Raw genomic sequence first — 72,089 nt, forward strand, 5'->3', positions numbered from 1 at the left:
ACTTCTGTCCTCTTTTGAAAATATTTATCTAATAGCCTTTTTTGTTTTAAATACAAAGGAATCATTCACAGATTTGCATAAAAATCCAAGTAAAATTATAAATGAATTAGCTTGTTCATCAAAACAGTGATTTGTTCAAATTTTACCTGGATTTCAATGAGCAAAATCAAATTATAGACTTCTATCATAGCCCTTCATTTTAAACAGAGGATTGACAAACTCACTAGATATTTAAATTCCTCCATTAAACTGATTGTTTCTCAGGATTTACCATGTTGAGTTTCTGTGCTAGCTTTTGGGAATACCTAGATGAATAAATTTTAGCTAGACTAAGAGCACTGTGGGAGAGCACAGCTCAGAGAAGGAAGACTCAGTGCAGCCTGGAAATTCAGATCTCTTCTGCAGTCCAGGGTGGTAGTCAACCCTTGATCTCCTGGGGGGATTGCTTCCACAATCCCCACAGATATCAAAATCCAAGGATACTCAAGCCCCTTATATAAAATGGTGCAGTATTTGCATATAACCTACACACATTCTCTGGTATACTTCAAATCATCTCTAGGTTACTTATGTCTAACGCAATGTAAACGTTATGTAAATAGTTGTAAACACAATATAATCCTATGTAAATAGCTGTAAATACAACATAAATGCTATGTAAATAGTTGCCATGGTCAGCAAATTCAAGTTTTGCTTTCTGGAATTTTCTGGAATTTTTAAAGTATTTTCAATTCGAGATTGGTTGAATCCAAGGATATGGAACCTGCAGCTATAGAGAGCCAACTGTATATCCATGTACCTAATCAAAATTCTCCCTAACACATCTTCCCCCAAACTATGTGTCTCTTCCAGTTTGTTCTATCCCAGAAAATGGCATAGATGTCACTCACTTGCTTAGGCCAGAAACCTAGGGAATCACCTCTGACTCCTACTCCCTCCCAACATCTAGTCAATTATCACCCCCCTAATTCTGTCTTCTAAGTAGAGTCTCTTCATCCCATTGCCAGTACCGCAGGCTGAGCCACTGTCATCCCTTGCTTGGACTTCAAAGCAGCCTTCAGACTGGTCTCTCTGCATCTACTTTTACCGCCTCCGCTTCCGCTTCCGCCCTCCACACACTCACCGCTCAACACATTTGTTGTTTTCATTATCTGCTTTCCTAGCTGGATTAGAAGATCCATGAGGTAGTTATGTACACCGTTATAATACCAACTATTTGCATGACAGCTGGCGTAAAGTGGTGTCAATTACATATATGTTAAATGAATAAGTGAAAGCCTTCTTCTAGTAAAAGATAAGAGCAATCACACAAAACAACAACGGGGGTCTTTCAAAGAAAAGAGTGTGAACAAAGACCTTTGGAGGCCCAGCAGCACAATGTGCTCAGTGAACCACAAGCAGTTCAGCTGTACTAAATTTTAATATGCAAAGAGTACCCTACAGAGGTAGGTAGCATGAAGTCACAAACTTTGAGCGCAGGCATTTAACTGAAGGGTTATAAGTAGGGAAGCAATAACATGGACCTGTTCACATTTCAGATAAATAATGACAGCAACAGAGGGAAGAATGGTCTAAAATACATTAGTTAGGATGCTTTTAATTGCAAATAAGTGCAGCTTGAATAGGCTTAAGTAAAAAGGGAGACTTATTAGGATATTGGAACTTCTCATGGGAGTTGAGAAAAGCAAAGTGATTGGGTTACGAGAGTTCCCTGCAGCCTAGACTGTCCTCCATTCCTGCTCTGCACATCAACTCTAAGGATATCACTTTATGCTACTGATATCCATTTCACCAGGTCATTTATCAGGGAAAGATGCTCATAATGCACTTTAACAATATAAAGAGAATCTGAATGAAAACACTCTGGCAAATGAAATCGATTTGAAGGTCATTTCTACTGGACTACTATAATAGGAGAGTTTTAAGCAGCCTGTTGCAGCATAAAAATGTTAAAGATACTCCTTTAGTAAAGGGTGTAAGATCTAAGAGTTACTACAAGAAGAGAATGTGATAGCGAAAGAACTAAAGATGGGCTTCATCTCACAATTTTGCCTAGAACTAGCCCTGTTTAGGGAGAAACCTACATTTCCTCTGAAGCCAATGGCAAGATAAAGAGGTGGGAGATTACTTCAAATCGGCTTTTTAACTGGTTTATAATATTATATCAATTTCATGTGTACAACAACTTATTTCGACTTCTGTATATGCTATTTGATTCTTTATGGGCAAAAAATTCCTGTGAAATTCTACTGCTTATTTAATAAATAATTCTTCTAAAATAACTATTTCCATTATAAATTTCTGAGTTGCTGTAACTGTGGCAGAAGATTTCACTCGGTCTTTTTTATCTCCCCCCCCCCCATTGGACTTACTAGAGTAGTCATGGCAAGATGAGATGTCTCAATTAAGCCAATTATTTCTTTCCAACAGAATGACGGTGAGCTATCAACATGTAAAAGAATTAAAGGAGAATTATATAAATAGGACTGAGAGACGGTTCATGTATTTAGCTATTAGCACATGAGTGCTGATTTTCAGTTGGAAAAAGGTAAACTCAGCCAAGAGAATGCATTTGGCAGCTTGTGTAGAGATTTCTCAGGAGGACCTAAATGAGATGTTGCAACTCTTGCTACATGTAGTTTATCATTAAACAAAAGTGGTAGATGTTATTGCAAAATCAGAGATAAAGTTATAATTGTTTTTTAAATGAAAGAACAGGCCGATCTTAAACTGTAGCAAAATTAATGGGAAACAATCCAGTATATCTTTGAATGAACTAATCATCAGAAGATGAAATACTGTTAAATACAAAACTCTATAAAAATGGATATGTGTATTATCTTAAAAATGGAAATTATAATGTGTTAATAATGTTTCTGAGTTCTGGGCTTCTTAGTTATTTTTAAGTGTTTTGGCACTTAAGATAACAGTTGATTATTAGTGCCACTTGATTGTTTGGCACTTCCAAATAATCTATACTAAGATTAAAACACACTTTTAAATTAACTTGCAAAGTAAACTAAGAGTTTAGCCAAAGGAAAAGTTTAGAGGACTTGTAGTAGGAAGGAAGTTCATCTTTGAACAGCATATAGTTGGTCCTTGAACAGTAAGGCTATCTTCCCATATTGCTCCTAGCAATATTTAGAGTATCTTTTAGTCTCCTCTAGCATGTGAATTTCCGTTGGCTTTATAGAGATATCTCTGCTTTAATCTTGCTTAGTTATCCTTTTCCAACTACCTGGACTGTATTTTCTGAATTAACACTCAACAATTTTCAATATAGATGGAGAATCTTACTAAAAATGTAACTGCTTATGCAATTTGAGATTTTGATGGAATCTGACCATGCAGTTAACCCTTAGCTACTAAATTGATATCAGAATTCTTTACCACTTATCTGCGATGGTCCTAAACTCATAATACAGGCTGGCTTCAAGATTTTCCACTGAGTTCTAGGCCTCATTAGCTTCAATAACCTTCTCAGATATTATAAATTTGGAGAGCCAGTGAAAAGAGGGGGCAATAACTAGAATAAGAGCAATAGTTAACATTAATGCATGCTACCATGTATTTGTTATTATGGTAAACCTTGCACAGTATCTTAATTAAGCTCACAACACTCTTGTAACAAAAGTACTAGAAGTTATCATCATTTTGCGTAGGAGAGAGATGAGGCTTAGAGAGATGATTTTCCAAGGTTATATAGCCGATAAGAGCTGAGTAGGGATTTGATTCCAGAGCTGGTGTACCCAACCCTTATCTGACCCTGTTTCCTGAAAAGATGACTACTGCAAGAACAAGATGCTGACCTGTTTCCAGTGATGGAATGAACGACAACTACCTGTGCCTTTCTGGGCAAGCCACAGAATCTCTGGGGTTTAGTTCCTTCTTCTGTAAAATGAAGATGGTGGATTCTGCATTCTACAAGGCCAACTGTGTACTCTCAAGTTATATTATCCTAAAATATACTAGTTGTATAGTACTAGTAAAAAGAACTTTAAATGAGCTATGGGGAGTCCAAGATTTGCCACTACCTATTGTGATTTCAAGGGTTATTTCTAATATGTATGTCAGTGCTTTAGAAATATATTTGTGTAATATAGCACATAAAAATAAAGTACTATCCCAATCATCTTCAATAAAATATATAGCATTAAAATTATGGATTTGAGCAATTGTGATAAATCGGTTTCTCACTTTTTTTGCCCTTATTAAACATCTAGTCTGCGATATTTTAAGATAATCTTTATTTGTAGTAGGTTTAAACAAAGAGACACCTCCAAGTTTCCATTTATACACATGAGAAGGGTAGGGAATGTCCAAAGACAACACAGAAAGAGGGAGGGAAAATGTGCCCATAAATACATTAGATAAGCTTTAGCAAAAAGCAGAAGTGGGGGGGAAAAAATCTATATATACCCTGACTCTTTTGCAGTTTGACAAAGTTAATGATTAAAATCTCCTAGATTTTCCACTACTTTTTCCCCAGGTTGTCTATTTGCCTTGATTGATGATATTTTATCTCTTGTGGCCCAAGGATGACTGCCCTTCCTTCCATGTAGAGATTAATAATTGATTAGCTCACAGTCAGGAATCTTATTAGTAAAAGGGAATTGGTTACTTTTGGATGCCATTTTTTTTTTTTTAACTGGGTAACATACAGGAGACAGGAGTGCTACAGGACTTGCCGGCAGAAAAATGAAGAGGATCCTGGTTTTCCTGCTTGCTGTAGCATTTGTGCATGCTCTAGAGAGAGGTAAGACTTACAGTGCTGTGACCATTTACAAGAACTCTCAACTAGCCTAATTTTGTTACCATTTTAAAAATTATACACAAGGTGAAAAACAGAAGAATCAGTGCATATGTTGGGGAGAGAGGGAGGAATCAAAGGGGGGTTAATCTGAGCTCAAATGTCACATAGAGTGTTCAATTAGAATAGCCAAGAAGTCACAATAAGAATTCCATGAAAGAAAGAAAAACTATATAATTTGTCACTTTCCCTGTTTTCTTGATAACCAAGATCTTAAAAAATGGTTCAAAATTAGAATTTTTTAATTTGTTAAAGGAGAGTGCAAATGGAGGCTATGATCCATCACTGAGCTCTTTCAGACTTCAAATATTCATTGCCAGTGAGAGTACAATATACCATATCAATGATGAAGTCAACAGATTTCTTTGATCTTCTTCAAGGAATCCTCTATATGTAATATTTGAAAACGCATTATAGTTTCTAAAATATCTCACATAAAAGAATTCATTAGCTAAGAAATATGACTATCAAGGTCTCTGAGCTATATTTTTCATTAAGTTCATTCATCACATGGTGTCTTCGTCTTTGAGCAATATACAACTTTATAAGTTCCCAAGCTGCGAAATTCATAATCAGTTCCAATTTACTTTCTGGCTGATTCTTTAATGCTTATAAAAGGAATCTGCATTCATCCGGCTTCAAAAAATTAAAATTTTCATGTAGTGCTTCCAGTTAACGGCTTTACCCAAGTCATATTAATAACATTTAACCAGTGGAATAAAATGCGTGTATCCCAGGAATTAACAGTTATTAATTATGACAAGAATAACCTTACTCCTGACCTTATTTTTACTTTTTTTTTTAAAAAAACCTCATTTTTGTCATTAAATTATTTTAAATTTTGTCTTATTCATGTCCCTTACAAGACCTCTGAATAGCCCAGATCCCAAGGAACCCTGAAAGTTTACTCCTTCACCCATGGTTTCCCTGAGGCAGATCTGAACCTGAAAAGTCCTCCTGAAGTAGGTTCAGATCTGGATTTTCAAAACACAGAAAGTCCAGTAATGGTTATGTCCTGGGATTATATGTGGATGCCATAATGTGCCATTTTGAACTACTGACTCAATAAATGTACATTGGCTTCACTTCAAAGAATTACAGTGCTTTGGAGAATAACAGTATTCTGCAACCTCTATTTCAACATCCTTTAGTATTCACTCAGCCTCTGATGAAACAGATGCTAAAAACTTCAAGTAAGCTCCCTTGAAGGTCTGAACTTCACAATGAACTCGATTACCTATGTTCCATAGGTCAGATCATGACTCCTGAGACATAAAGTACAATTACCTACATAATAAATGTCCAATATTTGGGGACAGTAGTCCTGACCCATCAGTCCTCTGTTCTGTAATACCTGAGCATAACTGAAATACCAAGTCAGTGTTTTATCTGGAAGCTAGGTGTGCTCACTCCTGGCAGGAAGTGTACAGATTGAAGGAGTTGAGAGGAACTTTGGATGCTGGAGGATTGGTTTGGGTTGCAGTTCTCTGCCTAGTTCTACAGAGCTGACCAATCACCCAAAGCATTTGTCTAGAACCTCTTTTCCAAGGTGTATTTCCTTCAAGACTCATTTTGGAAATATGTTTCTATGGACAAACATATTTAAGAAATAAGCCAGACATTAGTCTTTCTTGGTTGGTTCATAATCAATGTTTTTGTTGTCCTAAGAGTTCTGAGAAATCAAAACAAGATAATTTAACTTTATTCAAAACAATAAAGTTTCCCAAACGCATGGGCTCTTTCCTAAAATGCCTATATCCCATGGAAGCAGTCTTTGGAAAACCTCAGTTCTAAAGTGGATATAATATGAATGTTAGCTCCAGTCAGGCTCATCCTCTTCTATCAAATGGCATTGGGGATTCAGTTCACAAGCCCTTGGGTACATCTTGAGAGAGAAGGGCTTACCAAATATGCCAGATCTAAATGATATTATAATATCCACTTTAGCTGCCCTGTGAGAGGCAAGAAAGTTATGTTTGCCAATTGCCTCCACTTGGCTTCTTTACTCAAAACTGAAACGGGGGCTTCCCTGGTGGTGCAGTGGTTGAGAGTCCACCTGCCGATGCAGGGGACACGGGTTCTTGCCCCAGTCCGGGAAGATCCCACATGCCGCGGAGCGGCTGGACCCGTGAGCCATGGCCGCTGAGCCTGCCCGTCCGGAGCCTGTGCTCCAAAATGGGAGAGGCCACAGCGGTGAGAGACCCGCGTACCGCAAAAAAAAAAAAAAAAAAAAAAAAAAAAAAACTGAAATGGATAAAGCACTAATCTAAATCATATCTTTCCCTCTTCCCAAGAAACAAGAAGGCTACACAATTACTACACAATTGCTACACAATTACCAAAGAAATAATGCTACAGGAAGCAAAGCACTGCTGTTTATAAGAGCTATTGGCAAGAACATTTTCCTTTTGCTTTAAGCATTTCATTCTCAGCATAATTTTATTAAACATGGTATCGAATAGCAAGAAGAAAGTCAATTCCCCTTGAGGTGGGGAGGAAGCTGTATTTCTCCTTCTTCCACTTACCTGTCGAAACAGCCCTAAGACAATATGTTTCATCCCAATCTTCCAAACCACCACTGAATCACTGTTTCTCTTTTCTACAAGTTGCCACCCCTTCATCAGGAGCCATGTGAAAAACAAAATTGCCCTCAGTTTGATTCAGGAACACAGCTGTACAGAATGCTAAAGAGAAGTAATTTAGAATAAGAAGATATTCTATTGATACTTTCCCAGATATGTCTGTATATGCTCTCTGCAAAATAAGCATAATTTTATGCTTATTTTAGTGCTTAGTCACCTCCTCAGGTGACTGAGGAGGCAACATAGGATTTGAGATCTACATGATGAAAAGAAGACAGCCATGCAAATATCTAGAAGTATATTTCAAGCTGACGAACTCTGGGGCAAATGTCCTGAGCTAGGAACAAATACGACCTGATCCAAGTTCACAAAGCACCCAGAGTAAAAGCATTAAAGAGGCTTAGCTGAGAAGTGAAAGGAGGAAAGGAGGAAGAGCTGAAGTCAAAGAGGTAGCTAACTTCATCATCAAAAGCAATGTTAGGGCTTCCCTGGTGGCGCAGTGGTTGAGGGTCCGCCCGCCTAAGCAGGGGACACGGGTTCGTGCCCCGGTCCGGGAAGATCCCACATGCTGCAGAGCGGCTAGGCCCGTGAGCCATGGCCACCGAGCCTGCACGTCCGGAGCCTGTGCTCCACAGCGGGAGAGGCCACAACAGTGAGAGGCCCGCGTACTGCAAAAACAAACAAACAGAAAGCAATGTTAACCCAATAGCAAAATTATGCTTCATTGCTATGAGGTGCAATGCCAGTATGAATTCACCATCATATATGGGGTATGGGGATGAGTAAGCATACTTTAACAGGTCACAAGGTTGATCTATACAGAAAGAAGATGAAGAAATCCTTAAAAGGAACTGATTACCCTCCCCCTAGTATCTATGGTCACTTAACTTCTTTATTCTGCCCACTGCTACCCTCCTCTCTATTTCCCCCCCAGTTCACTCTGTTTCAGCCACACTGGCCTCCACTAGCTCCCACTCTCTGTATTCTGCACCCCAGGGATCTGCCTTAGCACCTCACTCATCTTAGAACATGGATCCCCTCTGTCTGCTCCAAGTTCACATACAGAGAAGACTTCCCTGACCAATCTACCTCAAATAGCACCTACTACTCCATTTTTCTCTATTCCCTTACCCTGTTTTTGTTGTTTTATTTTGCTTTTATTTTTAGCACTCATCACCTTATTACCAGCTGTTCATTTGTTTATTGTAATGAAAGTAAGATGTAGAATGTAAGCTCCGTGAAATCAAGGACTTTTTGTTCCTTGCTGGAATTCTCAGTTTTAGAACACTACTTGCCATATATTATGTGTAGCAGTTTTTTGTGTGTAAAATCAGAAAACTAAGGTTATTAGAGTACCTACCTCATAAGGTAGTTTTGAGTCTTTAAGGAAAATTAAATATCAACTAGGACACATAATATATATCCTGGAAGGAGTAAACTTTAAGTCTTTTGTTATTTTCATTATAAGTTTTATATATAGTATTCACTGTGAAGCATGGGCACTAGATTATATCCATTGAATAAAATAGCTAATAGTTTATTTACAATATGTTAACATGTTTAAAATCTTTCAGATAGACTTATTTCATCCTTTCAACACCATGATGAGCTCAGTACTATTATCCCCATTTTATAAATGGGGAAAACTGAGGAAGAGAGGGGTTAAGTAACTTATCCAAAGTAACTGAGCTAGTTAAGTGTCAGGATCAGGATTTTACATCAATTCACTGGGTTTACAGTCACTCAAAATCACTGCTTTGCTGCCTCTCATGAGACACATACCTGAAATACTTTCACTAATCTTAGAATAAGTGTAAGAGAGAGCCAATCATTGATACCAGTTTAGGGGGAAGTAAGTGAAATTCATTCTGTCCACCACGGTCATCCACAGCTGATCCAAATCCCAGTTCATCCCTATTCCATGAAACTAGCTCTGTCTTCTAACTTCCTGTTTTCCTGGCACTATCGCCTCTAAATCATTTATGTTCAATCCTGTAGAGCACTGTTGGATTTTATTTTATACACTTTTGTTATCAGTATCCAATCATTTCTATATTCTATAAATTTCAGCCCTAAAATATGTCAGCCTTGTACCGAAACTCCTCAGTGGTCCTTTTGTCTGTCTCCTTTACCCCCTGCATAGATCTAGTTCTCAAAGCCTGGGAACACTGGCTCTTTTCTACTACATTTCCACTTTCTTATACTGTCCTTGTGCAGGCCCTTATTAACCTTCACCCAGCTATTGTAGTGGCTTCCCTAACAAAATCCCTACCTCCCATCCCTTCCCCAATCAATTCATATTAAAACACAATGCAAAACCTGACATAACCTGGTAAGTAGAGTCCAAAAATGAAATACATAAAAATTAGGATCACTGTTGGGAAGGTAAATGAAATGCTAGGGGTGAACATGTATAGCTGACTGGTGGGATTCTAGCTATCAGACTGTCTGATACAAACCCACCCCAATTCTGGTCTCTGTTTGGAGTCATGTGACAGTGGGTACAACCTCAGGCTTAAATAGTAATGTGTACGTTAGGCAGAATGAGCATCCTCCAAAAATGTTGACATTCTAATGCCTGGAACGGGCTAAGAGGTTAGCTCACATCACAAAGGGGAATTAAGGTTTCAGACAGAATAAAGGTTGCTAGTCAGCAGACCTTAAAGTAGAAAAACAATGCTGGATTATCTGAGTGAGGCCAAAGTAATCAAAAGAAGGGAGCAAAACAGAATCAGTCAGAGGATGATGTCACTAAAGAGAAAAGGCACAAAGAGACACAAAGTTGCCAGCTTTGAAGATGGAGGAAGGAGGCCTTGAGCCTAGAATGCTAGGCCACCTCTAGAAGTTGGAGTAGACAAGGAAGTGGATTCTCCCCTAGAGCATCCAGAAAGAACACAATCCTGCTGACACCTTGATTTTAGCCCAGTGAGACCTGTGTCTGTCTACCCAGTAGAAATGTAAAGCAGTAAGTTTAAGCCACTGCATTTGTGGTAATGTGTTACAGTAGCAATAGAAACCTAATACTGTAGGTTTCTGGGTTCTGTGACAGGCTGGAACTTCCCCAAGGAAAGGATCATTGAGTGAAAACATCTCACTGTTGATAGACTATCATCTCATTGGTCAGATCCAGGGAGAACTGGCCAGGAGATAACTGGGGTACATGTTAACTCATTTCCATGCTTCCTGGGAGTTTTCTATTCTCTTCCATTTCCTTCTGACCAGAAAGTAATTTAGCCTACCATCTGAGAGAAGGACTGGAGCAAGCCACATGGGATCCTTATCACAAGGGCATATAGGTATCATCACTGGATTTTACTGTAAGAAGAGGTGCTAACATTCATTGTGTTTTTACCACGTTAGGCAGGAGATATGCTAGGCATTTTTACATAGACTAACATATTTCACAGAACAGCCTTAATAACAAGGTACTATTTTGCTTAGATCCCAAGATTACTCTTCCTTGAGTACAGCTCTGAGTTGGTCATTCCTCTCCATGAATGTATTTCAATAGATACCCCATTACCTTAAAAAATAAGTAAAACTTTGGTGATCAAGTTTTCTAGTATTTAATTCCACTGCTTCAGTTTTATTGGATTACTCATTCTCCAGATATGACTGGAGATTTTCTAACTTCAGATATTTCTTCATGTTCTCTCCACTTAAAATTCCTCTCCAAATTCACTTATTCCTGTTAAAATCCTGCCCATCATTCATGGTCCACTTCAAGTAATAGTTCCTTTCATGAGGTTTTCTAAAAGCTCTCTTCCATTCCATGGGTTCATATGCTTTGTTTCAATCTCTTCCATGGCAATGATCACTACTGCTGCTATTGGTGTTGTATTCTTATTCTTATCTCTAATATCAGACCTCAGTTCCTTAAGTATTGGTGGCTTTCAAGTTTCTTGTATGTGCTTTATCATGTTATTTATTCTTATATTGTTTTAAAAACTAAGCCCTGTAATGCATTCTAAGTTTCCAATTCAGGATACCAAAGACACCACCCTCACTCATGCCAAAGGTGGGAGACGGAAACTTGCTCCCTTATCTTCACCTCTGCAAAAGCATTTGTTGATGACAGGGTGCTCAACTTGTGAAGGAAAAGCGAGGTGGAATGAGATGTGTGGAGGAAGAACGCCTCCTCTGGGACTTTGGTGAGTGTAGCACCTATATGGGCTACCACCCGTGTTGAAACCAAAGGCATCAAATTTGAGTGAGTCTATGAGGCCATCCTCTACGGCAATTTTAGTATTGGGGCAACTGACCCGTTGCCCCTATATCTTCTACTGATTTTGAATTTTCAACATCTGAAATGTTCCACTGATAGCATCCTAAGAGGTACAGTTAATTTCCTCTAGATAGTTAATCTATAGATGTCATGCAGAACTCTAGGTTTACTTTCTATTGACTTAAGCTCAAAACTGCACCCCTGCTTGCAAACATCAATATGAAACCAGATCAATGCTTTATTTAATAATGATTTAAAATGTCAACGGAAATGAGACCCAAAAAGCCTGAGAAATGAAATAAAAGTACTAATTTGAATACCATTTCTTCGTTGACAATGTTTCTAATGACATATCGGCAGTTTTCTTTAGTTCCAATAATCAGGGCAACTTCCTAAACCAGCCCAACAATATTTAATTTCTCAACTAAAACCACTACTCTGAATATGTAGCCCACCTAGTTTGAACGAATACTACAAACCATATTAAGTTAAAAAAAAAAACGCACTAATACACTGACCTTTTCTGACATAGATGAGTCTGTCAGTGCAGAATGGAAATAAAAGTGTCAAAGGAATAAAATTTCAAAAATATAAACGCCCAACAGTTCTGAAAGCCCATGATTCTCCAGAATAGGAAAATAGCAACGTAAGACAGTTCCTAGAATCCTATATAAGCGTTTTTATTCAACACAACATATATAGGCTCCAACCATTGCTCCCGGTATACAAACAGCTTTTCTAGAGGACCAAACTCGTTTTAGAGAATGATTATAACAATAGTTAAAGCATTCAAAATACTCTTTTTAGTAAAGTTTGTACCATAACAATGAGTATCATATTGTCTATCCCCACTAGATTAAAAGTTCCATAAGGGCAAGGATGTGTCGATTTTGCTCTTTATTGTATATTCAATACTGAACCCAATGCCTGGCACAGAGTAAGTCTTCAAGACATGTCCGTTGCAACTATGAATGAGTATCGTCAGCTGTGTTGGGAGAGGAGAGATGCATGAAGCAGTAAAGATTTCCCGAAAGTAAACCAAATGTTTTCAAAAGTCCAGAGTTAGGCACAACTTACCAAAATGTTTCACAATACAGACAGAAGAGGGACATGCTATTGCAAAAAGCAACAATTCTGTTAACGACATTTGTAAACATTGAGTGTTTAGGGGTCACAATGTGAAAATGATTTCGCCAGTGTCACTAGGATTATGCCAATATTTACTAGTGCCGTATCAAAGTCCAGATTGCCCTCTTCATAACCACATGGCACATTAAAGAACAGAGTAAGTCATTTACAATTCATTTGATATAGGATTTAATTATATAAATGAAAGTGAGCTCAACTGGTGTGAAAACATTAAGCAATACTCCATGGAATAGGGAATTGATTTAGAACAATCTCATGGCAAATTAAGTTCAGTATTTGTTAGGTTTGGAAGATGAGAAAGTGATTAACATACTCGCTTAACCAGTTCAGCTCCAGGTCTTCTCTTTGAATAAATGAATAGATGAATTTTTTTTAATCAGAAATATTTCAAGTAATCCACCTGAAAAATACATGGTGCAATGGCTTCCTCTACAGGTTACTTTGCAGTTTTATCCTCATATTTTAATTCTGAATTTCTTCAACGCCTATTTGGGCTTTTTCCCTTGCTTCTGTTTTGCCCAAGATTGAATATTCCAGCAAAAATGGTTCCAAAACCATTTTAAGTCTTGTGTAGTTGATCTAGTTTCCCAGTTTTCTGTCACTGCATTCTAACTAAAGCAGTACATAACACCCATGGATTCCAATGTGTTTCTGTGCAATCTCAGTTGTTTAAATAGCTTTAATTAAATCAGGAGATAAACTGTAGTTTCCACTTATACTATATTCACATGCACTCACGTTCTCAGCACACTGAATGAAACTCTACTTTCTTAATGAAGTGAGAAATCTGGAAAGTTAGAAACAAAATATTTTTTTAAATGTTCAGAGGTGCCCCCCTCGAATGCAGGCTCTCATTTTGCATGGTGACAATAAAACAAAAGTGACCTCTGCAGTTTTATAGGGAGAGTTTATTAAGTAAAGTTATTTCCTTTGCATTAAGAACAAAGGAGTTCTTATTTGAGTATTTTTTGTGGCTTGAAACCATAAGCTTTGGGAGAAAAAAGATTCTGTATAATTTCTTACTGTTTCTAAAAGGGGTGATTTTGTAAGCTTTTAGAAGTGATCTCAAAGATCATGAGGATACGACTGTGTACTAAATTCAGGAATCTAATACATACCATTATTTAAACTCCATTTGAATATTTTAAGGACAAAACAAACTCACTTCAAAAAGCTGTTCAGGGCTTTCCTGGTGGCGCAGTGGTTGAGAGTCTGCCTGCCAATGCAGGGGACACGGGTTAGTGCCCCGGTCCGGGAAGATCCCACATGCCGCGGAGCGGCTGGGTCCGTGAGCCATGGCCGCTGAGCCTGCGCTCCGCAACGGGAGAGGCCACAGCAGTGAGAGGCTCGCGTACCGCAAAAAAAAAAAAAAAAAAGCTGTTCATTATTTCAGTTATTAATTAGCCACAGTTATAAAGTTCTCTCACACTGAACTAAAATCTACTGCCAGCCTTTTTCCCCAGTTCTACCCAGGAGCAATATAAAACTCCACTGACATCCTAATACTACATCTTCTCACTACAGGAAGACAGCTCTACCCTAAATTTTTTCCCTGTGCCCTAATCTTCAGTCCCACTGAATACCATTAATGATTAACAGAAAATTTCTGCCTTATTTTGACCTTCTGAAACTGTGACAATATCCAACCTTGTAAACAAGTCAATAAATTACAGAAAATGTACTAGATATGAAGGTTCTCAGTCAATAGAGTATAAAAAGCCACTATCAATCCTACTGTCTTGTCCTAGTTTCCAAGATAATGTGCGATTTGATCATGCAGGTTTATCCACCTTCTTTGTGATTTTGATGGTATTTGAGTTGGTCCCTTATTAGAAAATGCCACTTAAAAAGGTCTTTGTCCCTCAATTCTGACTTCTCACCTTAGTTATATGCATTGAACAGTCCACCTGAAAGACGTAGGGTACAACAGCTTCCTCTACAGGCAATTTTCGCTGAAATCAGGCATTTTTAACATGAATTCTAACAAATCCCAAAGAGAATCTTTTTATTTTTTATATTTTTAATTTTTTTTGGCTGTGTTGGGTCTTCTTTGCTGCACGCAGACTTTCTCTAGTTGCAGGAGGCTACGCTTCATTGCGGTGTGCGGGTTTCTCACTGTGGTGGCTTCTCTTGCTGCGGAACACGGACTCTAGGCATGTGGGCTTCAGTAGTTGTGGCTCTTGGGCACTCTAGAGCGCAGGCTCAGTAGTTGTGGCGCACAGGCTTTGTTGCTCCATGGCATGTGGGATCTTCCCGGACCAGGGATCGAACCCATGTCCCCTGCACTGGCAGGTGGATTCTTAACCACTGCGCCACAAGGGAAGTCCCGAGAATCTTTTTAAAAGGAAAAAAAAACCAAAACAAAATCTTCCCCAGCCAGTATCCAGCCACTACCACCTCCACTCCAAACCATAAAACAAGAATTTCTACATATAAGCAATATCATATGATATAAAATAAATGACTAATAAAGACCTACTGTATAGCACAGGAAACTCTACTCAGTACTCTGTAATGGCCTATATGGGAAAAGAATCTTAAAAAGAGTGGATATACGTATAACAGAATCACTTTGCTGTACACCTGAAACACAATATTTTAAATCAACTATACTCCAATTAAAAGAAAAAGAATTCCTACTCTGCCTTATGTATATTCATTCATCCATGGAGCTGAGGCGAGCACATTTAGGGGGTAAAATGCATACCAGTAATTGCCATCATATCATCCAAGATGGATTTCCCAATATTTAAATCCAGGAGGATAAGTTACTAAATGTTAAAACCATTTAGAACAGGAACTGGGCCATTTCTATACTTCTTACATTTTTTTGGAAAAATATAGCATCAAAATGTTGGCAAATTTCCTAGACGTTCTTGCATAAATGATGAATCGGGGAAGAAAAACACTGGCTGCCTTCCACGCGTCCACCTATTGTATATGCAACAGGTGTGCTGAACAAGTGGGTCTCACCATCAATAAAGAACTCATCCCCTGTGCAAACTAGCTCTTCCCAACCACCCGAATGGACTTAAAAGTAGGTTCTATGATTTTTCTGATCACTCATATAAGGTCCTCTGGTCCTTTTGAACATCAAAATAACCACCTGTTAACAATCATGGGACTGTCTGGTTAAAGTCAAAAATTTGTAAATTCATTTAAAATTGAAGCTACTCCCCCAGATCAGGCATGTTTCAGTCCTATTGCCTTTAGTGGCAAAGGGAGGCATACACTTTCCTCTGCCTGTGCCTGTTCTCTTCTCCTTCCTGCTACTCTCTAGGCTGCTTTTAGTTCCTCCAGCGTTAACACAGGGAAAAGAAAAGCTAGTAGGACAGGTAAGCAGCAGCAAACACTCATTCAAATGGGCAGCTTGGTGAGATAGTGGTGTTTTCTCTGGTTACAGGAGATGTTCAGAGTTGATATTTTCTCTTCATGGGTTCTTTGGAGATCTCTTTCCCCATCATCCCTGGGGATCTCTCCATCCAGCTGGCACCTTAAGACCTCCCTTTGATTTTCAAGTTATCTGCATCTGCACAGAGGCGTCCTACTTTTGGTAGCCTGCTGCCTTCTAGATAAATGTCTCCCTACCTTAAAAAAAAAAAAAAAAAAGATAGGATGATTCCAGGACAGTTTGTTCTCCTGCTCGATCTATATCAGGTACACAGGCCACAGCAGAACTTCCCACTCACAACCCTCTCCTTTGTTGCCTCAGACCACTTAACCAGCCTTTCTAACCTCATAGATTTCTCCAGTCTGAATCAGACACCTGTCCATTGTACCCCACCTTCCAAGGGTCACCTATCAAGGTCTGAGTGTTTTCTTTGAAGCCCTCCTTACTATGCTTGAAGTAAGGAGATGCACTCTCACACCACTCTCCCAAACCCACCACATTGACAACTTTCTCCAAAACTTATTTTGCCTAATTTCCATCTTTTTCCTCAGCTGAATTCCTAAGCTTCCTTTAGAGAGTCTGGAAGTGGGTAATGAAGCAAGGGAGGCAACACCAGTGCTCACACCCCCCTTTTAAAGGCCCGCATTACTGGGCCTAGCTCTTCACTTCGGAAGGTAGATATATTCTCCATTTATTTTTTGTTCCTTGTTCTTTTGAGGCCTTGGGTGAAACTGAGGCAAAGAAAGGAAGGAGGAATAAAAAGCTTTATTTATTTGAGCATTATTATAAAGATGGGACCTAAGAATGATTGCTATATCAGTAGGTTCTGACTCACTAGTTGGCATACATATTTTGACTTACGTGCTTTCAGTATTAGTTCATTCTTTTTTTAAATTTATTGAAATATAGTTGACATACAATATTATGTTAGTTTCAGGTGTAGTACATAGTGATTTGACATTTGCATACATTATGAAATGATCACCACAGTAAGTCTAATAATCGTCTGTCCCCAAAGTTATGAAATATTATTGACCATATTCCTTATGCTGTATATTACATCCTCATGGCTTATTTTATAACCGAAGGCCTCTATCTCTTAATCTCTTTCACCAATTTTACCCACACCCCCAGTACCAGCGAGGAACCACCCATTTGTATCTGAGTTTGTTTTCATTTTGTTTATTTTTAATTTTTTTGATATAGACCATATATTTTTAATTTTTAAATTGTATTTACTTTTTATACAGCAGGTTCTTATTAGTTGTCTATTTCATAAATATTAGGGTACACATGTCAATCCCAATCTCCCAATTCATCACACCACCACCCCCTACACTTTCCCCCCTTGGTGTCCATACGTTTGTTCTCTACATCTGTGTCTCTATTTCTGCCCTGCAAACCGGTTCATCTGTACCATTTTTCTAGGTTCCACATATATGTGTTAATATACAATACTTGTTTTTCTCTTTCTGACTTACTTCACTCTGTATGACAGACTCTAGGTCCATCCACATCTCTACAAATAACTCAATTTCTTTTCTTTTTATGGCTGAGTAATATTCCATTGTATATATGTACCACAACTTCTTTATCCATTCATCTCTCGATGGGCACTTAGGTTGCTTCCCAACCTGGCTATTGTAAATACTGCCGCAATGAACATTGGTGTGCATGTGTCTTTTTGAATTATGGTTTTCTCAGCGTATATGCCCATTAGTGGGATTGCTGGGTCATACGGTAATTCTATTTTTAGTTTTTTAAGGAAACTCCACACTGTTCTCTATAGTGGCTGTACCAATTTACATTCCCACCAACAGTGCAAGAGTGTTCTCTTTTCTCCACACCCTCTCCAGCATTTGTTTGTACATTTTCTGATGATGCCCATTCTAACTGTTGTGAGATGATACCTCATTGTAGTTTTGATTTGCATTTCTCTGATAGTGATGTTGAGCAGCTTTTCATGTGCTTCTTGGCCATCTGTATGTCTTCTTTGGAGAAATGTCTATTTAGGTCTTCTGCCCATTTTTGGATCAGGTTGTTTGTTTTTTAATATTGAGCTGCGTAAGCTGTTTATATATTTTGGAGATTAAACCTTTGTCCGTTGATTCATTTGCAAATATTTTCTCCCATTCAGAGGGTTGTCTTCTCGCCTTGTTTATGGTTTCCTCCACTGTGCAAAAGCTTTTAAGTTTCATTAGGTCCCATTTGTTTATTTTTGTTTTTATTTCCATTACTCTAGGAGGTGGGTCAAAAAAGATCTTGCTGTGATTTATGTCAAAGAGTTCTTCCTATGTTTCCAAGAGTTTTACAGTGTCCGATCTTACATTTAGGTCTCTAATCCATTTTGAGCTTATTTTTGGGTATGGTGTTAGGGAGTGTTCTAATTTCATTCTTTTACATGTAGCTGTCCAGTTTTGCCAGCATCACTTATTGAAGAGACTGTCTTTTCTCCATTGTATATCCTTGCCTCCTTTGTCATAGATTAGTTGACCATAGGTGTGTGGGTTTATCTCTGGGCTTTCTATCCTGTTCCACTGATCTATATTTCTGTTTTTGTGCCAGTACCATACTGTCCTGATTACTGTAGATTTGTAGCATAGTCTGAAGTTAGGGAGTCTGATTCCTCCAGCTCCATTTTTTTCCTGCAAGACTGCTTTGGCTATTTGGGGTCTTTTGTGTCTCCATGCAAATTTTAAGATTTTTTTTGTTCTAGTTCTGTAAAAATTGCCATTGGTAATTTGATAGGGATTGCATTGAATCTGTAGATTGCTTTGGTTAGTACAGTCATTTTCATAATGTTGATTCTTCCAATCCAAGAACATGGTATATCTCTCCATCTGTTGGTATCATCTTTAATTTCTTTCATTAGTGTCTTATAGTTTTCTGCATACAGGTCTTTAGTCTCCTTAGGTAGGTTTATTCCTAGGTATTTCATTCTTTTTGTTGCAATGGTGAATGGGATTGTTTCCTTAATTTCTTTTTCTTTCATTATTAGTGTATAAGAATGCAAGAGATTTCTGTGCATTAATTTTGTATCCTGCAACTTTACCAAATTCATTGATTAGCTCTAGTAGTTTTCTGGTGGCATCTTTAGGATGCTCTATGTATAGTATCAGGTCATCTGTAAACAGTGACAATTTTACTTCCTCTTTTCCATTTTGTATTCCTTTTATTTCTTTTCCTTTTCTGATTGCTGTGGCTAGGACTTCCAAAACTTTGTTGAATAATAGTGGTGAGAGTGAACATCCTTGTCTTGTTCCTGATCTTAGAGGAAATGTTTTCAGTTTTTCACCATTGAGAATGTTTGCTGTGGGTTTCTCACATATGACCTTTATTATGTTGAGGTAGGTTCCTTCTATGCCCACTTTCTGGAGAGTTATCATAAATGGGTGTTGAATTTTGTCAAAAGCTTTTTCTGCATCTATTGAGATGATCATATGGTTTTCCTTCAATTTGTTAATGTGGTGTATCACATAGATTGACTTGTGTATATTGAATCCTTGGATCCTTGGGATAAATCCCACTTGATCATGGTGTATGATCCTTTTAATGTGTTGGTGGATTCTGTTTGCTAGTATTTTGTTGAGGATTTTTGCATTTATATTCATCAGTGATATTGGTCTATAATTTTCTTTTTTTGTAGTATCTTTGTCTGGTTTTGGTATCAGGGTGATGGTGGCCTCATAGATTGAGGGAGTGTTCCTCCCTCTGCTATATTTTGGAAGAGTTTGAGAAGGATAGGTGTTAGCTCTTCTCCAAATGTTTGATAGAATTCACCTGTGAAGCCATCTGGTCCTGGACTTTTGTTTGTAGGAAGATTTTTTTTTTTTTTTTTTTTTCAGTACATGGGCGTCTCTCTGTTGTGGCCTCTCCCATTGCAAAGCACAGGCTCTGGACGTGCAGGCTCAGCGGCCATGGCTCATGGGCCCAGCCACTCTGTGGCATGTGGGATCTTCCCGGACCGGGGCACGAACCCGTGTCCCCTGCATCGGCAGGCGGACTCTCAACCACTGCGCCACCAGGGAAGTCCGGAGGATTTTTAGTCACAGTTTCAATTTCATTACTTGTGATTGGTCTGTTCATATTTTCTATTTCTTCCTGGTTCAGTCTTGGAAGTTTATACCTTTATAAGAATTTGTCCATTTCTTCCAGGTTGTCCATTTTATTGGCATAGAGTTGCATTTAGCAGTCTCTTACGATGCTTTGTATTTCTGCGGTATCCATTGTTACTTCTCCTTTTCATTTCTAATGTTATTGATTTGAGTCTTCTCCCTATTTTCCTTGATGAGTCTGGCTAAAGGTTTATCAATTTTGTTTACCTTCAAAGGATCAGCTTTTAGTTTTATTGATCTTTGCTACTGTTTTCTTTGTTTCTATTTCATTTATTTCTGCTCTGATGTTTTATTTCTTTCCTTCTGCTAATTTTGGGTTTTGTTTATTCTTCTTTCTCTAGTTCCTTGAGGTGTAACGTTAGATAGTTTGAGATTTTTCTTGTTTCTTGAGGTAGGCTTGTATTGCTATAAACTTCCCTCTTAGAACTGCTTTTGCTGCATTCCAAGGGTTTTGGATTGTTGTGTTTTCATTGTACTTTGTCTCTAGGTATTTTTTGATTTCCTCTTTGATTTCTTTGGGACCTCTTGGTTATTTAGTAACGTATTGTTTAGCCTCCCTGTATTTGTGTTTTTTATGTTTTTTTCCCTGTAGTTGATTTCTAATCTCATAGCATTGTGGTCAGAAAAGATGCTTGATATGATATCAATTTTCTTAAACTTACTAAGGCTTGATTTGTGACCCAAGAAGTGATCCTGGAGAATGTTCCATGTGCACTTGAAAACTGTAATCTGTTTTTGGATGGAATGTCCTATAAATATCAATTAACTCTATCCAGTCTATTGTGTCATTTAAAGCTTGTGTTTCCTTATTAATTTTCTGTCTGGATGATTTGTCCATTGTGGTGAGGTGTTAAAAGTCCCCCACTAATACTGTGTTACTGTCAGTTTCCTTTATAGCTGTTAGCAGTTGCCTTATGTATTGAGGTGCTCCTATGTTGGGTGCATATATATTTATAATTCTTATATCTTCTTGGATTGATCCATTGATCATTATGTAGTGTCCTTCCTTGTCTCTTGTAATAGTCTTTATTTTAAAGCCTATTTTATCTGATATGAGTATTGCTACTCCAGCTTTCTTTTGATTTCCACTTGCATGGAATATCTTTTTCCATCCCCTCACTTTTACTCTGTATGTGTCCCTAGGTCTGAAGTGGGTCTCTTGTAGACAGCACCTATATGGGTCTTGTTTTTGTATCCATTCAGCAAGCCTGTGTCTTTTGGTTGGAGCATTTAATCCTTTCACATTTAAGGTAATTATCAATATGTATGTTCCTATTACCCTTTTCTTAATTGTTATGGGTTTGTTTTTGTAGGTCCTTTTCTTCTCTTGTGTTTCCCACTTAGAGAAGTTCCTTTAGCATTCGTTGTAGTGCTGGTTTGGTGGTGTTGAATTCTCTTAACTTTTGCTTGTGTGTAAAACTTTTGATTTCTCTGTCAAATTTGAATGAGATCCTTGCTGGATATTACATCCAGCAAGGTTGTAGGTTCTTCCCTTTCATCACTTTAAACATACCATGCCACTCCCTTCTGGCTTGTAGATTTTCTGCTGAGAAATCAGCTGTTAACCTTATGGGAGTTCCCTTGTATGTTGTCATATTTCCCTTGTTGCTTTCAATAATTTTTATTCATTTGATTACTATGTGTCTCGGCATGTTTCTCCTTGGGTTTATCCTGCCTGGGTCTCTCTGCACTACCTGGACTTGGGTGGCTATTTCCTTTCCCATGTTAGGGAAGTTTTCAACTATAATCTCTTCAGATATTTTCTCGGGTCCTTTCTCTCTCTCTTCTCCTTCTGGGACCCCTATAATGTTAATGTTGGTGCATTTAATGTTGTCCCAGAGGTCTGTGAGACTGTCCTCAATTTTTTTCATTCTTTTTTCTTTATTCTGCTCTGCAGTAATTATTTCCACTATTTTATCTTCCAGGTCACTTATCCATTCTTCTGCCTCAGTTATTCTGCTATTGATTCCTTCTAGTGTATTTTTCATTTCAGTTATTGTTCATCTCTGTTTGTTCTCTAATTCTTCTAGGTGTTTGTTCCTTAATTCTTCTAGGTCTTTGTTAAACATTTCTTGCATCTTCTCAATCTTTGCCTCCATTCTTTTTCCGAGGTCCTGGATCATCTTCACTGTCATTATTCTGAATTCTTTTTCTGGAAGGTTGCCTATCTCCACTTCATTTAGTTGTTTTTTCTGGGGTTTTATCTTGTTCCTTCATCTGGTACAAAGTCTTCTGCCTTTCATTTTGTCTATCTTTCTGTGAATGTGGTTTTCCTTCCACAGGCTGCAGAATTGTAGTTCTTCTTGCTTCTGTTGTCTGCCCTCTATAGTTAATCCTTTTTCTTATTTTATTTCTTTAATTTTCATTAAAGTTTATAGCATGCCATCAAATTTTGATCCATTGTGATAAAACAGAAAGGCACCAAAAAGTGTAATTGCATATAGGTATTGAGAAAAATGCTACTTTCACCATTGATGAGTCATGTGGAAGATCCCTTTGTATATATACATTTAATGCAACATTCATTTAAAAGGAAAAAGATACTTTTTTAATATATATTTCTGGTTCCTAGGTCGAGATTATGAGAAAGATAAAGTCTGCAAGGAACTCGCCAGCCTGGGAAAAGATGACTTCACATCTTTGTAAGTATGAGGTACTCGCTCACTCTCCTAGTTACCTGACCTTGAATGAAGCTAAGTGTGAGGTATTTTCAGTTCTGTGTCAGGGACTGAACTGATCTCCATTAAGATTAAGAGGATAGAGCCCCAGGGTCAAAGTGGGCAGAGATGTCAGGCAAATGGAGGACATCCAAAGATTCCAGCTGAACTATTGTTAATATGGTCTAAGAATTTGTTACAAGTATACTAATGAGTTGAGAAAACAAGTAAGCATAGTTTTCTAAGGTGAATTAAAAGGCAAATAGTACACGCTATGACGCTGCCAAACAAAGGCAGCAAGGTAAAGGAAAGGTTCATTTGGGGAGGCTTGAGAGAGGAAAGAACATGAGGCTGGTTTGATGGAACTCCCAAACCCAAGTTCTACTGTTACAAGATGCGTCTTTGTTCCAGATAAACTTATTTTTAAAGCCAATGTCATATTTTCACTAGTCAAGAACATGGGTGCAATATTCCACTAAAAAATTGAATAGATTTCATATTAAAATATGTGCAAATGTGAAAACTTTAAAAAATTCTGCATACATTGACTTCCATTTCTCCTCAGGTCAATGGTCCTATACAGCAGAAAATTTCCCAGTGCTACCTTTGAACAGATCAGTCATCTTGTGAATGAAGTTGTCTCCTTGACAGAAGCCTGCTGTGCTGAGGGGGCCGACCCTGACTGTTATGACAACGGGGTAGGATTGTGTGGTTGGCCATGTCTATGCTGGCCCATAGAAGGGGGTCAAGACAGGCCTTTACATCGTATCTTGGGGAAATTTTAGACAGCAACCCACCTACTCCAAGTTTGAGGGAGATACGAAGTCTATTATCCTAGAGTCCAAATTTATTCTGGTATAGTGAACCAATTCTGCCCATTAGTCCTACAAGGTTCAAATGAGAAAACTGGGGTGTGTATTATTAATTCATGGACCTCTTGAAATAATTCGAATATATTCTGTGTATCTTAGAAGCCTACCAATACCCATACCTGTATCATGCCAAGACTGGTACCAAGTGCCCTGGAAAAACTTAGTGTTGGTTCAAAAATTGCCCTGTATATACACACACAGTTCTGCATTTTCTACCTTAGATATACATGCAGAAATTAAAAATGCTGAAATGACAGTTTTCAAAATATAGACAACAGCTGAAAAATGTGAAACTACAGGTGTTTCTAGCAATTTACTGATACTGTCATCCGGAAGAATAAAAATGACATTTAGCTGCATCTTGATAAAGGCCTCTACAGACAAATGTCTCATTGCTCAAGACTTCAACAGTTAGCCAACAGACACAATGCTCCAAAGATCTAATTAGAATATATTCTATGACTCTTACCTATTAATTTCTTTACCTGGACCTTATCTACATTCTAAGAACGTTATCGTTTTCTCCCACCAACAACTCCACAAATAATATGTCATTTCAACACAACCTTCTGCACTATCTTAAAATAAACAAGCAAACTACCAACTACAATCAAAAAAACAGAACACATTTTTATTTCCATTTTGTTTTACATATTTGCTAACCCATCCCTCGACCAGAAATGTTTGGTCATGACCCATCCAAGACTGTTAGAGACAGATCATAAGAACAGAGATAGCATTGACATTTTTTGGATAACACCATTTTCCTGCTTTACAAAGCAATTTTTTTTTCTACAAATATGTTACTTTCTTTGTAAACTTTGTTTTTTTATTTGAAAGGAGGTAATAAAAAAGGAAAAATAGGAAAGTTGCCAGGGAAAGAAATGGGAAAAGATTCACTGTTTACTTTTGGTTTACATAAATGATTCATCATGTTGCTTTGCTTTCCTTCATCGATAGGAAAGATCTTTAGAAGTTTTATCTTCAAAAGATATCTTATAAAATAACTGTAAAGATGTCAAAATCATTTTCCCATGTAAATCCCCAATTTTTTCCATGGACTTATTTCTATTTCCATGGGACTATTTCTATTCCACATTTTTATTCCAGGTATCAAATTCTTTCCAAAAAGAACATTTTGTTGCTACAACTGCTTTGCTGGTACTCTTACCATGGGCTTAGTCCACCCACATGTATCTATGTACCACTGTTGAGGCAGTAAATTAAGTTGTACCAGTGCTTCAACCCATGATGCATAGGAGAATAAACTTTGGGACTTTGGGGAAAAAACAGGCCCTCAGGCCTCATCTTTGACCTACTGATCAGAATTTCTGTGTTATGCAGCCCAGGTATTTCTTTTTTTCTTTTTTGGCATTTCTTATTTTTATACACTGATGCAAAAGCAGGCTAAAGAACCATTGAGTAGGAGAATGCAAATCAATGTTGAAGACGAAAGCAGTCAAGGATTAAGAGCCTGTTCATTTAACAAAGGGAGGAGAGGAGGGAAGAGGGAGGTCCCCATTCTTAATGGTATTTAGAACAGAATACAGATGGGAGATCACATCAGAATCAATGGAGCTTTTTCAAATGACCTCCCTCATCCTTAGAGATGTTAATATCCCTGTGGATAAACACTGTACTAGAGGATCAAACCTCTAACAGCTGCAATCATATACAGTTAACTTGTTAATGAAGGTTCTCTTTTGGTCCTACTCTGAGTCTTAACATAAGACCCTGTACTAGCCTGTAACTAGAATAATGCAGCTTGTCATGGCCAGTTTGTTACTAAGGAGAATTTTAAAATTTAAGACTAAGATGTTATACTAAATGGAGAACTATAAGCCTGGAAACTTGCACATATGTGAGTTTACTTTTCTTTTCTCATTCTAGACTTCAGCATTGTCTGCTAAGTCCTGTGAAAGTGACTCTCCATTCCCAGTGCACCCAGGAACTCCCGAGTGCTGCACCAAAGAGGGCCTTGAAAAGAAACTCTGTATGGCTGCCCTGAAGCACCAGCCACAAGAATTTCCTACCTATGTAGAGCCAACAAATGATGAGATCTGTGAGGCATTCAGGAAAGATCCCAAGGGGTTTGCTGATCAGTAAGCTGCTTTCATCATATGTAAAACTTCAGGGCATAAAATAACATACATGTCTAATCTAACCCACTATTCTATATAAACACCTCTTATACCGCAACCCGGACAATTACCAATAACGAAAACTTGACTGTCACCCACAACATCCCATCTCTGTCAGTGCCTATTACAAATAGCTTTCTCAGATGGAGATGAAGTCAACTTTCCCAAACGTCCACCCTCTCTCATTCTAGTTCTAGTATCTGAAGCAGACTCACTTGGATCCCCTGTCCACATGACACGTTCAAATATTTGACAGCAGCTGTTGTGATTCCTCTTATGTTAGGGATCCTTGCACACTCCATCTGATAGAATTTTATTGCTGTGCACAAGTATTTAATTTCCAGTAGAGCATAAGAAATACAGTTTTTCATTCTTACAGTACATTCCCAGAAACACTTGTGAACATGACACTTGTTGTACCACATTACTGGACATTATTACTTTTACCTTCTTGTTTAACATTCATGAAGAGCCGATTATATATTGATTCTTTACTCTCAGAAGATCATAAAGTTGTAAAAAAATTATGATAATAGAAAAATATATATATACACACACAGAAGTCAAAAGCAACATCATTCAAACTGGCTTTAGAAGTATGAAATCAAGGTCGTGATTTCATAAAAGTTGGTTGGCTTGCCCATCCCTGTGAATTCAGGGAGGATTTTGCCTAAGATCTCAGTCTCTTTAGACACTTAGTGGCTTATGCTCACAAAAATTAAAATAATTTCAACAAACAAGCCTATACACAGCAATTGTCTAGAATAAACAGATAATGAAAGATAATTCCATTACCTTCATTTCAATTTTTTCCACCAACGTTAATAAGCAGCTACCATAGGCCATGCATATGGCAGATGCTAAAGGAATAAAGGGACAAATGACCCCTCCCAAGTAATCTACATGGAAATTTAGAAACGATTTTTTAAATGAAGATATTGATTAAAAGTGACTAGTATTATCACCCTTTCTCTAAATCCCTAGTGCTTTTTAGATATTATAACTATCAACTAACATGCACCCTTTTTCCATCAAAATACTTCTGAAAAAGACTGTTTCCCACAAATGTTTTGACCAATCCTATTTTTCCCCTCACAGATTTATGTATGAATATTCCATTAATTATGGACAAGCTCCTTTGACACTATTAGTCAGTTACACCAAGAGTTCTCTCTCCATGGTAGGGTTGTGCTGTACCTCACCAAACCCAACAGTATGCTTTTTGAAAGAGGTAAGTGTCATTTTGTTACATAGTTATGTTCTTTTTTCTTCTGCTTCTATTAATGCCGTTCCTTTCAAATAATGTTAGAAAGATTCCGATTCTGGAATCCGTAAACGTTTTTAAAATGTCTCTTTCGTATTTTGTTAATTGGAAAAAACACACAATCACCTCTGGGGAAAAAGTTCCGTTGGTCAGAATTCAGTTTTCTAGTCATCAGAAGGAGTCCAAATGGTCTCTTTTTGGCCATTCCTGCACACTGCTTTCAATGGATCCTGACCATCTAATGACATTCTCTCATTTATTTTCTAGAGACTTCAGCTTAAACATTTATCACTTCTCACCATAATGTCAAATAGAATCTGTTCACAATACTCTGCTTATGGGAAGGAGAAATCAAGGCTCAGGTAAAGATTTAGCACCATCAGCATGTATAGCTGTTTGTTTCTGCCCTATTGATCCATAATATTAGGATTCTCTAAGAAAATGTTTGTAATAGAAGATACAGACCATAGTGTTATGCTCCAATAATCCTCAAGTAGGGCTCAGTTATTTTTTCTTTTCTCCACACAAAATATGAATAAGGAACAAAACTTTTCTAAAACATAATTTGATTTTAATCAACCTTTTCCATATGCTCATATGGGAAGACTGGTAGACCACTAGAAATTATCTCCTCAGTATTCATATTAGCATGTATTACAAACACATAAGCAAAAACAATCGTTTTTATTCATCACGTGTTACTTGCTTTGCCTATGTTTTCCTTGGGAAAAAACTTCCTGAATTCTTGTTATATGAAGCTTTGTGCTCTATAGTGTACATCTCTTAAGCTTCATGAATTTATTCTAATTACTTACTTTGTTTATAAGCTTCACTTTGATTTTTGTATGGCTATTGTTAATTTCACAATTTTGACAGTTTCTATGTTTACACTTCCCTCAACTTCTCAGACATCTAGATTTGCCAGCTTTATATCTTCAGTATTTAGAGTCTCTTTAATTCCTTTTACTCTGATCCACAAGTGTTTTCCTCTAATGGTAATGAAAGAATTCATGCTGGGACCAGATCTTAATGTTCCCCCAAAGGGCATAGAAACTACTTTCATGAGTCCTTTAAAAAATAGTCTTCCATTAGAACTACTGAAATACTAAATGGCATCTTCTCTAAAACTTCCCTTTAGTTTTCCTTGCATTTAGAGTATTTGGCATGCAGAGCATAGGAATTCATAGTATAAAACCCCCTATAACAATATACATATATGTCTTAATCATAAATTTATACTTGCATTAGTGTCTAGGAATTTACTCCAAGGAACTATCACTGAGTGTGGACAAAGAGTTAGCTAAAAACATTGCTGCCACATTTTTTTTAAATATGAAAAACTTAGATATTTCCTAATAGAGCACATTTAAATCAATCATGATATATCCATTTATGAGAGAATGCCATACAGTTTGTTATAATTATATTTTAAAAGAATATTTAATGAAAACAAAGTATTGCTAAAAGAAATCAAAACTACAAATAGACATTTCATGCTTATGGATTGGAAGAATTAATGTTGTAAAAATATCCATACTATCAAAGCAATCTACAGATTCAATGTAATCTCTATCAATATCCCAATGGTTTTTTTTTTTTTTTTTTTGCTGAAACAGAAAAAAAATCACCCTAAAATTCATATGGAATATCAAGGGACTCCTTATAGCCAAAACAATCTGGAAAAAGAACAACAAAGTTGGAGGTCTCACACTTTGATTTCAAAACATATTACAAAGCAACAGTAATAAAGACACTGCGGTATGGGCTTAACAAGATGCAGAGAGACCAGTGGAAAAGAATAGAGCACTCATATAGAAACCCTAATATATATGGCCAAATGATTTTCCACAAGGGTGCCAAAACTACATGATTGAGAAAAAAGTCTCTTCGACAAATGGTGTGGAAAAATTGGATTTGCACTTGCAAAAAAATGAAGTTGAACTCTTACCTTACACCATATATTAAAATGAATTCAAAATGGATTAAAGATCTAAATCTATAAAACTCCTAGAAGAAAACATAGGGAATAAACTTCAGGACATTGGATTTGGCAATTTCTTGGAAATAACAAAGCATAGGTCACAGCAAAAATAGATATACAGGACTACATCAAGCTTAAACTACTGCACTTTAAAGGAAAAAACCAAGTGAAAAGGCAATCTATGGGATGGAAGAAAATATTTGCAAGTCATCTATCTAATAAGGGTTTAATATCTAGAATGTGTAAGGAACTTCTACAGCTCAACAAAAAATAACTTGATTAAAAATAATTGAATAGATGATTCAACAAGAGATATGTAAGTGGAAAGATATTCAACATCACTAATCATAAGAGAAATACAAATCAAAGCCACAATGAGATATCATCTCACACCTGTTAGGATGGCCACTACCAAAAGAACAGAAAATGAGTGTTGGCAAGGATATGGGGAAATTGGAATCCTTGTGCACTGCTGATGGGAATGCAAAATGGTACAGCCATTGTGAAAGATAGTATGAAGGTTTCTCAAAAATTTAAAAATAGAGTCACCATATGATCCAGCAATCTCACTTCTGCATATATGTCCAGGGAAATTCAAAGCAGAACCTCAAGGAGATATTTGCACACCCATGTTAACTGCAGCATTATTCACAATAGTCAAGAGGTAGAAGCAACCCAAATGTCCACTGACAGATGAATGGATAATGTGTGATACATACATACAATACATACCTATATTACATATTATACAGTCTTAAATTCCTGTCACATGCTACAACATGGATGAACATTGAGGACATTAGGCTAAGCAAAATAAGCAGTCACAAAAGGACAAATACTGTATGATTTCACTCATATAGAATATCTAAAGTAATAAAAGTCATAGAAAAAGAAAGCAAAAATGTAGAAGCTTACCAAAGGCTGAGGGTGGATCAGTGGGGAGGGGGCAGTATTTATGGGTTTCGAGTTTTAATTTTGCAAGATAAATTTCTAGAGATCTGTCATATAAAAGTAAATATACTTAACATTACTGAACTATACACTTAAAAATGGTTAAGATGGCCAATTTTATATGTTTTTTGCCGCAATTTAAAAAGAATGATATAGAACCTATTCCTGATATATTAAGTGAAAAAGGAAAATAGGTGAATGGTATAGCAGAGCATAATCGCTTATAAAATACCTTGTAAGCCTTATAAAATACTTCAGGGTAATACACCAAAACATCAACATTTATTAACTCTGTGGTCTAGGGCTATAGGTCTTCATTATTTCTTTTATCTGTAGTTTCTAAATGAACTTATGAAAATTTTTAAACACAATGAGGGGTCACAAAAACACAACGCTGGCCTTATGAATAGACATTAGTGCTTTCTTTATTGCCATTTTAGATCTAACTTTTTTTTATCACAACTATTTTTTTAACATCTTTATTGGAGTATAATTGCTTTACAATGTTGTGTTAGTTTCTGCTGTATAACAAAGTGAATCAGCTATACGTTAGATCTAACATTTTAAAGGCATGCTTCAACTACGTAGATCTGGCCAGAAGAGAAGCTCTGTATCAGTACTGAAAATATGAAAAGATTCATTGGGGATGACTGAATTCTGAATAGTGACTTCTGCACAAAGAATCCATCACATAGCAGTTGTGCTCTATGCAGCCACTGAGGAATTAAAATTATGCTATTACTCCTCCCGACTCTGTGTTCATAATGAAACCAAAAAAAAACTGGGAATATGGGTAAACTACTAATTCATTTTTAACTGTTTAGCCATCTCATAAAATTTGCCCAAAAAGTGCCTACTGCAAATCTGGAGGATGTTTTGCCACTGGCTGAAGGTGTTACCACAATCCTCTCCAAGTGCTGTGAGTCTGCCTCTGAGGACTGCATGGCTAAGGAGGTAAGACAATCATCATCATCATGAGCCACATACTGAGTGGCAGACTTTCTCCTAAGCTGCTTTTTATATGCATCATCTCAATGAATCCTCATATGTATCCTATGAAATTTAAATATATTGTTAACTCAGTTTTACAGATGAGGAAACAGAAGATTAGCAAGGATTAATAATTTGAAGTCATACAACTAGCAAGTGGCAAAGTCCACACACAAGGACAAGATTCTGATTCCCAACACCTTACTCTACCTACAGAGCCCAATGCAGATCTACTAGTCGTATATAGTTAAGTTTAAATTAAACAAGTTTAAACTTCAACTTTGGTAACACTAGCCACTTTTCAAATGCTCAGTATTGCACAGTACAGATAGAAATTATTTATTTCATCATTCATCATCTGTTCTATTAGACAACACTACAACCATTATTTAAAGTGTCTAATGTTTTTGTTATGTCTATTAAAATTTGATAGTCATCCAAATTTCTCACCTTCCATTTATATAATCCTTTCAAGTAGATACAAATTTGAACTGTTACTTAAATAAAAGTCACTACGTGTCTGTGGACCTCTTTAGAGATAGATACTTTGTTACCTGGCCTTTTTTCATTAAGGATACCTGTCTATGTCCATAGATGTTTTTCTATAACCTGACTTATAATGGCTAAGTGGGACTCTATGTATGTATTGCATATGCTGCATTAATCTACCTAGATATGCCATCTTTTTATTTAACCAGTCCCCTTTTATTGGATTTAGGTTGTTTCAGTTTAATATGTTAAGCAATGCTGCCCTTAATAGTCTTGTAGCTAAATCTTCCCTTCACCCATAATTATTTTCTGAGAGTAAATTCGTGGAAATCAGATTGTATACTTTAAGGCTCTTAGTACACGTTGACAAATTGCCCTCCGCAAATGTCCTACCAATGTACCTTGAAAGAGCATTCACACTGACTTTTGTAAGCCTTCCTTATTTTTAATTAGACTAACTAGGAAACTAACAATGCACAAACTCACAATTGCTTTTGTAGCTGCCTGAGTACACAGTAAAAATCTGTGACAACTTATCCACAAAGAATTCTAAGTTTAAGGACTGTTGTCAAGAAAGAACACCCATGGACATTTTTGTGTGCACTTACTTCATGCCAGCTGCCCCAAACCCCGACCTACCAGATGTCAAGTTGCCCACAAACAAAGATGTGTGTGATAAAGGAAACACCAAAGTCCTGGATCAGTAAGTAGGGTTGATCTAATTTGACAGTATTGATATTCACTAGCATTAAGTGACAAAGAAATTAAAATGGGAAGAAATAGTAAGCCTTTATCTGTTTTCCTCCAGCTAAGAACTAAAATAAACCATTGGCTGCGTATACTGAGTTGCATGAACTACGAGTACGTGCATACTTGAGGTGTAAAAATATTTCTTAATTAAGTCAACAGGCCCTAAAATCAATTACCAGTATTAGAGAGCAGGATTTAGACTGAATTTGGATTGAAACTAATTTACATTTGTCTAAGTACTCGTTTTTTTTTTTGCGGTACGCGGGCCTCTCACTGCTGTGGCCTCTCCCGTTGCGGAGCACAGGCTCCGGACGCGCAGGCTCAGCGGCCATGGCTCACGGGCACAGCCGCTCCGCGGCATGTGGGATCTTCCCAGACCGGGGCACGAACCCGTGTCCCCTGCATAGGCAGGCGGACTCTCAACCACTGCGCCACCAGGGAAGCCCCTCATTGTTTTTATAAATGCATAAACAATGGGATGAGACAATGGAAGAATTTACACAAACTACTTTCACAGAAAAGCTACCTAAGTTACTCACTTGATGCTTTATATAGGGTTCATTGTATTATAGTTGCATAAAGGACAGTTCCATAGGCATGTGAAGTAGATCTGTTTATATATAAATATATAAACAAATTTATATGTAGTACATACAGCATTTTACTTGAGTTAAATTAACTAGTTACAATAGCTTCAAAGCAACTATTAATAATTTGCATTCAAATGAGAATATTGATTTTAACTTCAAACCTGTTGGTTTGGAGTCAATTTTAATTAAATCTTATTTTTAATTAAGAAGGCAGGTATTCTGCCTTAATAGATGTCAAATTTCAAAACATGACATGCCTACACAAATCTACCCATTGTTAAAGAGTGTTACCTCCTTTCTCTTTCATGCCAGGTATACGTTTGATCTAAGTAGGAAGACTCATATTCCAGAAGTATTCCTCAGTAAAGTACTTGAGCCAACCCTGAAAAGCCTTGATGAATGCTGCCACTCTGAAGACTCTACTGCCTGTTTCAATGCTAAGGTACAATGTGCTATATTTTCTTTATCAACTTTGCTATAGATCAAGGGTTGGCAAACTGCAGCTCATAGGGCAAATCTGGCCTGGTGTCTGTGATCTAAGAATGGTCTTACATTTTTAAATGCCCTAAAAATAATAATATTATACATGAAAATTATATAAGACTCCAACATTAGTGTTCATAAAGTTTCATTGGCATATAGCTCTACTTATTGTTTATGGCTGTTTTGCCATGGTGGTAGTTGACTAGGTACAGCAGAGACTGTATAGGACTTACAAAGCTTAAAATATTTACAATCTGGTCTTACGTAGAAAATGTTAGCCAATATCTGATATAGATAATAAACACTCATCTTGATACATTGCATGGAGTTCTGATTTAACATCTCCCTGGACAGTGTTTCAAGACAAATAACTGTTTTCTTACAGGGTCCTCAATTGACGAGAGAACTATCTTCTTTCATTGAAAAGGGACAAGAACTGTGTGCCGATTATTCAGAAAACACATTTACTGAGTACAAGAAAAAGTAAGGGACTTGTTCTGGCTGATTCCTCCAAATTTATCAATAATAGTAGCCCAGTACTGCTATTTGAAGAAGAGTTGAAGACTTTAGATGTGCTAAGCCCAAAAGGAAGGCATTTCTTTATAAATAAGTGTTAACACTAAAATAATAATAAAAAGTTTTACTGGCTTCCTGGAAAATCTCTGTTGAGAAGATCATATCATTCTCAACTTGATTAATTTCTTAGATTCATTTCAAATCATTTTGAACAACACAGATCCAGCAAGCACAAATACAACCCCACAAAAAGACCTTTATAAAGAATCCCAAAAGGATGACACCTTCTTCAGTGACCCCCATGAAGTCTACCTTAACAAAGCTCTAAAAGAAAAAAAGCTGTGAAATCCTTAAGTTCAAAATGGTTATTTCCCAGTTATCAGAAAATTACATAATTAATAGATCATGGAGGCATTATAGAATGTTACAGATAATGCAAGATTAAGTTCTCTGCCAACAGTTTTGAACTCCAGGATTACACGGGGCAACTGAGTGATAATTTATATAATCTCAATACATCAAAAATGTTAATGCAGTCAAATTGACATTTTGAGTTTTGAAAGTAGAGAAGATGGAAACGATTGAGTCTAGGTATTTACAATCCCACACATGCCCTTTTCCTCCCTATCCTACCAGAGTTCCTTCTGGTCTGACTTGCTTTCCCCTCCCAGCTGGAACCAACTCTTTTCAATAACGCTTTTATAAGCAGGCTAGTCACCCTCACCCTGTTGTCCTTTCCCTGTATCCATTTCACTAATCCCAAATCCAGATAAACTTGGGTCTCTACTACTTCCCAATCCCACTACTGAGTGGGCTGGCAAGTATTTCTTGGAGAAAGTCGTAAACCAGGCTGAGTCATAAACCATTATGAGGGTAGAGAGTTACCAAGATCACAGACCAATCAAACTGGGAGAGAATCAAGAGAATTCAGATCCTAGCACCGTCTTGAAAGGGAGACAGAGAGTTAGTTAATAGTAGAGCTAAAAACAAGAGCCAAAGTTTCTAACCTTTTTTGTGTTTTCTAGTATAGCTAGTTGAGAAGTAGGCAAACTGAAGGGAAAATTACATAAAATGAGGGAGAATACATGAAAGTGACAAAGTCCTGTAAGGGAAGTATTCTTTGAGGAGTTTGAAATCTAGAACTTGAGAGAAGATGAAAGGTCAGGGAGAATAGAGGAGGAAGTCATCCATGCTGATTGATGCAACTGAGCGAATGAAAGGGGAAAGGCGGGAATTCAAATTCAGCAACAGTTTGTATGTTTACTTTCATGATCTAAAGAGACAGGTTTCACTTTCTAATCTCAAATTGAGGCACTAAAAATCATTCCACAGATATTAAGTTTTCTTAAGAAGGGCAACTATATTTTCCTTTTTTGTTGCTAAAGATCTGAAGTGGCTATCATTTTGCACTAGACATGTTTATAAAACACATCTAGTAAAACTTTACATAAAATTGGCCTTTCAGACTGGCAGAGAGGCTAAGAGGAAAACTGCCTGATGCCACAGAGACAGAACTCGAAGAGCTGGTTGACAAGCGCTCAGACTTTGCGTCCAAGTGTTGTTCTATAAACTCACCTCCTCTCTACTGCAATTCAGAGGTAAGAAAATTTAACCCTCTACTTAATCACTGCATAGTATTAAGAACTTATATAGTAAGATTTACTCATTTGTTATTGATTGCCTGATGGAGAAATGTTTTGTTGGCCTTTTCAGATGCAGTAATCCGTTTGTTTACATCCTCCATTTGACCCATTATTCTCCAGCAGTCATTTCAGAATGCTATATTAGAATAGTCAAAAAAGATAAAGAGAGCACTTCATTTCACTTTACAGCTAATTTGGAGGTATTAGTGACAATTCCAAGAATTTTGATGTCTCACCCATTCTATTTCTGCAGTATAGAGGCAGGGTTAAGAACAACTCTATGCTATACCAAAATAGCATCTTCCTTTGCTCATCTCTTTCTTAAGTTCATGATATTAAGTTGTATCCCTTTTGGCCGGATTTAACTATTGTTGGTTTTGTTGTCTATTGGGAAGGAAACATTTATGATCCATTTTGGACCCATCATTTTTGCTTTTACATAAAAGTAATTTAACTATAGTGTAAAAGTTAATACTACGGGGCTTCCCTGGTGGCGCAGTGGTTGAGAGTCCGCCTGCCGATGCAGGGGACACAGGTTCGTGCCCCGGCCCGGGAAGATCCCACATGCCGCGGAGAGGCTGGGCCCATGAGCCATGGCCGCTGGGCATGCGCGTCCGGAGCCTGTGCTCCGCAACGGGAGAGGCCACAACAGCGAGAGGCCCGCGTACCGCAAAAAATAAATAAATAAATAAATAAAAATAAATAAAAAGAAAATAAATTTAAAAAAAAGTTAATACTACTTAGGCCAGTGATTTAATGCCAATCATAAGTCCCTTTCTATAAGTTAAAGAACTTTTTCAAGAACTTACATGAATTTTTGTTCATCTAAACCATGAAAGCAACAAAGGCTGGTTTCATTTTATTATTCTATTTTTCTATTCTATTTCTATTACTATTCTATCAGAGCACATTTGATAATATCCTAAAACTTAATAAAAATCACAAAAGTTTGTGTGTCAGAAGAAAACCTTGAAGCTCATTTAGTGTACTTTTTTACTCAGTTAATCCCTTCCACAGGTCATTCAGCTTCCATTTAAATACAGTCAATTTATTTTCTCTTAGAGGTAGACTATTTTCACTGCCCAGTGGCTTCATTTATGAGAACATTTTTCTATAAACTATACCATGATATTCTCCTCATAATTTCTACTGAGTCTAGTCTGGCTTTCTCTACCAACTAGAAAATGTCTTTCTCTCTTCTCAGTAGAGGCTCTTTTATATTTGAAGTGGTTTTTGGAAAGTCAGACTGTGAAAAGCTGTTTGTGCCTTTGTTTTTGTTCTTTTAAGTTTGGGGTTATACGTACCAATTCTCTTAACGTTTTAGTGAAGTTTTGTTTTTCACCGTATACTGCCAAACAAAGCCTTAAATTAACAAATCGAGCTACATCATATTGTTTGTCTTTCTTCTCTATACCCTTGAAGATTCTGATTTCTCCTCCAATTTCCATGTATACACTGCAATCCCAAACCTATTTGCCAACCTTGTTTGTAATAATTTGTAAAGTCAGAATTCCAGACGAAAAGGGTACAATAGAATAAAATCCTGTTCTTTAAATTCTGCTGAGAAATATATCATGTTCACCTTTCATTAAAATTCAAAACAAGTAAGATTCTAAACAAAAACTGAAAGACTTGGAGTATTAGGATATTTTGGTCATTATCGGCATTAAAACATTTAGCATAAGGCAACTAAACAGAACAGTTCCTTCCTGGACTACCAACTGGCTTTGGGTAATATAAATAGCTGCTTAGGCTGCCTTTTCCAGAAGGGGGGAAAAAAAAGTCACCTTACCTAAAAGGTGTTTTCTATCAGCAGAATTTGCTCTGACGGTCTCATGCAGTCATCAAGGAAAAAAAAAGCCTAAATCCTTTTCTTATATTCTGTCAAAATACCGCTTTTGTAACCCATCTCTAGTCCCATCATCTGTTCATCCAGTTACACATTTTTGACCTCATACGAGACAAACTGAGCTTTATGCACGAAGCACATGCTTCCTTCAAGCCTCTTGCTTTTCATTTCTTTAATCTGCTTTTCACTATATTTTTCATTATAACACATTGCCGTTTTAAAACTTTATTTTCAACAACCATGATGAGAAGGCAGTTTGGTAGTGTTCTCTTTTCTTGCTTCATAACCAGTAAATTTATAGCAGTGCTGCTGCTGAGTAGCCAGACTTTCCGTAATAGCTAAAGAACAGTGAGAGGAATGGAGTTGAGATACTCATGAACATTTGATTATTTAGAGCCCTCGGACGTTAGACCCTCTGGTGTTTGTTAGCCTTTTTGATTGTCTTTCTACGTTAATCTCATTGTGAGGTAGGTGTGCTCACCTCTGCTTTCTGACTTCAATCTGCTAGAACAGCATTCACTTTAATTCTCAATGCTTTGTGTAAATATTTGTCCCATTTACCCTATAATTTGGATTATAACTTCTCATTAAGTTTATCATTTAATCTCCTCATCCAAATGCTTGACAGTTTCTTTTCCTTATAAGTAGTGCCCATCTACTACATTCACTCCAAGTCATTTATATCCAGGGATCCATTTCTGTCTGCCGTTCTAAATATACTTGGCACAGTTGCTAGAAGAGTGGCAGAAGGGGCCTCTGAACCATACTAAATCAGTGTTTCATTATGTGGTCATCTACCCCTACCTACCTTCACCCTGATCTTGAAATGATCAGGAAATAGAACCATCAGTGTAATCTTCTTTCGGCTCTACCATGGCACTCAGGACTGGTCCATTTTTATATTCCGTAGAGGCCCACTGACTGTAGAAAAACTTACCGCTACAAAATTAGACTTGATTTTTATTCCTCTCCATCATTCAGGCAAGGCATCCCTGTTCATTCTTCTGAAAACTCATTACTATGCTATCCCTAAGATGTCCCAACAGATTTCCCAAAGTTTTCAGAAAGCCACTGTTATGTGCTGGAGTTGATCATTAACATTTCGAAGACAGTCAAATGCAAATAGCCAAGAGAAGCTGGGCAAAGAGGAGACTGACTCTTCCTCTCTCATCCCCTTCACCTCCTTCTCTCCCCTTTTCTTCTCTCCCATACTTCAGGAAAAATTGTTACATCTCTCAGTATAAGTAGATTTTATAATCCTCAGTATCATAGCTAGCAATTATTAAACAATTTCTATTTCTTAGGCAGGATATTAATAGCTTTACATGTATTTATAGAATGATCTAAAACAATTCTAAATGTTAGGTAGCATTATAATTCCCCTTTACACATGGGTTGAGTGAGATATACAGAGATTATATAAGGAAAATCGTAAGTTTATTTAATGAGTCTGTTACCTGTCACTCCATGTCATTGTCAGAATTCAGCCCAAATTTAGCTAATAATGACAAAGGCAAATTACTGATACCGGAAGACTATTAATTACTGACTGAAAATCCAAAATTATTGTTAAAATAGCAAAAATGATATCAGGTCAGTAGTATCATTCTGAATTCCATTCATCCCACTTCCTTGGAATCTTCTTTCATTAGTTACACTCTTTTGTTTCAACAATACCTTTTTAATGATTCTAATTTAAAGTTACTTATCTCCTGATCTTAAAAAACTAAGATACTTTAGACACTACTCCCTAGCTACTTTTCTCCTTCCCTTACAGCCAAGATTCTTGAAAGAACAGTATATACTCTCATTCCTTACACCTCTTATTAATTACTCTACCCTTTGCAGTATGGCTTCTGATGCTACCATACCACTAATGGCAAAGTCACACTGAAATCTTCTTGCTAAATCTAATGAACATTTTTCAGTCCTTATCTTACCAGCCTTCTCTGCAAAACACTTGATACCCACAATTATTTTTCTTCTTGAAACAATTGTCATCTGCATTATCATATTCTACCTTTTTCCTTCTGACTCTTCCCTTCTTACTCTCTTTAGTATTGTCTTCCTCTCTGCCTATCCCTTAAGTTTTAAGTTTTCCAGAGTTTTTCCTTGATCTTCTTCACTTTTCATGACATGACATTTTCCCTGAGTGTTCTCATCCATGGACATGCCTTCAATCTTCAAATCTCTACCTCTAGCCAGAATCTCTCCCCTCAGCACGAACATTTTTATCCAACTGTCCATGGGGGCTCTCTTGTCCCACAAGAAATTCAAACTCAACATGCCCAAAGTCTTTCCCCTAAAACCCCCTCTTATTTCCTAAATGTATAAATATTATCGTCATTCACATTGTCTAAAATGGAATCCTTGACTTCTATATACATTCAGCTAAATTCCAAATCCTATCAATTCTAACTCTTCAGTATCTCTCAGTAGATACCTTCTTCTACATTATCAGTACTCTTAGGCAATCTTTGCCGGGATTACACCCTTGGTCTCCCATCTCCAGTCTTCCTCCAGTGCCTCACACCCAATTCCATCTCTATACTGAGGTCAAAATAACCTTTGCAAAGCACAAAATGGTGAATACATTCTAATTGCTCTCTGTTGCTTCTAAATTGAAGTCCAATTTTCTTTTTTAATCAAAGAATTTGGACCCTTGGTTTCCTCTCCAAACTGATCATTACTTCTTGCTCCTCTTGTGTTGGTTCTCCTGAACTACTTGCAATTTTTCAAGTACATTAAAGTTGCTCTTACCTCAAGGTTTTGCACCTAATGACTCATCCTAGATTGCCCTATTCGCACCCTATAACGTGGCTCAATCTTTCATCAAGATTCTGGATTCAGTTTAGACACCACCTCCTCTGGGAATGCTTCCCTGGCCCCCAAGCTGTTATGCTTTAACATTCAGTGCACACCCAATAATTAGCGCCTATTAACTATTGTCATTTTTTCCTCGTCTTTTTTCCTGGAATACTGTAAACTCTTCAAGAGCAGGGACACAGTAAAACTAAATAAGGATGTGAAGGATGGTCAATTAAAAGTTCAATATAAAACTGCATTTTGACAAGAATCCTTTCCTCTAAACAAGGTTCAAAAAAATTTGTTATACCTTTTGAAATGACCTTCTAGTCTACAAACAAAACACTCCATGATTTAAATAATTTTTTTCATTTCAGATTGATGCTGTAATGAATACCCTACAGTCCTGATGCATGTGTACTGTCTTAGGTAAGTACAGTTTTTAAAGGCAGCAAAGAACCCAGCTTTGTACAATGTATCTTTAAAATCATAATGGGAAGGAGACTATTTGTCCAAATTATTCTAACAATTATTTAAAGTCATTTTATGAGACTATTTTATGAGATGAGAATATTAAGCATATGGAAAAGTCAAGGAGCTTACGCAAGTATATACGACCAACTTCTGACAAATTTAGGACTAGAATTCAGATCCTCAGCCTGGTACTATATCCATCTTAACCTCACATCTAAGATAATGACAGTATAGAGATCATTTCAGGTATTTTCATGCATTCAATAGAAAAAACTGAGTTCAAAGACAGAGACCATCAAGTCTTAAAGATAACATGGCAGGATTCTCAGAAGGAAAGCGGCATTCCTCAAATTAAAGCAACACTGTTGAAATAGTACCACTTCCTTCTTTCAGATATTACATTTTCACCCATTAAGAAATGCCTGATAAAGATATTAAAAGTATAAAATAATTTCGATAGAACTCCATACTTTAAACTGAAGGTGATCTCAACTGTGCACATTTCTACAAAAATATTTTCTCTCTAGATTTAATTGTATTCATTTTAAAGATATTGCTTCTGGGCTTCCCTGGTGGCGCAGTGTTTGAGAGACCGCCTGCCGATGCAGGGGACATGGGTTCGTGCCCCGGTCCGGGAAGATCCCACATGCCGCGGAGCGGCTGGGTCCGTGAGCCATGGCCGCTGAGCCTGCGCTCCGCAACGGGAGAGGCCACAACAGTGAGAGGCCCGCGTACCGCAACAACAACAACAAAATATATTGCTTCTGAAATTTAAAAAAATGATTTAAAAAAGTGGTTTTGGCTTATCTCAGATCTTAAACAGGCTTTTCAATGATGTAAAATTTTAACTTTGCCGATTTACTGGTATCTTTTCCTAAAATGATATGAAAGCAAAAGCCTTTGACTAATGAAATTCAAGCTTCCAACTATCAACAATATGAATCATTAGAAACAGCAAAAGGAAATTAACATTCTGAGAGGAACTGCAATGGAGATGATCAAGGAAACTCATTTTTGGAATCACCCAATCTGGATTAGAAACCCCTCTCCGTCTATCTTTATAAACTTAAATTATACTGCCTAGAGCTCAGTTCCCTTTTCTGTAAGAAGAAAATTGTAATATCTACTTCTCAGCATTGTTGTAATGATTAAGTGAAATGATTATGCATATAAAATTCCTAGAAAATAGTAGCAGTAATACTAGCAAAGTTGTTACTGCTGCCGCTTCTACTACTGATATAACTGTTGACTAAAGAAAAACATACAACCTGAAAGTTGTGAGTTATGTTTTATTTGGGGACCTTACTGAAGACTACAGCCCAGGAGACAGCCTCTCAGATAGCTCTGAGGAGGTAAAGGAGGAGCCAGGATATATAGGTGTTTTTTTTGCTGAAAAAACAATCATGAAGTTGAACATCAAAGATTATTACTAATCACAAAGAACAGACATCTCAAGTTAATGATTTTAGTTCTTTTCTATTATATGGGAAGGTGCAAGAATCTGGGGTCATTGAAATTATTGCTTTAGATATGCATAGGGCCAGAATCCAGAGCACGGAAAGTTTTCTGTTTTTCTCCATCCTGAATTCCCCTCAGGGCACACTGTCAGGACAGCTGCAGTGTCTGACGGCAGGCAACATTCTTTGTCTGCAATATGAATCTAAACTAAAACAAGTTTCCCTGCCTATATATTCTTGTGCTTTTGCACATGAATATTGTGTCTTAAAGGGAAAGTTCACTGAACTATTTCTGGAGAAAAAGGCCACACCTGGAACTAATATGTCACTTACACTTCAATTAAAAAATTAAAAGTGAAGTTACTTGAGTATAACTATTCTAGAGTTAAAAATAGTATCTGGTCTCTGTTGCTGCTAAACTAATCATTTTCCCTCATTTAAATTAATTCAGTCTCCCTTCATCTCAATCCACATATAATCTATATAGAGTTAAAATCCCAATACACAAGTTACCTCACCTCCCACCCTTTGAGGTATCCCTAGCCTTAATAAGAATTCGGGTTGTTTGGAAAGCCATATAACTTCGCCTTTGAATTTGTCTTCACCGGATTATGTTATTCTCTAGGAACTCAGTGCATTTTTTGGTGTCTCATGTATATTCATATTCTTTCAGTCCCTGGGAGCACAAATTGAAAAAGAGAGTATTTTAAGGAGACGTAACACTAATTTGATAGAGTTTTTTTTTAACCTAACAACTTTCTGAAATATTTAATGCTAGCTAAATCAACAGGTAAACTGTTTTTTTCAGTGACAGATTAATGAAGGGTTCTAATATACTGATTCTTCTGGTTCTAGTCATTATCTTCTATAAATATTTTATCATTTCTCTCGCATTAGTCAATATTTTTCTATGGCCTTTAATTAGTCCTTCAATTTCTGCATCACCCAATTGTTTGGCCACCCAAACACATTTTGATCAGCTAGAAGGAAGCCCTAAAAATCACTCACATATTCCTTCCATAGGTTTCAAACTCTATTTTACCCACTGTCTGTTTATTATAACCACAACCTGCAATTATAAAGGGTTGTTATATTTGGAGCAGTTATGTGGCTTTGAAAGAGCAAATTATACCTTGTTCACAAGGTTGTGGGACTGGGGCACTTGATGTCTAGAAATAATGATGCCATAACCTAAAAGTTCTATTAGGTTTCTAGAACACAGCCAGCAGATTATGATTCTTGGGTTCCAGGTGAATTCTGTAGCTCTGTAGGACAATCCTGGATCCATTTAATTATCTGCAGTTGTGAGCTGCTCTGAATCCAGCACTTGACTTTGATTCCAAACTAAGTAGTGAGCACTTGTCTTCCCTCCCCCATCTCCCCACAGACCAGCCTTTTCTTCATATCTTAAATTGCTGTAGAATATATCCAAGTTCTTCTATGGTTTTTCTTACTCTAACAATTATGCTCTTGATGACAGAAGTGGCACATTATTTAGCGTGAAGCAGTTCCTAAATCCATTAAACTAACTTTGGCTGGCTATGTATTTTTCACTGAAAGCCTACCCCACTCGAGGTGTGAACAGCTTGTAGAAGCTGAAGGCTTTGTCTCAAGGTGTTCCCATCCTTAGGTACACCCACAATTCATGTCTTCCACTCAACAGCTTGATGCTATTTCATTCTTAACGTCTTTTTATAAAACGACTTGTCATCTTGACAGTTATTGGGCCCCTTGATCAATTTCTTCTAACCCCCAAGTTGATTGTGACCACATTTGCATGCCCCATTGGAGAAGGAATTACTGTCTTTTAATAAATCCCACAAAGCCAGTTATCTTTTGCCTTCAGCTTTGGAAACAATTAGTGTTCCTTGGGTTGCCAACAGATAAAGGAGTTAGCTCATGCTGCAGAATCGAGTCAGAGGGAAAATACTACTAGAATCACACTCAGCACAACTAGGTGCCGACACCACAAGAGAAACATATGAGGGAAGCATGGAGGTGTCTCCTTTCTCATCCTCACTCCAAGGCATAAACTCATTGAGGTCAATGAAAGATGGAATTTCTCGCACTGTGCAAACAGAATTATGATACAACTCTGCTGTAGTGTCTTGGAAAAGAAAATAAACAAGGGGGAGACACATTTGCTTCATTACAAAGTAGAAGGTGATTTGATTAAAACCTCACACTAAGTGAGGTACTAAAATAACAACTATTATCTCAGTCCCATGACTGAAGGGCCTCACGTGCATTGGTTGTTTTTTTTTTGCTCTGGCAGTGATTATTCACTCATACATCAGAAACTTACATACACCATTAGTTCAAAGAAAAAAAAAACTGTATGATGTACCTTAGCATAACAGTGATGGCTTTATATTCAGGCCTTGGGAATTTCTTACATTGACTCTGGACCCATCAGGTGGGCTGTAGTGGATACACGGGTCACGCTAGACAGGTTTATCTTTATGCGCAATAACCTGACCTTATATGCATCTGTTGAACTGTAGGATGATTGTCGCCCATTAGCTCTGGTTTTCTAACATTTATTTCCATTATTCCCACAGACCTAGAGCTGGAACCACTCTGGGAATGACATCTGACGGCCTAACCTAAGCAAAACCAGAGCTCCTGGGGAGACAACTAGGATACTCCCTGCTTGTTATCAGCTGCAATAGCCTTGTACTATTGTTAATATTAAGTATGATGATCTGTTAACAAAATAAATGGAACTACAATGCAAACCATAAATGCTACTGAGCATGATGCTACCATGTTGATCTCCAGCACTATTCCTGTGACCTTCACCAAGACACTACAGGAGGCAGCCTCAGCCTCACAAGGCCCTGCTTTTTTCTAGATTTGCTGTGTCCTAAAAGATTCACAGCATAAGCATCCACTTTACACTTCCCAGCACACTGAGCTCCATGCCTTGATCGCTTCTCAGGCTTAATACGTACCATTAAGAAAAAGTTAACAGCCTTCTACCATAAATAGCCCAGAATAGCTCACTTCTTAAAGACAAATTTTGTTTTTAATTAAAGAAAAAGCAGCCTCCCTGAGGATACCTTCTTGCTCCCAGCTGCAAGTTGTACGCCATTAATTAGGTAGTATCTGCCTGGCAACAAGTTTATTGTTGCTAAAGACAAGTCCTCAGAGCAATTTATTGGGTCAGAGTTCTAAATACAATGATTTCAGCTGAATTCGATTTACCGTATATACATTATAAGGTATTATTTCTATGTGCTTGATTTGCCCATGGAAACTGAAGGTGTTCTAACTCAACAGATTTTGCTTTGAAAGAGAGATTATGTTTTCAGAATCAATGCTCCTCTGAAACCAATACAAGCCAAGGAAAGCCTTCTATATTTATAGTTAACTGCTTCAAGGAATTGAAATTCATCTCGTGGTAGATGTAGAGTTTTATGGTAGAGACGAAGCATGTTTTACAGCAAATATAACTGGAGTCATATTAACCAAAATCATCCCTGGTCCCCTCCCAAGATTCTAAGCCCCAGCAGGTTGCATTTCATTAACTAAACCAAGATCAGGTGCTCAAGACTTCAGCTGCCAAGAACTGGGAAAGCCAACGCCTGCTCCTTGCAGCTTCTGCAGCAGAATGTGCAGTTCTACCCTCCCACAAAGATTCCAAGAGGGAAAATTAACCTCAAACAGGGAAATTCTTCAGGTGATTCCATGAAGTAAAAAAGCAACAACCTACCCATTTCACTTGTAGGCAGCATTTTAGACCTTTTAAAGTCTATTTTTCATTTCTAAAATTAACTTGCTGAAGCTTCAAAACCAACTCTGAGAAGTAAACAGCATTGATAAAAGCTATGGGGAACGAGACTCCATAAAGGTGGGTGAAGGGCCCAAGTAGCAGAAGTAGCAGAGTTAGTAAAAAACAAAGACTTAGCTTTCATTTCTAGCACACCAGTCAAGACTCATAGGTATACTTGAAGAATGTGCTCACTGATCAAATTAGTTTTGGAATCACAATGTTGTGTATGTCCCTTGAAGAGTTACAACTTACGGTATACAATTTATTACTGTCTACATTTAACCAGTGATCTCATTTCCTTTCAATATGGCCCAGAATTATGGCTCTGTGAAATTAATTTTGATAACTTCTGCTCTGCTCTTATCTGAAAGGTCACATTTACAAATTATTCATGAACTGCTTACAAACTGGTCCATTTTGGTCAAGTATTTTTACACCTGACTAGGCAGAACTGGGTGTTTTTTTTTTTAATCACTAAGTATTCAATAAATATTACATGATTGGTTGAAGTAGTGTAGTCATGGTTCCCCTGGATATATTTTCCAGCAAACTCTGAACACCTTTCACCATTTTTTAATATTGAGAATCACTGACCCAAATATTCCATCATTTTAGTACAAGAATCTTAAGTTTAGACTTTATATCCGTAATTATGCCTGCATTTCTTCCGTTTGGTAGGAAACAGAGATTTTTTGAGAAGATATTGCCAGAATTTATGCTTATTTCCTAAGTGCTTCCCAACATTAAAGAGACGCTTCTGAATTTCCACCTACTACTGTCAACCATAGCTGACTTTACCGGTTAATGTCTATTATATAAGTTGTCCTCAATTTTTTATACCTTACATATCACCTTCCTCGAAAAACACTGGTCCTCATGAGAGAAACAAAGAAAACAACACTTTGTTTCTAAGAATGTAATCCACAAACTCCATCAGTCAGAGTTCCTCCAAGAAAATAATAGGAGATAGAGAGATTGATTTATTATTAAAACTGACTTACAGAATTGTGGAACTGGGAAGTCCGAAGTCCGTAAGGCAGGCCAACAGCCTGGAGACTCACGCACGTTACAGCCTCGACATAGAATTCTCCTCTGGGAAACCGCAGTCTTTGCTTTTAAAGCCTTTGCCTGATTGGCTGATGCCCACGCACATCATCAAGGATAATCTTTTTTACTTGAAATCAGCTGGTGGGAGAGTTAATCACATCTACAAAATACCTACAGAAACATCTAGACTAATGTATAACTAAACAAAAAGGCACCATAGCCTAGCCAAGTTGACACCTGAAATTTAACCATCACACAAGCCGCCTGTTATTTTTGTGCCCTTTGCAAGGTTTAAAGTCTTTCAAGTTGCAGTACTAACATCCTGTGTTTTTCTGGATGCCTGAGTCATCCCACAGGTGATTCTTAAACAATCACCTGGGAACCATCTCCTTAAATGGTCTACACAGGATTAGTGTATGAATACCTAACTGGAAACTTGCAAAACAAAGCTTCTTTTCGTGGAGATTTAAATTTTAAAACATAAGGGAAAAGCTGTTCTATTATGTCAGTATGTAATATGCTCTAATGAAGTGAGAATTTAATCAACTTAACTGTTTATTTCCATTTAGTGATAAATAGCTAAAAATAAACAAGAAGGTCTTTTTAGGCGTCTGGTCTCCCTTTTGTGTACCTCCCCCCACCACAGAAGTCTCATCCCCACCCATCCATAGACCAGTGATTCTCAAGCCTAGCTGCATATTAGAATCATCTGAAGAAGGGATCATCTGAAGGGAAACAAAACAGAACGGTGCCCAGGACCCCCCTCTCTGAGATTCAGATTTAATCAGTCTTGATGGAAGCTGCTAGCCAAGACTGCAAATCACTGCTCCAGAAGTGTGGCACCTCACCCCACTTAGAAAAAGGAAAGCTTCTGAGATCAACCCGTTAAGCACCAGTTGGCTAAATGACTGATTGTACCGGAGAAGGGAAATTTTCTAACACTGCCTTATCTCAATCTGCTGTTGCATTTTGAAACTTCCATCAAGTACAGAATGAAATTTTTGTCTCTCATTATAGAAAGCCCAGTCATAGATAATCAAGTCAAAAGATGGCCTTTCCCAGAAGCTATTTCATCCTTGTCCATTTCTTCCAGGATCTAAAGTACTCTTTTTCCCGTTTGTCCAAGAAAGTACCTAATTGTTCTTTCCACCACACCCACTGCCACAAGACTCTTAGTTTCATAACTTAAGCTTTTTTGGCAAATTCTGGTTTACATTTAATGATAGGACCTACTTACTCATCCATAGATCAGGGGTTGGAGGTTCCTATATTGCTTCTACCCCAGCAAGAAAGTTTCTAACAATGAATCGTGTGTCTGTGTCCTCACTCTTCAATTATCAGAAGCACAGATCTTTTTTAAAAAAATTATTTATTTATTTTTGGTTGCGTTGTTCTGTCCCTTGTATGTTGCGCCATGAATAGCCTCAGGAGGGCATGGCCATTTCAAATCAGAATCTTTACTGCCACCTTGTGGATGACAGGTATAAATGCAGATGGCTGTGGAGAAATCTATTCTAAAATCAGATATTAATAAAATTGATAGTATGTAATCACCTTAAACAAGTTTACTTTGTGCTACAGCTCTATTTAGAACAACATGAAAAGCTTGGAGGCAAGCTAACAACATACAGAATTTTCAACTTTTATTCTCAGAGATTTTAACTGTGTCAATTTGGCAACTTTGTGCACGCACACTAAATGATCCATCTAAGTTTTTCATTTAGCTCCTTAGAATGTTTAAAATTTTGAGAAGAAAAAGACCCATTTTATCTCTTAAAAGATAGCAGTAGTGATAAAGTATATCTTCTCAATATTAAACTCCTTCTAAGATTAGGTTAAAAGATGTTAAAAATAGTAAAATACTTCACTTTTTACATACTGTATTACTTTTCAAAGGACTTTCCTACATTTATTATCTCATCTAATCTTCATCACCATCACATGAAGCAGATAATCCAGGTCCTAATACATCTAATTTACAGATAAAATGGGTTCAGGGAGATAAGCACACTGATAACAAGCTAACAGCAAACACTGATCTAACAATAACGAACACTTACTAAGCACTTTCCTTAAATCAGGTAGGGCACATACTGCTCTGTAATTGTGCCACTTATCTATTGTTTGTAACGTGTCACCCTGAAAGAGCAGCTTAGAACAATAATTAAATCATTAAATATGGTTACAAATCTGGGGATTGACTGGACTCAAAGTTTCTCATATAGTTACAGTCAGGCAATGGCTGGGGCTGGGACCATCTTGAAAGATCTTTTATTCACATAAGTGGCATGAGCTGGAAGGAATCAAACAGCTGGGGTCTGGAATAATGGGATTCCTTGGGCATCTCTCTCTAGTGGTCTATTCAGGTGGTCTCCATACAGCAGCCTCAGGGCAGCCAGACTTTGCAAGTGGTGGCTGAAGATTCCCAGAGTGAGTTTCCCAAAATATGATGGCATATCTAATCAACCCTCAGAAATCAGGCAGCATCCTTTCTACCACATTCTATTCAACAGGCAGTGCAAAGATCCATCCAGTTTCAATGGGAGGTGAAATAGCCTGCATCTTTGTGTGTGTGTGTGATGAATGGAGTATCAAATAATTTGTAGGCATTTTAAAACCACCATCTACACGTTAGTTTCATTGACCTCCATGAGGTAGGTACTACTATTATCCACATTTTACAGATGGAGAAGTTGAGGCACAAAGTGGTTAAATAACCCTCCCAAGGTCAACAACTAATTTACAGTGTTAGAATTGGAATCCAGATTGTTTGACTCCAGACGCTATACTCTTAACCTATATATATACTCTACTGACATTGAAATTGGTAGCTGGGTATACACTGACAATACTGAGTATTTCACTATCAACTATAATTATCAGGTGAAAAAAAAAGTGGAAAACCCTATATTTATACTTCTCTTTATCTCGTTTCCAAAAGGAAATCAGATCTAGCCAGGCTATGTTTTGCAGAATACATTACCTTTTTGATACAGCCACTATGGAGAACAGTATGGAGGTTCCTTAAAAAAACTACAAATAGAACTACCATACGACCCAGCAATCCCACTCCTGAGCATATACCCTGAGAAAACCATAATTCAAAAAGAGCCATGTACCAAAATGTTCATTGCAGCTCTATTTACAATAGCCAGGACATGGAAGCAACCTAAGTGTCCATCATCAGATGAATGGATAAAGAAGATGTGGCACATATATACAATGGAATATTACTCAACCATAAAAAGAATGAAATTGAGTTATTTGTAGTGAGGTGGATGGATTTAGAGTCTGTCATACAGAGTGAAGTAAGTCAGAAAGAGAAAAATAAATACCATATGCTAACACATATAGATGGAATTTTAAAAAAAAGGTTCTAAAAAACCTAGTGGCAGGACAGGAATAAAGACGCAGACGTAGAGAATGGACTTGAGAACATGGGGAGGGGGAAGGGGAAGCTAGGATGAAGTGCGAGCGTGGCATGGGCATATACACACTACCAGATGTAAAATAGATAGCTAGTGGGAAGCAGCCACATAGCACAGGGAGATCAGCTCAGTGCTTTGTGACCACCTAGAGGGGTGAGTTAGGGGATAGAGATGGTGGGAGGGAGACGCAAGAGGGAGGGGATATGGGGATATATGTATACATATAGCTGATGCACTTTGTTATACAGCAGCAACTAACACAACAATGTAAAGCAATTATACTCCAATAAAGATGTTAAAAAAAAAGATGTAGTACATATATACAATGGAATACTACTCAGCCATAAAAAAGAATGAAATGATGCCATTTGCAGCAATATGGATGGAACTAGAGATGATCATACTAAGTGAAGTAAGTCAGACAGAGAAAGAAAAAGATCATGATATCACTTATACGTGGAATCTAAAAATATGACATAAATGAACCTATCTATGAAACAGAATCAGAATCATGGACATAGAGAACAGACTGGTGGTTGCCAAGGGGGAGGGGGTTGGGGGAGGGATGGAGTGGGAAGTTAGGGTTAATAGATGTAAGCTTTTATATATAATGGATAAACAACAAGGTCCTACTGTATAGCACAGAGAACTATGTTCAGTATCCTATGATAAACCATAATGGAAAAGAATATAAAAAAGAATGCATATATATATATATATATACACACACATACATATATATGCATTTATAAATATATATGTATAACTGAATCACTTTGCTGTACAGCAGAAATTAAAACAATATTATAAATCAACTATACTTCAATTTAAAAAATATTAAAACTTAAAAGAGAAATAAGTCATGCTGTCACCTCTACAGTAAGGCTCTAGACAACCCCCCTGGTTAAATAAAGAGGAGAGAGAATACGTCTTCCAAGTCCTTCAATATCCAGCTCTGGACTTTCTTTTTTACTTTTTACTTAATTCCCCTTTTTACTCAAACTCTCCTCAAGGTTTCCAGTGTCCTAATGACAGTGATAATAACATCTTATGTTTATATATTTTTTGACTATTTTCAATGCATTTGTGTTTTTATTAGTACATTTGATATGTTTATCCAGTCTCCAAATTGGGCTGAAAACCTTATGTTGATTTAATTTAGTATTTTCTTTCCCAGAAACATTTGTTTTCTTAAAGAAATATACTGACTGAAATTAGAAGCCAAAGGACTCAATATATAACTCAAATTTTAGAAACACATGGATGGGAGAAAATATTTTAGAACAGCAGACTCTCCAGGAGACCAGATCGCAGCATGAGGACATGTCTTCTCTGTCCATTTCTGATGCCAACAAACCCCATAGGGGTCTTACCCATTCTTCCAAATTACCCCTGCCTTAAACAAAACCATCTCAGCTATGCTCCAGTGCAGTGCCCTGGAAAATGTAAGACACTGACCCAAATTCATAGAAATGTGTAAATAACTGAGACCACAGATACTTTGTTAAAAACAAATTCTGTTAGGAAAGGAATGAGGCCAAAGGCCATTAATGGGGGTGAGGTTCAAAATATTTAACAATTGATATGGCATAGGTCCTGACTAATCAGAACAGGACACTGAACAGTAAGAACAGATGATGGCCATGAACAACCAGCAACTGGCTCAGCCATATGGGGTTGGGGGGGTGTCTATCTATATATTCCCCAAGGGAATATTCAGATGGACCCCCAATATGGCTGAGTTGTTCAGGAATGGAATAGCTGAAGGAGTTAGGAAACTCCTTGGAGAAGGAGAAGGGGCACCAAAAGATAGAGTGAAAGAAGCTAAGATAAATTTTACTCATTTGGAAAATTCTAAGATCGACATATTTGTCATTGGCAGTGGCCATGCAGAATAGAACAAAACACTCCTAAGGTTGGGGAAATAATGTAAATAGAAGCCAAAGTCAAATGTAGACTTGTTGAGCAGAAACAAAATTATCAACATTTAAAAAAATTAATTTCAATATCAATAATCTGAGAAGTCATTCATAGAATAAATTTAGATATTATAAAATTAGTCAGATGAAAATAAGTTAATATAAACTCAGAGTAAGGCCAAAAGTGCTAGAAACTTAACATAGAAGGAAAAAATTAAGTTCTAATCTATAATAAGTTTTTCTCATCCGGTCTATCATATATACAGCTCATTGTCATTCATATGTTCCCGGTTATGATACCTAATATACTCAAGCTAAATCGACAATTATACTCAGCTGCTACTCTAATTCTAATGGATTGTTTCTATATAAAAAGCAGAGAATTAAATGGTGAAGGATCATCAGTTTATTAACTCAAAAGACAGCAATGATGAAACCTGTGATTAATTTTGATTCAAATAAAATCAATACTCTCATCAGCTGGCAATTATATAAAGTCAATTATATAATTTTTCATTAGCACAGCTGCATTTTTAAATTGCTATTGCTCTGAGCATTTCCATCGTTATATAATGCAAACATTGAGGAAATTTTTTCTGACACGTTAAAAATTTTTAAATAGCACCCTTGGGACTTCCTTGGTGGCACAATGGTTAAGAATCCGCCTGCCAATGCAGGGGACACGGGTTCGATCGCTGGTAGAGGAAGGCCCCACATGCCGTGGAACAACTAAGCCCATGTGCCACAACTACTGAGCCTGCGCTCTAGAGCCCGCGAGTCACAACTACTGAGCCCATATGCCACCGCTACTGAAGACCGTGCGTCTAGAGTTTGCGCTCCACAACAAGAGAAGCCACCACAATGAGAAGCCCACGCACCGCGACGAAGAGTAGACCCTGCTCGTTGCAACTAGAGAAAGCTCGCATGCAGCAACGAAGACCCAATGCAGCCAAAAATAAATTAATTAATTTTAAAAAATTTAAAAATAAATAAAACAGCACCGTTATTGCCAAAAATTTAGCATCGATCACTGTTCCTGAAAATAGATCTTCCAGAGCTTTCTTCTATTTCTTAGCTAATTTTGAAAAACAACCATGAAGCCAGGGTGTGCTATGGTTTAAATACTTAACTAAGAAAAAGAGACTGTTCTCTCAGGAGCACCTGTCCGTGAAACCAGTCCCTCTGCTTAAATTGCTGGATTGTATAAAGGAAACACCAGACAAAGGACCAGACTTCTACCCAGAAACTCAGGCTATCAGAGCACATTACCCACAAGATCTCCATGCCTTCGTTTGTGCTCCAAGTGCAATGAGGCCATCACTAGTCACCATTCATCTATTTCACAAGCATTTGAGCACAGGAAGGATGATAAATGACCAGTCATTTGAACTCCACTCTGTCTGACTTGCGTACCTATGAGATTTGAGCCTTTTCTGCTACTTTATATGAAATACGGTACTGTTGACCCCACCCAATCAGAGGTTGATTTGTGCAACTGCTGGTTCAGAGCATAATCTTTACAATATAGGAACAAGGTCTATACCTTGCCCTCTTCACCCTCCCCTCCTTAATGAAAGATTCATCTTACCCATGGAATAAAATGCTAAGAACTTCAGTGATGTGGAATTTTTAGGATTGAGCACTTTTTTCCATACACAGATAAGTAAACACATCATTTGATTTTAAAACTGGTCATAACAGACTTCAAAACAACTGTACTATCCACACTTAGTGAGGTTTTGTTAAAAGGTGGCCTGTTTCCCCAGTCATCATCCACATACTTCCCAGCCTTGTTTTAAGTCATTCCATTCTCATTTAATAGCTGGACTGAGAAAGAGGGAACTTGTGATTCTTATCTGCACTATCAAGTAAAACAGAAAGAAAAGGCATTTGCGGGGAGATGTCTTTCTTCTCAACATACACAGTTCATTTTACTCCTCAGACAGAAAGCTCTACCCTATACCGTGTGAAGCAACGACTATGCCTCTTTAGAATTTAAATGAAAGGAATTCTATTTTTTTCTTCAAAGCCTGAAAGCAACACTAGTTCTTGACCAGGACCTCCCTTAGACCTGGTATACAAAGCGCCAGCTCTGAGCATCACACCTTAAAGTGTCCTGTTCTAGCCCTCGTCCAGCCAGGACCCTCCCCATGGAACCAGGCATCCAAGGGGCCAAAGGGATATGCCCACCCAATAATCCATTTCTCCTCCTTCCAGACCTCACTCTAGGACCCAGGATGCCAGAATTCCTCGCAGAATTCCAGCACCTGCACAGGTCTCCAGGCAGACCACACTGTCAGCAGGCCAAGAGGCAGCTGTTTGCAGAAGATGCGGACACGGTTTAGACACGTGGGCCAAGGTCTGCACGTGCGTGTAAATGAGATGATCAGAGAGCTGGACAGATTCGAACTGGGAAGGAAACAGGGACAGGCCATGGGCTGGAGGCTGGCTTTCTGCGTTCTGCCAAATTCTAGTACAGAGTTTGGAAGCATCTAAGGATTTTAAACTTAAACCTAGATTTTCAGGTAGTTATGAAGGTATATTTGCCAAGTGAGGAGGCTAGAACATACTTTATTTATTAAACAGCTTGTCAGCTTGATTTCAAATTTTCAAATATTTCGACATATGCAGTGTGGACCTCCATTTGGACTCTTACACCTGGGCCTGCAGTTTCAGGTCAGGTCTGTATTTTGCAGGTACTAAAATGAATCAAGTAAGTGACTTCTTCCCTTCCCCCCCCCCCCCACAAAAGCAATACTCAGCTGCCTCATCCAAACAGGCTTAACAACAACAAACTGCACCCAGGCTTATCAGGATGGTGACTTAAAGCAGCTGCTGGCCTTCTCTCCAGAATCAAGTCTGGAAACTGTGAAAGAAAACGAACATGATTTGAGGAACTAAGAACCATAATAATAATAATAATTATGATGAGAATCCTTGGAGAGTCTGAAGGCTGGAGGATCCCCTAAAGGCTATCTTGAAATTGGGAACATCGTGGAGAGGGGCATTGAATTGTAGTGGATTCATCCTTGGGCAGAGGAAGCTGGAGGAAAGCTTCTAAAATCTGCTCATGCACTCAGAAAAGTTTAAAACTCTAATAAAATCATAAAAGATAGCCTGAGTAAATGAAAAGACAGTCTATGCTCCTGCAGTGAATGACTTGCTATCATAAAAATATCAATTCTCTCCAAATTTATCTATAAATTAAATGCAATCACCATTAAAATTCCAGATGAATTTTTTATCAGTCACTCAAAATCTTTATTTGAAAATGGGTGTAGAAATATAAAGTCTACAACAAAGAAGCCTAAAAAAGAAAGTGTAATGTGTGGGAATGTGCATAACCAGATATTAGGACATAATACAAATAATAAACAGTGTAATAACATACAAAGAGTTAAACAGAATAAAATAGAAATCCAGATATACGTGGAAACTTAAGACATGATAGTAATGGCACCAGAAATCAATGTGAAAAGGTTGGATTATTTTGGATGGTGTAGAATTTTTTAATTATGTAGAAAAATTGAATTGAAACCCTGTCAAACAGCACATGCAAAGTAGACTACGTGCAAATGGACTAAAGACTTTAAAGTAAAAGATAATTCTCTGGAGTTAATAAAAAATGTAGGTAAATATATTTGTAACATGGAATCGGGAACTACCTAATAAAAATTCAAAAAAGACAAATCATAGGCAAAATGTTGATGTTACAGAGTTCTGTTCAACAAAGGATACCACGGTAAATTTCACAGCCATATGCAGACAAAGAATATATTTGCAAATCTAAAACCAGCAAGGCAGTAAAATTTAGAAAATATGACAAAATCCACAAAGAAAAGAATAAAAATGCATCAATCAAGTGACTAGGTGAAGCACAGGGAATTTTTAGGGTGGTGAAACTATTCTGTATGATACTGTAGTGGTGAATAAATGACATACATTTTTCAAAACCCATAAAAATGTACAAAACACAAATAGTGAACCTTAATGTATGCAATTCTAAATCTTCACCTAGAAGGTCGAGGATCCCAGGAAAGAATACAGACTGAGACAAGAGAATCTAACCGTATTACACATGTATGAAACAACTTCACTGAAGGGATAGAGGGAGAAGATATCAACCTACATAACTTGAGAAATGAATGAAGTCTGTAGGACTAAAGGCAAAAGGAATTGCACATAAACACTGTACTCCAGTTGATAAAGTTATTTCCCATGGGGATACAAGTTAACAATTCTGATACTGCTATACATGTATTCTTGGAAGTGAACAATTAAGTGGATGGAGGTTAGTAGGAGCCCGGTCTCTCACTGTTGGAGAGGAAGTTTACAAATAAGTGAGGGGGGAGGCAGAAATGATCAGTGCGGTAATGGATTAGAGTTGAAGATACAAGTAAGACTCATGTTTAATTTAAGGTAGATACAGATGGCCACACACAGAAATACTTATACATGTGTGTCTATACAGGGGTTAGTTTACACACATATATTGGCTTGCTCTGTCACCTGAGAAGGCCTAAAGGAAACAACAGTCCAGGAGCAATGAACACACCTAGCACCCAGATCTTTGTTTCTAATGCCATTCTCCAATAAAGGGATCTCAGAATTCTTGGAGAACTTGGCTATTCTAGGACTGGTGAGGAAATATTAAAAATCAGCCTGGAGACCCTTGTAGTGCTAGGAAGAATGAAAGTGCTCAAAAAAAGGAAAAAAGAAAAAACGCAAAGGTTGGGGTAAGTCAAAGGGACACAGGAGCCAATGTAAAGAGTTTACAGTGGTGAAGTCTGGAACAAAATAGATATAATGGTATTGGATTATAACCCAAAGTGTAAAATAAGTGTCCATAAATTAGTCCATACTAATATAAATAAATGATTGCATAAATTAATAAATAAGAGAGAAGAATTAAAACTCCCCTGCAAAAGCATTTCAAGTAAGTTATGTAGATGCTCCTTCCTTAAGTACGGACTTTGCATAGTGAATTCCTTCCAAAAAGTACAATACGGAAAAAGAAGGGGAAAAATAAACTTCACAGTGGAGAAGTCTGAAAAACACTCTTCAGCCAGGAGATCAAAGTCAACATTAACCGTGATAAACTGTGTAGATAGTGTGTACCCTTGATGTGATGGAATGAAAATGAAACTTTACCTCTGGTGTCTTCCTCTTAAAAATCCATAAACTCAATTTATTAATGAGAAAAACATCAAACAAGTCCCAATTAAGGGACATTCTACAAAATACCTGGACCAGGACGCCTCAGAATTTTCAAGGTCATCAAAAACAAGAAAAGTCTGAGAAACCAGCACAGCCTATGAAGATACGAAGACGGAGTGTAACGTGGTGCCCTGTACGGGATCCTGGACCAGGAAAAGTATGTTAGGTGAAAACTAAGGAAGTCTGAATAAACTATGGTTCATTAATTCCAACAATTGTAACATACTAATGTAAGATGTTATTAGGGGAAACCTTATGGGGGTGGGGGAGGGAATACGGAAACTCTTGTACTATCGGCTCAATTTTTCTCTAAATCTAAAACTCTTCTAAAGAATAAAGCCTATTACTAAAAGTGTGGTTTATTGGTGAGGAAGCCCAAAAGGCTTACAAGCATGTAAAGAGATAGTCAAACTCATTAGTTATCAAAGAAATGCTAATTAAAACATTAGTGAGATATCACTTTACCTCTGTGAGACTGAATGAACTTGGAAAACTGGATAATGCAGGCTTTGGAGATTTGCAGATAAAGGAACCCTCAGTGCACTGCTGGTTGGAGTGCAGCCTGGTGTATGTGTTCTAAGAGGCCATTAGTCACTTACATATAGGTACAAACTCTGACTCCATATTCTGTTCCAGAAAATAGATAGATCTCACATGGGTGCCTAAGAGAATATGTAGAAGCATACTGTTGTGGAAACAGAGTAAAAAAAAAACTGGATATCCAGCCCTAGCCTAGAAGAATAAACAGGTAGAACATGAGGGATGCACACCATGGAATATTACACAGACGTTAGAAACATCAGAAGATGCACATATAGCAATGTGCGTGGATCTTAAAATCATAGTGCTGACAAAAAATACAAGAAATGCAATGACATTTTTACACATTACCATCTACATAAATTTAAAATGCATACATGCAAAACAAAATTTTGTATTTAACAAGAACAGACACAACGAAAGTATACATAGGAAGCACATAGAATGGTTACCTATAGGCAAAGGGACATGTGGTATGAGGAATGGGGATAAATTAAATAAGAGCTGGGCCTCACATGAACCAAAGAAGAGAACATGCATTAACTGAGAAGTGTGATTATCATTCACTAACCTTCTGCACTTGAGATCCAACAAGAAAGAAAAAATATTCTAGCTCAGATATGGAAAAAAATATTCTAGCTCAGATATGGAAATGAGGTCTGAAATCTCAAAATCTTATGCCAGGACTTTATCACTCCTACACACGATATATAGTTCAGGTCAACACTGTCTTTGGCTTTGTCCAAGGCCTCTCGCATGGTCTATAACAATAGTTGAGGGAGATGGGGAGGATATGATGTGGTATCCCAAGGAGTTCTCCAATGTAAATCGTCCAGGTCTTCTGGGCCAGGCCCAACCTGTCATTAAGACATCATTCCCAGGCACCAGTTGTGCCTGTAGTCTCCTGCCCAGGGACCAGTTAGCCGAGAACTAGGCCAGAACTTAGCATTGTCTGTATGCTGTTGAAGAGTAGCCTACACTGTCATTTACTCTTGTGATGTCAAGCAATTCAAACAATTACAGAGGAAAAAAAAGAAATAATCATTCCAGCATTAGACTAATTTGCATCCTGCTGTGGTAGCCTAGCCCCCGCATAGTACAGAGCAGAGTCAAATTTAACACATTCACAGAAAACCCTGTTCTTTACAAGACACTGAAGAACTATTCTCCAAGGAACAGAATTAGTTCTAAATGGTTAGAATGGGGATTAGTTCAAGAGAAATGTTATGTGAGTCATGACCCCACTGAGCTAAGCTAGACTTAGATTACTTCAAGATCTCTAACTACAGCCCATTAATAAGAATTATTTTAACAGCTGAAAATTATTGTTTACTATATGCCAGGCATTGTTCAAAACACTTTAACTGTGCTATCTCATATTCACACACTCACACAAAACAAACACAGAAACCTCTATGAGATAGGTTCAATAATTATGCCAATTTTATAAATCAGAAAACTGACACATAGGGAGATTAAGTGACTAGGTGAAGGCTACCCATTAGTAAGTTGTGGTGGAGCTGGGATTCAAAGCTGGGTAATATGATTCAGAGCCCATGTACTCAACTTGTACACCCCTGTCTCTGCCCCCTGGGTCTGGTAGTTTAGGAAGACCAAATTCTCTAAATTATGCACAAAGGTATGATAGAAGAAGTTGTTCATGGTTTGGTCAGAAAGGCATTTTCTACCTATATATTCTAATAGCCAGGCTCATTTAATATATTTTTGTCTGGATCCAAAGGTTTTTGTTTTTCTTTCTTCTTTCTTTCCTTCCTTCCCTCCCTCTTTCCTCTCTCCCTCTTCCCCTCTCACCCTTCTCTTTCTCTCTTTCTTCTGTCGTTATAAAATTGCTGAAAATGCGGTGGAATTTTTATTAATGTGTCCAGCATACTGCAAAATTGAAGGTGATAACAAATAAGACATTTGATAATGGCTTCCACCTATGAGAACGGCTTGGAGAAGTTAGAAAAGAAGTAAAAATTTTTGTCAAATCTCCAATATTTCACATAGAGACAAGATCATCCCCCAAAACACAAGAAACGCTTTTTCCTGGTAGAAGTCTGTGTTTCTCTCTCTCCTAGCTCCACTGTGTTTCAAAAGAACACCACTAAATAAACAGTTCTTAACTCCTCCAGATATTCAATACATTGTTTGAGGTAAAGGAATTGAAGAAACAAACTAGCAAATGTGAGGAAGAGAGAAGAATCCACCATTTTAAGTTACTGTCCATTTCAAACATAGAGACAACAAACCGGTTCTTAAATATTTAAGTTTATCATGATAGATCTTGTATGCTATCTGACATGCAAAATTAAGTTATCAAAAGTAGAAATAAAAATCTGCTTTTGAAATAAGCATCATTGAAACTCATTACATAACTCCTCTACTGCTATGACTACAATAGCATAAAGTGTATTTTATATAATGGATGCTGTATACTCTATTATGTGTACTTTACTAAACATTTTTTATTTTAGTAACTTTTTGAAATACTGACCAGGCAGTCTACTGCCATCCAGCGTACTTCTAGGCTATTATAAGTTATCAAGGGCCCAAGAAATGGAAAATTATTCTAATGTTAACCTTAGAAAACAGATTATAGATACAGATGGAGGTACAGACATAGCCATAAAATATACAGATATGGAGATATAGATGAATATCCATATTACATACACCAGTTTTTCCTTCTATTAATATAACTAAGAACTGACTGCCCAAATGGGAAGTTGAATGACATTATATGCACTTAAAGCCTCACAATACTTCAGGCAAGTACTTTCATTCTGTATTCTGTGAATTGAAAGGAATCCTTCTTTCCCATTGGTGGAGTACCAGAGAAAAAGAACACTAAATTGAAAGTGAAGAGACCAGAGCTTTATCCTCGTTTTGCCACCATCATATTGTGTGACCTTGGAGATTTCATTCAATCTCCCGAAACTCCCATCTGTAAAATGTTGACAATGGACTATATAACCTCTATAATTCTTTATTCACCCCATATTCTCTGACAACAGTATACTGTGTGTGTGTTTGTTGCTGCTCTATGCCCAGCAACTGAAACTTTTTGAAAAAATTACTCAGTTGACCCACTAGATGGTAGCAGATTCCTGGTATGATTGTAGCAGCCAATTCAACCTTCATAACACCGTGAATTCTAATATCAAAGAGTTAATGGGAGAACTTTTCCTTGGTCATCAAAAAACTGAGTTTTATTCAGCTCTGCCATTTATTACTATGATCTTGGCCAAATGGGCCTTTTGGGGTTTCTGACTACCTACCATTAAATCAAAGGGCATCTTCCAGATCTAAAACTGTGATGTGAATATCCTTACCATAGCAAGAACAAGATAATGTTAAACAGTGATGTCCTCTTTTTCTACCTTGAGCCATTCAAACAGTTTGCATTTGACACAAAGAAAAATTCCACTTTCTATCCATGAGACCTTGGGCAATTAACAACATTTTTGTTTGCTTGTCTGTAAAATGAAGAAAATAATAGTATCTCTAAGGGATATTGTAATGAGTAAACAGATATGACAAGTAAAGCGGCTAATAAATGTCAGCCATTTTTAGAAATTATTGTTTATTATTATGTTTTCAATTATTATGATTTTGTTCCATGGCATTTGGACTCCCTCAGACCATTATTCCTACCACCCCTCTCTCCTGATATTTGAAGGTATAAGCCAGTGACTTTAGGCTGACTCTTATTTATAGGTTCAGAGTCTACAAAGAACAGCACACGGGTCCAGAAATACCTCATGGAATCCTCTTCAGTCTAAGTTGCTGCAAATAGTTCTAGGCCTTGGATCTGTAAATCCTGAAGAAATCTAGGTGTTTTGCCTTAATCAATCCTCACTAAAACTCCTTGAAAGAGCCCTCAGGTCTGGAGTTGTAGCCTGTAGTCTTTTGGATTCCCCTTTAAAGAATGGGGACTCAACCTGAAGGCCTCCAGGTAAACATGGTGGACTTCCAATCTTAGCAAAGCACTTCAAAGACTAGTAACTCTGAAAGATGCCTAACCTAGATTGCAGAAGCCAGTGTATCTGGTTCCTTCTTGAACTGGCTCTGATGATTATTTACCACAATCATCAATTATATTGCTTCTAAATAAAAATATTGTATTACATATTGTGTGACAAGAGTTATCATTTTCTCTTAGGTATTTGTTTAAATTCTTGAAGACAGGAAATACATGAAAAGGCCAAAGGTATCGAGTCAATGGAAACAAATAAAATCCCTAGGGTCCACTGTGCTTCTCTGACCTCATTAGCTGTCATCACTTTGAAAATATTGGATGTTATAACCTAGCAGAATTAAAGTGCAAAGCAGAGCAAAAACTAGCTTTAGTTCCTAATACGAACCATCCCTTTACCCACTCCACCTCTTTTTCCAAAGAAGCCTGCAACAGATTTCTCTGGTTTTCTTTTTTCTTTCTTTCTTTTTTTTTTTTTTAATAATTCAGTGTTTAGCACATATTTTATTTAGCAGGAACATAGGTGTATGCTGATAACTTGTTCTGTGTAACAGGGTGAGTCCAGTCAAGATATCAGTGCCAACGAAGAGTGATGAACCAGAGAACATGGCCTAGCCGGGCAAATGCCATGGAGGATGTAGCACAGCCACTCAAGATCAGAACAGGTGATGAGAAAGCAGAACCAGAGATGAGCTGGGTCTAGAAATATCTAGCTCCCTTTAGATACTGGCAGGGATGAGACAAGAATGTAAGACTTAGGAGAACTCCAAGATCTGAGGCTGCCAGGGGTGATGAAGAAACCAGAAAAAAAAACACCTGTGGTTACCCCTTAAATGAGGCAGTATTAAGAATCTATCTGCTTCCAACACTGGTTCTTTATTCACTGTAGACTCCTCAGGGCCTTCAAAAAAGGCAAGCAAGACTAAACATTTCTTAAATACATATCTCACGTTTAGAAAGAGTAATGAATACAAAATAGAATAAGAGGCAAAGAAGAGAAAAGGCTGGCCTCCAATTATACTTTTTAGCTCAGGAAAAATTCTGCAGATGCAGACCACACTGCACTGAGCTCATTGAGGGTAGAGACTGAACCTGGCTTACCTGCTTTATCACTGGTGACTAATCTGGTGCTTGGCATACCTGTGCTCTCAGTGAATGTTTGCCTTCATTACTGTTGTTGTGGATGATACAACCGAGTATATACTGAAAGCAAAAGCTTGTGATAATGTCCTGTTGAGACACTAAAGTGCAGAGTCATAAACTCCCTGATCTTTAGCCCTTTCCTGACTTTTAAGCTGAATGTATACATAAGCGTACAAAAGAATTCAACCACCCCAAACAAGAACTAAAGCCAGGATCTAGGCTTCCAAAGGATGTAAACTCCCTGCATGCCTAGTACAGTTGACAGCCTCTGGCCCTCTGAATGCCATCCCCGCTAATGGTGAGTTCTTTAGAATTGCTTCATAAACATGGTACAATTGGCAGGAAGTCAGAAGATCTATAACCCATGTCTGGTCTTGGCATCTACCAGCTGTGTAACCTGGAGCAAGCCATTTAATTGGATTTTTTCATACGTTAAACTAACAGTCTAATTTCAGCAATAATAGTCCATTTCAGCAATATTATTCTGATTCTGAGCTGACCATGAAGAAGAGAAAATTGGATTCAGCAGGGTGAGCCAATGTTCCTGATCTTTATAAATTCTCACACAGTCTTTTACTCTCCCTAATCCACATACTTTTCAGTGTGTGAACAACTAAACTGCTTACAGGAGATTTACTGACGACATAAACACAAGGAGGATTCCAGCAAATTACATGTAATCATCTTCCTGTGTGCTTTAGAGCAGTGTGAACTCTCACCATTTCAATCTGCTCCTGAATTGGTTAACTAACAACCTAAAACAATTGTTTTTGAATACCTTAAAGTGAAGCTATAAAAATATAGGCATCCTTATACTTTATCCTAGAACTTTTATAAGCAATGGTCTTCAAGGTTACTACAGATGTCACATGAAAATGATGACAAAATTAGCAAATGTGACAAATGAAGCCATCAGTGACTGGAAAAATAGGGCAATGGAGGTGGAATTCTATGATGCTCAGTTGGCACTCTTGTGACACTGAGTCTTGTGGTAAACTGTGTCCCCGAGTTGAAACGAACTCCAATCATTTAATATGTGGCCTTCAAGGCTGCCAGTATAGGGGGTGGGGTAGAGGGAAAGGGCAGAGGAAAATGAGTTCAGGAGCTGAGGCAGCTCTCGGTGAAGTTATGAAGAAGAAGCTGTTTAGCTTCAATCTTCATATAACCCTCTCATCATCATCACCATCCCAATAGGGAACTAGTGTCCAGTTGCAAAAGTTTATCCGTTCAAAGTGCATTACCTTCCAATGTAATAAAAATGTTCTATTCAGTTCCAGTATGGAGTAAGATAGAATAAACACATCCTATCCTGTCTCTCCGACTGAATGTTGCTAAGAACCTAGACAGATTGCATGAGCAGCTATCTGAAGACTTGGAGCAGGTGCAGCAGGAAAGAGGATGAGATTGGAGTACCTCTGAAACAGCAGTGCATTTACCTTTCTCTACCACTGGTATCCCCTGGCCTCAACTCCAAGCAGCCCAAAACCCAGAAGTAAGCCTCAGTGAAGACAGAAATAGTTCCAGGAAAAACTCTTTAGGCTTGAGAAGTGGGTAAGGGGTCACCTAAAACTCTGAAGGAGAGGAAACTTCCTCCCCACTTGGAAGAGTTATGGTCCTAAGACCTAAGAGAGTGGGGTGAACCCTCACTGTTTTTCTCTCCATATATCTTTCAGCCACCAATCCACAAACACTGGTGGAGTCATGAAAAATGCCTGGCAGAGCAAAGTAAATCAACTTCCAGCTTTCTGGCAGCAGGACTGAAAAGGGGAGCCTCGGGTAACTGGAAAGAAATAGGGAAATCACAGATAGGAAGGAGTTCATGAAAACAATACTAAAAGTTGGCTGTGAACTCCTGGGCTCACCCCCAAGCTGTACATGCATGGATCTGACCCTAGTCAGCATAGGAAAGACTCTGAGAACTAAGCTAAGAGTTAGATCATTGCTTATGTCTCAGACTTGCAACTGAATAATACACACACAGGTCAGATCAAAACAGGGCTGCAGAGACTATGAAAAGAGGAGTGAAAGAGGGAATATCATGACAGAATCTGCACACACTGAAAGAACAAATAGGGGATACTAGGCAGAGACCTACGCACATAAATTTGACATCATAGATGAAATAGACTGCTCAGAAACCACAAACTATCTAAATTCATCCAAGATGAAACAGAAAACTGGAATAGTATTACAAGAATTAAGGAAATTAAATATAGAGATATAAGCATTCCAAACAAGAAATCAATAGAGCCAGATTGTTGCAATGGTGAACTTTACCAAAGCATTGAAAGAATAACACAAATTCTACACAATCTCTTCCAAAAATTAGAAGATTAAGAAACATTTTCCAACTGATTTTGAGGCCAGCATTACTCCTATACCAAAATGAGACAAAGACAATACAAGAAAACTATAAGCCAGTATTCCTTATAACATAGATGCAAAAATCCTCCATAAAATGTTAGCAAATTGAATGCAGCAATATATATAAAAAGAATAATATACCACAACTTAAGTGGGGTTTATCCTAAGAGCACAAGGTTGATTCAATATCGAAATTCAACAAATGCAATCCACCATATTAATAGTCTATAGAAAAAAACCCCACAAAATTATATCAGTTGATGCAGAAAAGCATTTGACAAAATTCAATACCCATTCATGATTTCAAAAAAATCTCAGCAAACTAAGATGAAAAGGCAACTTCCTCAATGTAATATTACTAACATCATATTTAACTGTAAAAGATTGAACGTTTTCCTAGAATGGAAACAAGGCAATGATATGACTCTCACCACTCCTACTCATTATCATCTAGAAGTCCTAGCCAATGCAACAAGGCAAGAAAAAGAAATACAATGTACGCAGATTGGAAAGGAAGAAATAAACTCTTTATATTTACAGATAACATGATTGTCCATAAAGAAAATCTCTAGTAACCTATCAAAAGGGGGGAAAAAGCTCCTAGTACTGATAAGTGACTTTAGCAAGGTTGCAGTATACAGAATCAATAGACAAATATTGATCATATTTCTATATACTAGCAATGAACAATTGGAAAGCAATTCTAAAAATACATGATTTATAATAAGTAAAAAAAATGCAATACAAGGTATAAGTCTAACAAAAGGGATCAGACTCTGAGACTCTCTATGCTGAAAACTACCAATGTTGATTAAAGAAAGCAAAGAACACCTAAAAAAACAAACAGAAAAAAAACAAACAAAAAAAAAACTGGAGAGACATACCATATTCATTAATTGGAAGACTCAATGTAGTAAAGATGTCAATTCTCCCAAACTGATCTACTCAGACTTATCCATGCTTCTCATATCATTAAAGAAGCAGAGAAGGTACAAAGAGAAAGATGAGGCAATGAAAATATGAATATCACAGTCTTGCAAATAGCAGATATATTAGTTTTCCATTGCTGCTCTAACAAATTAGCACAAACCTAGCAGCTGAAAATAACAGAGAGTGTAATTTCACCATTCTGCAGGTCAGAAGACAAAATCAAGGTGTTGGCAGGACGGGCTTCCTTTCTGAAAGCTCTAGAAAAGACTCCTTTTCCTTGCTTTTTCCAGCTTTTAGAAGCCATCCACATTTGTCGGCTCATGGTTCTATTCCTGCATCATCAATACCAGTCACATTGCATCTCCCTGTGCCTTTTGTCTGTAAATGTATTTCCTTCTGACTCTCCTGTTTCCTTTTTCCATTTTTAAGGACCTTGTGATCTCATTGGGCTCATCCAGATAATGCAGGACAATCTCCCTATTTTAAATCCAGCTGATTAGCACCCTTAATTATTTTTTGTTTTGTAACATCATATTCACAGGTTCTGGGGATTAGGATGTGGACATCTTTGGGGAGGGGCATCATTGTACCTAGCATAGCAGACTTTACTAACTGATTAATTTTAAGAATCTGATGAAGAATTTTAAAAGATATTGAGATGTTTAAGACAAAGCTGAAGCTAAGGAAGGGTTTCACACGGGACAAAGAAAATATTTATATATGACTTAAAGTTGAAGTGTTTTTATTTTGTTCTTATAAGTTCTCCTTATCTCATTAATACTACCCAGAAGGTCAATAACTGTTTTAGGTCAATAACTCCATAAGCATGAGGTTGAATTAGAAGTCCATTTGGTGTCCTGTATAGTTAGGAAACCAAATAAGTGCATCACATATTATAAAATATAAGCCTAAACTGAATTTTGAAGTGCATCTTAACATGATAAATGGAATCAGAGAACATAAAAAGGCATTACTTACTGATGTACCTGGAATAAAATGAATATAATTTCATTAGTAGAGAAAAACTTTGGAAAGTAATAGAATAATGAATAGAAAAGTACCATAATAACGAAAAGTATTCTTACACAGTTTGTGTTCTTCAAGAACAATCATTTGATTAATCATATAACTATGACCTTATAGGATGAGTGGAAGAAATATTTACAAGGACAATATCCTTGGGTTGATAATAAAAATATCTCCATCTGGCAACAGCTAACGAGAAATGTAATCTAGGATTCTACTAAATAGAGGATGTCTATGTTGCTTTTAATAAACTATATTGACAAGCTCCGTGTTAGTACGCGTACTCCTGGTAAACAGGTGCACAAATGATTCTCAGCATTTCTTCCACAGTGAGCATTCATGAGAGATGATGACACTCATAAATGCAATGGACATAAATGACATTTAAGCTCAATTCCCTGTATAGTATTTCTGATGCCACCTCTTTTTCTCCCACTCCAGGTGATATAGTTAACAATTTGAGAATTAAATTCATGTGATTATAGGTATAACGTAGAAGCCCACTAGCTTCTTGGCTTCTCCCTCCTTTAAAACCTAAATAATTACAATCTGGGCCTCCATTACGCGTGGCTACACTAAGTCCAGACCCCTTTACAAGTCCTGAGACTTTGCAAACAGAGCTTATGCTCTCCTGGTTGTGGCTATGCCAGGCTTCCCCACCATTTTTCTCCATCCCCACCATCTCATAATTACTCCCCATGCTAGTGAAGTTGTCTCTGCTCTGTGTCACTCCAAAACTAAACACCACTTCCCTTTCTCCAAAACACAGCTGACACAGGGCTTTGTTCTTCAAAAGACTTCACGGAAGGAATTCTGCTATGATATAAGCTACCCTCTGTCAGGAATCTTTGTCTGTTTTGTCACTGATGTATCTTAAACACCTAGAATATTGCCTAGCACATAGTATGTGATCAGTAAAAGCCTGTTGAATAAGTGAAAAGTTTGTGGGAAAAGGTAACTACAGTGCAAAAAAAAAAAAAAAAAGAAAATACAGCTCCTAAAACCCATCAGTCATTCCTCAGCTCTCAATTAAATTCCTAGGACACTTTCACTCTTCTTACGGCCAAAACCCCATCTTTGTTCTAGCTTCCCAGGAGAAATCAAACAAGTTAACCCCATAATAATCTTTCAGAAATGCTACTGTGACCACAGAAAACACAGTGGTCATTGTTTTGTGGAGTAGTTGGATTTCTTTCATTCCAAATCCAGCATTCCAGAATAGGATTTTATTTTACCTTTGCATAATCAAAGATTCATGCAAATGTTTACTCCCAAAACCAAAACTCCTTCTCTCTCAAACATGATAGGTTATTCATCTTTAGCAATACAAAGTGTCAGTGAAAGCTCTGAAGTCCCAGGCTTTTTTCCTTAAATACTTCAAAGAATCCGTATCAGTTCCCCACCTCCTCCATCCCCATCTCGCTTTGCATACACACAGCAGTCTGGAAAATGGAAAGTGTTTCCCAATCTACCCTAGAGAAAAGGAAAAATGTGTCTCTGTTTATGGAATCACAGAGGTCATTCCTTCCCCCTGCCCCAACATACACGTGCAAAGATGACTCTGATATCCTCTAATTGTTTTTATTTAAAAATATAAATCATATGCAAACACTTTATAAAGATTGTTATTAGTACTGTATCACTAGTGATCTTTCCTCACAACCAATGGTCCACACCAGTGTGTCATGACACTTCAGATGAAAGCACAAAATAATAATTATAACCTAAGGTCTTCACTCTCCCAGGTTTGTTTCCAAACTCATACATGGTGCAAAAGGAGTATTTTCCAAAAAGCATAATTTACAGATTTGGAATATAAAGCACATACATGTGCATAATCAAAGCAACAGCAACTCTATATCATAAATGAAGAAAGGTCACACAATACAGCATGGTAGTCAAGAGCACAGGTAGTGCTTCTTACTACCTAAAATCCCAAAAGGTTTCATGACAATGCAAGGTGGTAGTATATGGTTAAATATACAGATTTTGGAATCAAAAGCACTTGAATCTGAATCCAAGTTCTGCCTCTCATTACTGTGACCATGAGCAAATTATATGACCTCTCTGAGCCAGCTTTCTCACCTGGAAATAGGCACATTAATACAGGTCTTAGAGTGCTATTGTCCAGTGGCAGATATACAGTGGTGCTTCTAGAAAGTCAAAGTCCCAAGTCAGTTGGGCCTGCAATACCATCTTACAACCTTTTTTGCTCTGATCTGTTTGCTCTCCCATTCTCCATGGCTACTATTTAATACCTTTCATTCTACTCAAGCCTGTGTCTACATCTCCCCTCCAATGCCACTGAGAAAAAGAAGCCATCCTAAGTAGGGTGACTATATAATTTCTCATCCAGACTGAGACAATTTTGAGAATAAGAAGGGAAACTCCCATAATTACACCAGGACCATAGATATCAACCAAGATTTTCCCAGACAAACTAGGACATATAATTACTTCAATAATAAACTCCCTCAATTTCCAACCACCAAGCTGAAATAATCCCACCTATATTTCCACCCACCCTTATTCTCCTTGCCTCCTGTGAGAGTGAAAAAGTTACCACCCCTCCTATCAATGGCAAATCCCTCTGCCTGTGCTCTGGACCCATCTCATCTCACCTTCTCACCTTCCCAACTTTTCAGCCTTGCTCTGTTATTCCCTCTTTCCTGTCTCTCCAACTTCTCTCTCTCTACTGGCTCTTTTCCATCAACAATCAAATATTCTTCAATCTTTCCTAATTAAAAACAAAAGGTCTTCCTCAATCCCATGTCTTGCTCTGGTCATTATCTTATTTTTTGTCTCTCTTTTACATAAAATATATCTCGGAAGTCTTCCACTTGTTTCTTCAATTCTGACTACATCTCTACACACTGCAGTCTGGTTTCCACAACCACTGAAGTGCTCTTGACAAGACCTCCACCTCTATTTCCAATGTATTTTAGTCCTCATATTTTTTTTTATGTTCTCAACAACATTTGATATATTGGTAATGCTGGTCCTTCTCCCCTGACTGTTATGACACCACATTCCAAGTTTCTGGCTATTCTTCCTCAGTGCCCTTTATGGACTCCTCCTTTACTCATACCTTATTCGTAAGTATTCTTCAAAGTTCTGTATTAAGATCTTTTTTGTTCACATTCTCCTAATCTTTCCTATGTAATCTCATCTCCTCCCATGGTATCAATTACCATCTTCATCCTGATGGCTTCCAACTATATGTTTCCAGCCCAGATTTCTTTCATAGTTTTCAGATCAGAATGTCCACTCCTTTTAAATTCATATTGGAACCTCAAACTCAGCATATCCAAAACTAAACATTTCTTCTTCAGAATAGTTGTTCCATCTTTAGTGTTCCCAGTCTTGGTAAATGGCACTACCATTCACTGAATTCCTTGGTCAAAAAATTGGGAGTCTTTCTTCTCCCTCTTCCTCTATATCAATCAGTTTTTCTCTGTAAATATTGTTCTAATTAGTTTACTTTTATCATTCCCATACCCTAATTCAGATCATAATCACCTCTCATCTATATTACAACAACTCTCTGGAAATAGTCTGCAACCACTGGCTCAAGGTATGCCAGGAATATATGGTTTTCCTTCCTTGCTATCTTTTAAAGATAGCTTACCTTAAAATTTTTTTTTTTAATTTAAAAAAGCTGACACAAAGAAAGCAGAAGTGAAGAGGAAGCAGATGCATCTTGTAGCACATGAACCCCTGCTAGGTAAGCAATGCCTGAAGCCACATTTCTCTCTCAAACTTCTCAGTTACCTGAGCCAATGCATTTCATTTTTCTTTTTGATTAAGCAAGTGTATTGGATTTCTATCAACTGCAATTTAAGACCAATATATACTCATATGGCCAGGACATAATCTGTCTTTTATCCTCAATTCCTAGTACAGTGCCTGGCCAATACTTAACTTGTTGAATGAATGATGTGTACGAAGCACTTGACACTCATTTTTACCTCCATACCAACAAAAAGCAAAGTGCTTTCATTCATTCAGCAAATATTTGTTGAACATGTACTACGGGTCCCTATTCTAGATACTGGGAATACAGCCCTGAACAAAACACACAAAAGCCTCATTCTAATGAAATTTACATATGGTATATGCAAAAATAATGAATAAGGAATTAAGGTGTGCTATTTGGTGGAAGATTTACTATTTTTGTCTGCAAATAATAGGAAAGCCCCTTGGATTTTATGCAGCAAGATAGTGTGTCTGAATCAAAGAAATCCTTCAGTGTTTATCAGCATAAGATATATGAAAATGAATCAAGGGCATGGTATCCACCAAAAGTTAGGTCCAAACAAACTTCAGGGCTTAAATTCTAACAAAAACAAATTCTTTTATAGAGCGCTAAGGATCCAGGTCACAGAAACTCAGTCACTGACCCTTTAGCTCAATATTCAAGGTACCATAGAGAAAAAAACATAATACATAACGTAGGCAATCCTAAAGTTGAATCCTAGATTTAAATAAAAGCTGTGTCTTTTTGGGAAAGCTTCCTACACTTCCTAAGCACTATTTT

General features: G+C 37.4%; 1 protein-coding gene across 1 annotated transcript; it reads left to right on the top strand.

Annotated features, from left to right (window-relative positions):
* Positions 1 to 4,522: 4,522 nt before the first annotated feature.
* GC (GC vitamin D binding protein) lies at positions 4,523 to 44,929 on the top strand. The gene is made up of 13 exons (XM_082653773.1): positions 4,523 to 4,756; positions 22,845 to 22,914; positions 23,495 to 23,627; positions 25,692 to 25,903; positions 27,041 to 27,173; positions 27,474 to 27,568; positions 30,963 to 31,092; positions 32,118 to 32,320; positions 33,270 to 33,399; positions 33,826 to 33,923; positions 35,422 to 35,554; positions 40,631 to 40,682; positions 44,746 to 44,929. Exons 1-12 carry the CDS (start codon positions 4,699 to 4,701, stop codon positions 40,661 to 40,663), a joined length of 1,428 nt encoding a protein of 475 aa, XP_082509899.1. The 5' UTR covers positions 4,523 to 4,698; the 3' UTR covers positions 40,664 to 40,682; positions 44,746 to 44,929.
* The last annotated feature ends 27,160 nt before the right edge of the window (positions 44,930 to 72,089 follow it).

The sequence above is a fragment of the Grampus griseus genome, assembly GCF_964374135.1.
Source record: "Grampus griseus genome assembly, chromosome: 4".
NCBI lineage: Eukaryota > Metazoa > Chordata > Mammalia > Artiodactyla > Delphinidae > Grampus > Grampus griseus.

Excerpts from the sequence above, each read along its gene's own strand:
- GC (XM_082653773.1), top strand. The coding sequence starts at position 4,699 with ATGAAGAGGATCCTGGTTTTCCTGCTTGCTGTAGCATTTGTGCATGCT. Across the intron at positions 27,569-30,962 it reads AAGGAGAAATCAAGGCTCAG|CCATCTCATAAAATTTGCCC; the intron begins GTAAAGATTTAG and ends TTAACTGTTTAG. Across the intron at positions 33,924-35,421 it reads TTTACTGAGTACAAGAAAAA|ACTGGCAGAGAGGCTAAGAG; the intron begins GTAAGGGACTTG and ends TTGGCCTTTCAG.